Source organism: Lissotriton vulgaris, chromosome 9 (assembly GCF_964263255.1).
Source record: "Lissotriton vulgaris chromosome 9, aLisVul1.2, whole genome shotgun sequence".
Classification (NCBI taxonomy): domain Eukaryota; kingdom Metazoa; phylum Chordata; class Amphibia; order Caudata; family Salamandridae; genus Lissotriton; species Lissotriton vulgaris.
The window spans coordinates 566,526,684-566,598,772 of NC_141697.1; the positions used below are offsets into that span (position 1 = coordinate 566,526,684).

The window sequence follows — 72,089 nt, forward strand, 5'->3', positions numbered from 1 at the left end:
TGGATGAAAAAAGAAAAAAGGTATGGGGGTTTGTAAAAGGCAAGGTAGAGGGAACCAAGAGCAAGCATGTGGGAGCGGGAGAGAGGTAGAGACGAAGGGCAAGGTAGGAGAGAGGATTGAACAGATAGAGCACAAGGAACTCAGAGAGGAAGAGGTTGAATAGGGAGCAAGCAGAGGGATGATGTGAGGGTTCACTTTGTAACTTGTATGTCAGAGCTTTCAGTCCCAATTACAAAGCATCATATCTTTGAAAATCTGGTGCTTTTCTGCTGTTTCACTTAAAGCAGCGCTGCCACTTCATTTACTGCGCTGTTTTGCGTGAAATGTTCATAAGTATCCCCCTCAATGATTAAGCACGCGTCCAGGCATACATTTTGTGTGGAACCTTGTACAGCGCTCTGCTGCCTTTTGCTTAAGCGCGCGCTACTGAAATAACATACACATACAGACAGAAAATTACTGTTTGTTAAGAAAAGGCTATTTTTCAAAGAAGGAGGTAGAAATCCATCCTAGGTTCCAGCATGGAGCATTTGTCTGTCAGGTTACAGCACAGCACTAGAAGATTTGGGGATTAGTGCACACAGTATTGTTATTTTAATTATTGTACTCTTCATTCTCAATTAACTGGAAAAGATGAAAACCCAAACTTTACAGAAACAGAGGTTACAATAAAATGAAATATTTCTGTTCATGGCTATACCTTCCTACCAGTCCATCCCACATTTGGCTTCTGAGCTGCTTCTGCCTCGGCCTGGGCACTGCACAGGCTGCAGGAACGATAGCTATGCCTACAAGTGAGCGAGCCAACAAATTAACAGGGCGAGCCGGGCCAGTTGCCTGGCATGGCTTTTATAGACCCTGCACGAACTGAGCCTTGAAAATGTTTGCCATGTAAATTTTACAACAAACAATATGTAAAATAAAAAACGTGTATTTCTTTAACATGTGGAAGCTATCACATAAATACGTCGCATTATAACACAGCACTGAGAAGTAATTATTAAAAGTTATAGTTTTTAAACATGAACTTAGAACCACTCCTGCCCCGACTTTGGCGACAGTGCCATTAGTGAACTAAAAGGCAAGGCAGTTGTCATGTGAACCCCATATGTGGCTCACATTGTTATAGAAAGCAACATTATAGTGAGCAGCACTAGAATTATGTGATTGTGCAGCCATAGCGTTGTACACATAATGATGGATTTGCAGCAGTTTCCACATAATTCATAATCTGCTGCATAATCTCATGACACGTGTTGCAGCACAGTGGAAGAACCTTTGCAGAGGTTGACTGGTCACCATCTGTTGTTTTTTTAAATATTTGGGTGTTAAACTGGTACAAATGAGGGGCAACCTCTGCTCAGAGATTGCTAACAAGTGTAAAAATTGCTAAATAATCAAGTAATACCATGATAAAATGTGACACAATATACAGCATAATTTGACACATTTAGTCAGCCCTGCCTCATAATCTGGCCCTCTCTTGCTGCATAATTCTAGAAGCCCTGATTATAGTTGATTAAACCAAACACAAAAGGTTTTTGTACAGTTGGTATTCTGAACTCTCGTATTTGAAGGTGCCTTCATACCGGATGTGAAGAAATAGGCGGATTAGTAAAATAAAATATTTGCCTAAAATCACACAATTTGGTTAGGGGGGAAGCCACGATTAATAAAGCTTATGCAATTTCAGTTTGTACAAATTAGGCACTACATGGGTATCCATGTTTCTCTCCTTTTAACTTCAGATTTGAAATTTTTGTTTTTACCTCTTTGTGCAGGAAGTCATATGAAAGCTTGGCTTGTTATGGGGTTGTTATAGGCTTGAGGTTCCAAGGGGACCCAGACCAGATCCAGCCATCAGACTTGAGGCTGGATTGAGCTTTCATCGGCTCGACTAACTCTAGCCATGTCACTGACAAAGCCAGCTTTAGTGCAGGTGGTAGCCGGCGTGACACTTTTTGTTTCCTTCCCAACCTACACGGCAAACTTCTTCACAGATTGCATGTGCATTCATTTTTAGGTTTTGCCTCGCCGAAGATGCGCTCTGCGCATCTTTTCGGCGCAGGCGAAAACCTGATGAGAAGAATAGTGTGGCTTGGTTCGGCCCTCGTCCTTGATTGGCTGGCTCCGTAAACGGAGCCTTGCCATTGGACGAGGGGCCTGTCCGTCAATGCCGGACCAGACACGGGGGCGTTCCCGACATTCTTTGGCTTTTGCCGACGTCACGGGACGCCGGGAACGCCCCCGTGTCTGGTCCGGCATTGCCGGCACTACTGCGTCTCTTCTCCCCCGTTTCCCGCCCCGTGACTGGCCGGCCGGCCAATCCTAGCGCGGCCGGCCGGAAGTGCCCGCCCCCCGCAGCCCGGGGGAAGAAGGAAGACGGCAAGCAGTATGGCGGCGCCCGCGGGGCTCCCGTGGCCTGGAGGGAACCGCCGCCGTCGACGTTGCCGGTCTCCCATGCCGAAGAGGGAGACCGGAGAAGTGCCGCCGTCGCAAGGTGCAGGTGAGTCGATTTGTTTTTTTTTTTTTTCCCCTCCTCTCTTCCCCTGCCTTCCTGCCCCAACCTCTCTCCCCCTGTCTCCACTCCGCTGTGCCTCTCTCCCTATGCTGTTGTTAGAAATCCAAAAAGTGCTCAGTGGAATTCTTGAAGTAAACCTCTAGTGATTATTGTCAATTGTATTGGTCACTGCAACTGGCAGAAACCGTAAGCAAACAAGCCATGGTCCTGTACCAGTAGAAAGGTTAACTAACAAAATGGTGCAAAGTCTGCACCAAACATCGTAAGAACAGGGGTACAAGACTCTATAGGGTAAGAGAGCAGCTTTCCACTCCTTTGTTGCTTCATAAATGGGTCATTTAAAGTGAAACCCTTGTGGCCTGTTCAGGACCGGTTTGAAATGTTTATGGGAAGGGTGGTAAACTAATTAGGCATACATTTCAGCAGGTGTAGCAGAGAACACGTCCGGGCTTAGAGCAGGAATCTTTCATGAAGGCCTAGAACAGGTGCTGTGGAGTCATTTTATGGTGAACAACCAAAATGTGAATTAGTCTAATCCACTCTTTTTTTTTACCACTGCTGGCAGGAAAACGGACATTGGCTGTAACAACGTTATAAAAAAAAAACCATTTTAGTTTTCAATTTCTGCTGATTTCCCTTGTTTCTGCTCAGGAGAGTTTGTCGTCATGAGGGAGGAGAAAGCAGAACGGAGCAGGCTTGAGATCTTTGTCCTGTAATTCTATAATCCCACGGTGGCTTCCATTATCTAAAAATCCAATATCTGTTTCCGTTAGTAATAAGGGCTGTGTATATTAATACATGTTCCATAGGGATTCAAAGGGAAATGGCAGTTCTGTTCGTATCGTTCTGGGTGCACGCTAAGATTAGTTTTCGTTTGTACAGATCAGCCCTGACAAAGACTCTATATGTTGCTTTTGTTGCATTCGTTCCACAGGCCTACAGGATTGTCACTGCTGCCCTGGTGTGTGGGGTACTGGCTGCCCCTTCAATTCTTGATCCATCTGGAGTTTGGAAGGAGTTTTGTTGGTCTTTGTAAAATTGTTTCTCGGTCTTTGTAAAATAGTTTCTCTCTCTGCATCACAGAAATCTTCATGGTTTTGTTAATTTTGCTATGAACTGTATTGGGGAACCCTAATAACATGCTACGGTGAAGGTAATATTTGGAAACCTGTGTGCAAAGCTCTGCAGGTTTACACTTCTGAGAAGCTGCATTTGCCTGGGGGCCAGGAAGATCTGTGTACATTAGGTGTAGGAGAGCTACAGCTGACCGACTACTACCATTCATTCAGTACTTTCTCCAGAAACCCTAAAACACTTCGGGCATTCGAGCATCCTGTCAGCCATTCATCAGTTAATTCCCTTGCAAACTTGTACAAAATGGGGAGGCTGTGCAGAGCGACAGTGCTCTGGCTGCGGTTTGCAATAGTATTTAACTCTGAATAACTGGACTGGGGTGTCGGGCGCTGATGCTATTAATATTCTCTAAAAAGAATTCTTATAGCCCTCTGCTGAATAATTGACACGAAGAGCAGGAATGCTTGGATGTGTCCGCGAGTCTAGTCTGTTTGCATCACAAATTAGAAAACAATTATTTTACGTAATGAGAGTCCTGTTTGGAGTAGCCCCATATTAGGGTTTCGATAAAAGGTACAGGTTACCATCTGTGTATTACTTTTCTGCTTGTACTACTCCAGGTGCATACTTCCGAGAAGGTATCAAGAAGCCATGACAAATCTAAAATACAGCCCCATAACCTCCATATTACGCAGCAGGCACGTCCTCGTCATTATTTTTGACCTGAGCTGCTGGATCTAGCTTTTTTAAAGCAAGGGGCATAGATCATGTTCCATGCATCACAGGATCCCACCTTTCACCAAACTATCTGGACCTGCCATCAGCTTAGACCATTTTGACCCGGGCTATTCCTCCCCCACCTGTACCTGTCTACAGTAAGTATTGTACCAAGTAAAACTGCTTAGTGCAATCGATGAAGACCTGTAACTGCTGCCAGCAAGAATAAGGTTGTTATGCAACCCTTTTGAATCCTGAAAAGTAGTAACATTACTCTTCCTGTGTTTATAACTACTATGTTTTAACCCTCCTCTTATAAGTAGGTACCCACATGCCCAAAGTATCTCCCAGTATTCCCCAACACATGCTTAAGGGCAGTGACCCTGCCACTCTTTGTTTAGATCAGGCCTCCAAACCTCATGCACCTCACTGACTTCTTCCCCATAGATCATTCTATAAGAAGTTCCATGTTCGAGCCTGCATTTAGAAAGGGCTTCCACCATCCCCATGCAAACTCAGCTGCTGAATTTTGCAATAATTGCAGTTTGTTCATATGTTGCTGTTGGATATTCAGATGTAAACTGTTGCAGTAATCTAGTTTTCATAAGATGAGGGACATTATCACTATTCGTTGGCTTTCCTGGGGTAATAAGTGTAGTATTTTTGTTTATCATTTCAAGAGTCTGGCTGGGTCTCCAACCTTTTTAGTAGGAAAGTAGAGGAAGTGACCTTATTCACCTGACTCCTCAAAGGTTGGCCTGTTGTCAATTACTACCCCTAGGTTTTTTGCGTTCCTGGCGGGCATCAGGAGTATACCTAATTCCTCGGGCCACCACCTAGCTGACTAGAAGTTAGCATTGTTTCCAAAAAATGATCACCATGGTCTTGCTTGAGTTAAATTTTAAACAGTTTTCACTCATCCAAGTCTTTATCACCTTCATGTAATTGTGGAATTTTTCACCACTCTCTATTTTCTGATTCTGCAGCAGAGACACCACACACCGCTATGGGAGCCCAGATCTCCCCAGCACTTGGACTCACCCGTCCTTTTGGCTACATTTCGTCTAACTACTCGTTTTACCAACATCAGTCCGGCTTAAACAGTAATGTTGTTGTTGGCAGCTTTTTATTAAAGTGCGTTTTGCTTTGTGTCCTCGGCCAAGTGGTGTTCTTATCTCTGTTGGTGGCGTGGTATCTCCTGTTCACATCCTGGAGGACGTCCCAATCTGTGACAGTCTTCCTGTGGTTTGCAGTCCAGTTTTGCCCACTGTGTATTGTTGTGCATTCACCTACTACGACAGTTTACTTTGTATGTTCAGTGCTTCAATTCTTTAGCTTCTATTGCTGGGTTTAAAAAAAAAATATTTTCATATTCTCGGTTATTGTACTTGTGTTTACCGCGGATATATCAGTGTGCCTCACTTAAGTGCCATTTCTTAGCTAAACTGCTCTTTAAAATTGGAGGCTAGCGCAGCGTACGAAGGGGGTGTTGAACGGCTCCTGTCAGGATTGGGAGGTGGGGGCTGCGTCATGCGCGCGCAGTTTATTTTTCCGGGTATCTCGCGCTCTCCAGTGACGCCGAGATTGATGGATCGAATACAGACTGCGCAGAATGATAACTAATGCACACCAGAAGGGTCTGGTATCCTCTGTGGATGAGATCTAAAGCCCTGTGACTCGCATTAAATGTAGCATACTTCTGCTCTGTGTGGGGGGGGGGCTCTGTGTGGGTGTATGTGTGGAGGGCGCTGTGTGGTTGTGTGGGGGGGCGCTGTGTGTGTGTGTGGGGGGGCTCTCTGTGGGTGTTTGTGTGTGGCATTTGCGAGAGATTAAGCTATTGGCATTGTAAATGACAATGCCATTTATTTATGTTAAAAAAAACATAAATAAAAATAATGTCAAGAGCAATGCCAATAGCTCTAACTTTAACAAAGGCAAAACCATTGCATTGTAAATGCTTGTTTTTATATAGACTCATACAACAGGAGGGTAGCCGTCAACCCAGTTGAGCTCTGGGTAAATAATATGTATAACAAGCAACAATGTCTCAACAGGTATTGGGGAAGGACAATTTTTCTTACAAGAAAGCATGCACATAAAAGTTGCAAATAGAGGGAGAAAGCAGGGCGACAACAATCATTTTAGCAGTTAATTGCAATCTGTATTTTTGACAAGATGAGACAAATTGTAGAAGAACAATATTGTGGCACTTAGTTACATTAAATGTACATGTAACCCGTGACTTGTGCACAATGGTGCTCCTGATGTAAAAAGTGAACGGCGCAAGTGAGAATTTAAAAAAAATGTTATACTATATACAGCGAAAGGCGGCACAAGACAATGAAAACAGAAATGTCTATATATATAAAGAACTTTTAATGGTTCCAAAATATTGATGTAGAATGATGGGAAAATTTAGTTTTTGTTGAACCACAAAAGAAACGTTAAACGTTGCGCTGGAGTGTCAACAACTTTTCGACCTGTTTTAAGTTCTGGTCATCATCAGGACCGGGTTACTGGTTTTGTACAAGTGCTGCATAAGGTAAGAAGGAAAAAGAATCAGAGCCCAATATTCGGAAAAACTGAAGACAAGCTGGAGGGGAAATTAGATAATTACCAGTACGAGGACCCAGGACAGTGTTCCGGCTGTAATAAGGCACGAGGTACCCAAGATTTGGGTAGAAAAGGGGTCTCTGCGGGTGATAAGGGAACAGTGTGAGACAGGAGGCGTGAAAGTGTGATAGAGGCACACTATGCAGTGGTGATATGGTCATTACTTATTGGGATGCACAGGAACCATGGTGAGACAATTAAACTCACAGAGTAAAATCTTTTTTATAGAGACAGGCATGGGATAATAAAGTCATTCAATCCAGTCAATGACCATGAGTTAGGTCTGCCAAGTTGAGGCTTCGGGAATTTGATCAGCAAATACGCCACAGAAATCTGGGACACCATAACTACCTGCGCACCTGACCTAATGTTCATCACTGAAACCTGGCTCACCCCTGCATCAGCACCGGACATCCCACCACTACACCGCCAAAATACAAGATGATCCACTGCAACCGCCCCATCAAACATGGTGGAGGCATCGCGATCATCCACAAGGACTCCCTCAACTGCACTACCTCAGACGACGACACTACACCCATCATGGACCACCTCAACTTCCAGATCAAACCAGATGCCAAAACCACCATCAGAGAACCCTCGCCTACAGATCTCCTGGCCCCACCCTTGCTTCTGTAGCACCATCCCAGTCTTTATCGCCCCTGGCAATAGACTCCAACCACTAAATCTTCCTGGGAGACTTGAACTTCCACCTCGAAGACCCTCAGGACACCAACTCCATCACGCTTCTTGAAAACATGGGCATCATCTGCCTCTATTAACTTGTCATCGCCCCCACTCACATCGCAGAACACACACTGGACCCCATCTTCTGCGTCAATGGCAGAGCCAGATTAACACACACCACAGAGCTGACCTGGACTGACCACAGCATCGTCCACTTCACCATTGACTGCCTGCGAGAAACCCCAATGAAAAACCCCACCCTCGGTCTGGACCACCACCCTCAAAGAAGCAAGACCCATCCTTTCCGAGTCCCTAGAACTCAGCGTCCAAAACCTCTCCAACTGGATTGTCGCTGACACCATCGTCCCATGGAAGAACACCACCAACAGCAGACCCAACCAAGCAAACCAGCTGGTTCACCCCTGAGCTACTGACCCTCAAGCACCACTGTAAGAAGCGGGAGAGACTCTAGAGCTCCAACAAGACGCCCCCCCAACCTAGTCTCCTTCAGGTCCACACTCAACAGCTATAACACCATCTCAGAGAGACCAAGAAAGAAGCCTTCACCAAATGCATAGATGCAATCATCAACCGTACCAAGGAACTTTTCAGCATTGTCAGAGAATTCTCATGCCCATCAGCCACTAAGAACGAGATCCGTCCCTCCCTAGCCCTTTGCGACACTCTAGCAGACTATTTTCACTGCAAGATCCAGGACATCTTACAGCAACTTCGACCCCAAACCCACCATCCTGAACTACCGTTGCACCCAAACCAATGACTCCCATACCCACCGGATCTCTGACTGATAAGTAATCAGAGGCTCCCTCACAGAACTCCTGAACACATCCATCACCACAGCCACCGTCCCCAACGCCTAGAAGCATCACCCAACAGCTCATGGACTACCTCGAGGAAAACAACCTGGTCGACCCATCCCATTCAGGCTCCCAGCCCAACCACAGCACCAAGACCGCCCTGATCGCAGCAACGGATGACATTAGATGCCTACTCGGCCTAGGAGGAAGAGCTGCTCTCATCTTCCTTGACCTATCGGCAGTCTTCAACACTGTCTCCCACCACCACCTTGTGACCAGACTCAACCACGTCGGCATCCGGGGCAACACACTCAAGTGGACCACCTCCACCCTCTCTGCCAAACACAGATGATGCACCTGCCACCCAGAGGATCCACCTGCCAACCTCATCCTCCGCAACCAAGGACATCATATGCAGCGCCCTCAGGGCTCCTCCCTAAGCCTCACCCTCTTCAACACCTGCATGAAGCTACTGGCAGACATTGTCTGAACCCACTGCAAATTTCTAAAATACCATGACCGACATCACCACCTGGATGAAGACCAACCACCTGAAACTCAACTCAGACAAAATAGAGGTCATCATCTTCGGAAACAAGCCCTCCCCCTGGAACAACAGCTGGTGGCCCTCCACACTCGGCCCGGCGCCCACCTTCACCGACCACTCACACAACCTTTGAAACATCCTGAACACCCATCTGTCCATGAAGCAACAGATCAACCCGTCTCCACTGCCTGCTTCCACACTCTCAGCAAGATCTTCTGACGGATACCCGTCTCTATCAGGAAAACAGTCACCCAGGACCTCATCTCCAGCCATCTCGACTATGGCAATGCACTCAATGATGGCACCACCAAACAGCTCCTGAACTGCCTCCAAACTATCCAGAATTCAGCTGAAAGACTCCTCCTCGACCTCCCCAGAACAACACTCATAACCCCTCACCTCAGACAACTCCACTGGCACCCCGTCCAAGAAAGAGCCCTCTTCAAACTCCTCACGCATGCTTACAAAGCCCTCCACAAATCCAGACCTGTCTACATCAACTGGCTTACATTTCGCCAACTGACCGGAGAGCTCTGCTCCTCCACCCTCGCCTTGGCCCACATCCCCTGCATTTGTCGTAGCCACTGTAGAGGTCATTCCTTTTCCTACCTCGCCGCCAAGTCCTGGGACGACCTCCACCTGCGCACCTTCCCATCTCTGAAGGACTTAGGGAAGCAACTCTAGACTTGGCTTTTCGACCACCATCGCTCTCCGACCGAGGCTCGAACTACCCCATAGCACCTGGAGACCTCCAAGACCCACTTATTGATTGATTTTTAAAAAAAATATATTTTTGATTGTCATTTTTGTTTTGATATTTATCTAAAAAAAAGGAAGAAAAACTGCAGGAATCACCATTACACATCATGTAGTGACATTTTCATGGGTCGCGGACAACAACAGGTACACATTATATTCAGTTTTTCTTGTTTTATTTCTTTATCCCCTCCCCAGAGTGAAATGTTGGCATTACAAGAATATTTTCCAGTTGTTGTGTCAGTGTTTAAAACATGGCAGTTCGTGGTTCGTCTTAGTATTTCTTTAGATATAAAAATGAGAAGGAGCCGATTAGAAACTGTGTGTGAGCTCTCATTTAAGGGCTTAACTTGAATCCGTCTCACTATTTGTCTGAAGCTATTTAACCTTCGCAACTCAACATGTAACGGATTGTCCCAGTAATTGATTGATATAGGGAAGCGCTTCCGCGCCACACATAGAGGTAGTAAGCGCAACAACGTACATTTTGCAATTCAATACAAAGTATCATATTCATTGTCTCTCTGTTGTACATGCACCTATATTTTCAAAATATTTTACATCGTACATACTGGTAAATGTGTTCCGCTGTAAGCTAATGTTGTTAGGCTGTGGCTAACAGTGTTAGCAGAGATGCTTTCCGTGAAGGGCAGATGCATTCGATATAAATCTATAAATACCACTGTGAGGACGGAAAGCAGTTATGATGGCCGTGAAGTTCGCAAATAATTAAAATTCTAGTCTTTTCTTTAGCTTCATTCCACATCGCTCACGTGACATAGTTTCAGCTCTGGATGCGTCCAATAGGAAGGCGCCGGAGTTTCATATTGAAAACAATCTGTCAATTTCCCGCGCGCGATGGAGTCCCCAGAATCTCGCCGACCCCGCCGGAGTTCGGGCCTGATATTAAATGCGCCCCCTAACACTACCGAGGCGCAGGTGCTGCGCGAGGCCCTGGGGCGACTGACCAGTGTCACGCGCGCCATTACCGCCAACATACAGTGCATAAACGGCAGTCTGGAACGGTGAGAGACTAGTGCGCTTGGGGCTTAGAGGTGGGAAAGCCAGCCAATGTATATTAACAACCCTGCCGAAAGTCTGGCCTGCCTACAAGAGCAGGGCCGTCAGAATTGTCGGCACTTAATTGTGCAACTAATGTCACGTAACAATACGATTCGGCCTAATATAAAATAAAATATTTGAAAATAATTGGGTACTCCTACTCATCGCCCTTAGCTAACCAAGACATACTTTGCCATGTTCACCATATATGGTGCATACGTTGTAATTATAAATGGAGCAACAATGCAGTCTATGAAATCAAACACAATGGAGGTTTTTGTACAACTCCCATCATGAATTGGTGTATCCTTAATGTAGTGTGGTACATACATATCAATATATGGACAGTTTCAAGATGCTCCCATGTGTGATGATGGAGGTAAAGGAGACTTAATGAAATTAGGTAAATGCTTAAATTTGGTACAGCAAGGAAGCCCTGTATAGCACTCCATTATGGATGTAGGTTTGCACATCATCAAATACTCAATAAAAAAAAAATTTGAATAAGTTTGTCTGAAAATCTACCAATCGCACGATATTGTACTTTTCCCGAAAGAACCCATAGATTCCTTACACTGTTGAATATTGTGAGTCAAGTTCAAGTAACTTTATTCGATTGTAAACCTTACAATCATAAAAGCACAATTCATAGACATACAGTTAAAAACAATCCGACTATTTCATTTATAAGACAAAAATTTCCTTAGACAATAAAAAAGACAGAAGTAACAGGCAGAGTGAACATTTTTAAAAAATATAAATAGTTACAGCACAATAAAAAAGTTAAAAATACCGAACAGCAATAGCAGCATAATTATCCCTCCATACTTTTCCTGAAGGTAATTGCTAGTTTCAGAAAACTACAAACAAATAAAGTGAAATCGCATTTGAAAAGTTGAAGGTAATAAAGTGCTGGTTTTATCTGTGCAAATTTCAGTTTTTTGAGGCAAGGTTTTAGATATAGCCTCCGAGGTATTGTGTAATAAGGGCAAATAAATAAAAAGTGTGCCAGATCTTGCGGAGACTTCCCGTCGCAGCCGCAAGCTGGCAACACCTGACCTCGATGGGCACCACTTGGTACCGCCAGTAAGAGATGAAACAGATCAAAACGGAACCTTGTTAGTAGATAACGTTCATAGCCAGTCATGGGCCATGATAGATATGGTTCCATTTGTAGACAGGTTTTAAGTAGAACATGTTTCCTAACACTGTCCTTCTGCAACTCAACCTCCTCCCGGGCGGTATACCTGGTTATCATAAATGTGTTTTTCACAAAAATGACATCTGATTTAGTGATAAGGTTTGGGGTTAAAAACAAATCAGGCCGTCCTATTTCGGTAAGGCGATCATTAATATACTTCAGCCACGGGACCTTGAACCTGCCATCCCATGTTAAGGCTTCTTTTAATATATCATGGGTGAGAGGTATGTCGTTCTTAAGCCAGCAATTCAACCAACACAATACGGGATTAGCTGCTATTCTATCACTTAAGTAGGGTACACCTAGCTCCTCGTGTACTGAGAAATTTCCGGTTCCCCTTGGCAGCTTCAGTATTTTCTTCAGGAAATTATTTTCTACAACCTCCAAATCCCTCAACTTGCTGTAGCCCCAGAGCTCACTTCCATAGCAAGCGACGGCAACACTTTTTGCCTGGTATAGTTTAAGTAAAGCAGCCACCGGGCTGTTGCCAATTTTTCTCGCGAAGCCAAGTATGGCCGCATTAACACGAGTTACCTCGCCCTTCTTCTTGAGAACAGCGGGCCCTAAGATAATTGGTGATCAAGAAGGACCCCAAGGTATGAAAAGGTATTGGTGGTTGGAATTTTTTCCCCATTTATGCAAAATAGATTAGATTTTCGTGAACCTAGGCCTGTCTTCATAGCATAGGACTTAGAGTTATTAATACTTAGGCCTCGGGACTCCATAAAATCAAAGAAGGAGTTTAAAAGTGTCTGGAGGCCGATTGCTGTCCTAGAAATAAGGACAGCGTCGTCCGTGTAGAGCAGAACAGGAACGCCTTTTCGGCCTACATAGGGGTAATCGGCTCCTGTTTTTAGCAGATGCTCCTCCAACTCGTTGATATACAAGTTGAAGAGGAATGGAGCCAAGATACACCCCTGTCTATTCTGATATCCCCTGTCACTTTCAGATCTTGAGTATATCGAACATTAGCTCTTGTATCGGAGTGCAGGTCAGCCAGAAAATTAATTAGATTCTTCTCTACACCCATCTTTAGCAGGGTGTCCCATAATTTGCCTCTGTCCACGCAATCAAATGCGGACGATAAGTCCATAAAGGCCATGTGGACAGTTCCCTGCCTGGCCAGGGTATATTTACCTAAAATCAAATATAGATTCAGACACTGGGTAACTGTCGAGTGACCAGGTCTGAAGCCATATTGTATCGGGGATATAACATTATTTTCATTTGCCCATGTGGTTAACCTGTTCAAGATTATACCACCTACCACTTTGGCTACAGAATTGATTAAGGATATTGGCCTGTAGCATAACGGGCTGCTACGATTGCCCTTTTTAAACACGGGCACTATGGTCGATAACCCCCAAGACCTTGGGCACCCCGAGATTGCAGCTGCGTTTACTACAGCAGTAAGGACAGGGGCAAGAGTTTTAGTTACCGTTTTCGAAGGAGAGATGAGCTGGAGAGAGCAAAATGGGTTCTTCTGCTTTTGTAAACAAATCCTAACCTGTCGCCACTCTCCTTGGAAATGCCCAGCCGTGCTCTGTGTAGAACGAGAATTGGTACATGAGAATTTAAACGCAATGACTTTTTTCCCTAGCTATAAGCATCGGTAGTTGAGGAAAAGTGCCGACTTTGCCTCCTTTATGATGTTACGCAAAGAGTTTGCTGAGAAACAAACAAATACATTGGCGTCAGTGGCGTAGCTAGGCACTCTGGCGCCAGTGACGTTACCCTGCCTTTGCCTCCCACGAAACTAGTGACCACTGATTGGCGTGCACTTAAATGAAAGTGGTCAGATAGGTCACAAACCTAACTGGATATTGCTGATCTTTGGTGAAAAATACATAGCTGTTGCTAGATACAAAATATAATGATTAAAAAGGACGGAACCAAGAATCCACCATTTAAAAAATGTTATTGGTGGATGTCTCTTAGTTCCGCCATGCTAGCCTTCGCCAGGTCTATGGGCAGCAAATAGTCACTCTGTAATTCTAAAATGAGTTACTGGTGTCCCAAAGCCATAGGTAAGTTGGCACTGCCTGTTTGGTGCCAGGTATCCTTATTTGAGTCTTGAAACTCCAAAAGGTAGCCTGACTGAGCAGTTTAGGCTTACTGTCCGAGGTGATGAGGACTTAAAAACAGTCTTCAATGACAGAAGCGATAGGACTCAATGATTAATGTTCATCTTGACCTCTATCTTCCAAAGAGTATGTTGCCTTTGTTTGAAACCGCAAAATGTAACCATTTAAAACTGAAGATACAAATACATTGAAGCAACAATGCGCTTTGAAAGCTGCCATTCTCCAGGGCTGAAAGTTGTCTCCCTTTCTGTGACTGCATGTCAGAACTGGTGGCTAGCATTTGGGCATGATGTGTATGCAGGGTAGGAGACGGTGACTTCTTCAATTACTGCTTTTTGGGAAACTGTGGACTTGTACCTAACCATACAGCTACCAGAAGGCGGTGGCCTACACCCAACGGCGATTTTCCAAGTTTGTGGCAACACATTTGCTATACTTAATACAAACTTTCTACTGGGTGCTGATTCCTGAGTTGCTTGAACTGCTGTTGAACATAGCTTAAATTTGGAAAATACCTTAATTCGCCTAAATCCCTGGCTGCCTAAAAGTTGGAGAGTGCCCCTTGTTTCCACTGCACTGATGGCATCCAGAATACAGATAAAGAGTCAATGGAGGGTTCAGTATGAATGAATGATCGAATTTGCAGAGTGCCCGAATCGCCCCCTAAAGGGTATCTCCACGATATAGGAGCAGGGACACTGGGCCAGAAGAATCAGGAGCAGAATAGTTCGTTTTAAGAAGTTTCCTGAAAAAGGAGGTCGTCTGTGCACTTTCGATGGTGCAGAGGAAGGAGATTCCAGTATAGTGGAGCAAGGAAGAAGGCTTTACCCCCTGTACGAGACTTCCTAACACATGGGGTGACAAGAAGGGATTTCTCCCCTGAGCGTAGAGATCTGCTCAGCTGATGAGTTGTTCAGTTGGATAGCTAGGACCCTTGTCATTAAGTGCTTTGTGTACAATGCAACAGATCTTAAAATTGATTCTCTGACTTTATAGGGAGCCAGTGAAGTCGTCGCAGAAGAGGGAGAGAGGTTGTTATGGATGGTATATTGAGAACCAGTTGGGGCGCAGTATTCTGGACCACCTGAAGTTTATTTAGTAAGGATTCATTTGCGGCCGCTAATAGCGCATTGCAATAGTCTAGACGACTAATCACCAGAGCCTAGATCAGAGTTTTATGTACCGTTAAAGGGAGGAGATGGAACGCTCAATGCAAAAGACTGGGCATATGAAAACGATTACCAGTGGTAGCTTCCATCTCATCCTTTATAGTGAGAGAATGGTCCAAACAGACTCCCAAGTTGGGGACCGGGGCTGTGCCTAACTCTTGTGGCCTACATTCTGAAGACCACAATGTTTGAGCATTACCAAAAAACATAATCTCAGTCTTGTCAGCATTTAGCTAGAGAACATTTTCAGTCATCCAACCAGAAACCTCTTGCATACCTTCCGCAAAGAGGGATTGGGTAGATGCTGAGCTATTGTCAAATGATAAAAGAAGTTGGGTATCATCAGCGTATGAGAAGGGGATGAACCCAGAATCTCTAATAATCTTAGCGAGAGGAGCCACAAAGACATTGAACAGAGTATGGCTAGGACAGGAGCCCTGTGGTACACCCTTCGTAAGGTCAATAGTACGAGAGTGGAACGGACCCAAGTTAATTCTTTGTGTGCACTGATTTAAGAAACTAGAAAACCATTTTAGAGCAAGTCCACAAATCTCTATCTCCTTCAGTCTTTAAAGTAATTTATAATGGGACACCGTAGCAAATGCTGCCAACAGATCCAACAGCACCAGTAGCACAGCCTGGTTGTTGTCAAAAGTGTCTGATGTAGTCTGTCACCGCTATGAGTTGATTCAGTGGTGTGCATTGGTCTAAAACCGGACAGTGATGGATCCAGGCAACTTTGCGACTGTGTTCCATAAGCTTTACATTGATCTCATCTTCCAAAAGTTTACTCATCAGCGGGAAAAGGGAGATTGGTCGATAGACAAGTCAGATGCCGGCAGATTTGCCTTCTTACAGAACGGAAGCACCTGTGCAGCCTTCCATTCACGTGGAAGTTGGCCTTTGTTCAAAAACGACTTTATTATCACACAGATGGGCTGGGCTAGTTGTGTGGCTAGCAAAACAAAGAATTTGGCTGGCATAATGTAAGTAGGAGAACCAGGTTAGTAGCTATCTACATTCCCTCCACCACATGCACCTGGAGGGGCGGTATTAATCTCGAACAGAGCAACATTCTCCATGGGAGAAAGAGTATGTAAAGATGTAGCTTCCAATGTGTCAGTGACTCTAGGAAATTTATCATATATATTATTGATTTTTTTCTTCAAAATAGTTGGCAAGATCATCACATAATGTTTGGGAAGGAGGGGTATTGTTGGTACAGGCAGTCGGATTCGTGAAAGATTTAAGGATTTTATATAGTTCTTTGGTATAGTTACCTGACTGACTTAGTTGGAAAGCGATGTGAGCTTTCCAAGCTTTTTTTTAAAATCTTATGATAAAGTGCTAGTGCATTTTTATGTTTCCTTCTCATTTAAATTGTGTGCTTGTCGCCAAGGCTTCTCCAGTTGTTTACAATTTGCCTGTACGGTAGAGGAAATAAACTTTCTGAACATAAGGATTGGTTGGAGGTACTTGATTTTATTTGCAGAGTTTCATATAGCGCTGGCTAGACCCGGAGGTATCAGAGCACTTTACATGAGGATTAGCGATTTACAAAATTACGTCAGTTACAGGAGCATAGTATAGCACAGGTAACATGAGTTACTAGAGCATAGCTTAACATAAACACATATCCTACGGGGTATAAAAGAAAGAGGGAGAAAGTAACATGGGGTTGGAATGAAGATTGGGTCAGGAAGACCGGCAAGGGGGAAAGGAATTCAGGGGATCCTAAAAGACAAAGTGAAAGTCAAACAAACTGGCTGATTCATCGGAAGGTGGGGGAGGAAAGGAGACACGGCAGAGAGACTAAGGAAAGTCTGCCCAATGTCCGGCTGGGTAGGTGACGGCTGAGGGGATGATCCACAGCCAATCTCCTCTATAGCTACCTATGTAGCTCCACCGGGCATCAGCCATATTGCTAGGTCTCCGCGGTGTGATCCCCACTGCAGCAACACCTGTGTTCTGGACCAAGTAACAGCGAAAAAGATTCAACGACTCGTCAAAAAGAAGACCGTCCAAGACTATATAATAAACTGCGCGTGCACAATCCGGGTACACCAACAGAGTCTTGTAACACACTAGGTATGGCCGATCGGAAACACAACCACGTCTCCCCTTCTTGCTGTAGACAGGCTGCCTACGGTACTTCTAAATTGATGTACTGCAATCTGGAACCCTAGCTGAACCGAGGGAAAGCTACAAGGCCATCTCTGATTTCTCGAGAGGAACCTTAAGATGGTAGCTGACCGCAACCAACATCGGGCAGCTAGACTGTGTGTCTACCTTTTCTTTGGATCTTTCCAGACCCTCCCAGATTTGGGCTTCCCTTTTGGGACTCTGGCATCCACCTTGTGAGAAGGGATGTTGGCTGGATTCTGGGGCAACTTCAACTCAAGCAGTGGTCTCTTACAGGGGACCGAGGTAGCTTTTTGTGGCTACACCTATCTCGCCGTTCAAGCGTCCACTACCCTCGTAACTGAGCGCCCCTCCAGCTGACATGGGAGTCTCGGATACCTCAGATATCAAGCGAGGCTCCTCCGTAGGGCCACTCGCATCATTTCCGTTCCCAGTTAGTAGTGCTTCCTCCACAACAGCCGGTGTGCCCTCGCTTCAACATCGTGCAGTGCCTTTCTAGTGATGAAAGTCCTGGGTGGGGTCATGTTGTGGACATGGAGGTTCTTGAGTCATCAGACCCATTTTGGGGATTGTCCATATATTGATATGTACCACACTATAGTAAGGACACAGGACCTGAAGATTGTTGATTGAGAACTACTTTACATGGGCCTTGATGGAACTCCTCTGTACCTGCTATGGTAATACGCACTTTCTTTTACCTCTCCTGAGGATGCTCAAGTGTCTCTTAAATTTCTGAAAGATAGAGGTGGGGAGACAGTCTCTGATTCCTTAGTTGCCCTGTTCCTTACCCTGTGTTTATGTACATCAGGGTGAAACTAGTTAGAATAACCATTGGGCACATACCTGTGGCGTTTTTGCCAGTTTTTTAATTTTATATTGAACTTGCCAGTCTGAAGCTGGTCACATCCCACTAGCCTTCGTTTAGCCGAGACTTTGCTCCTAGAGCACTTTGAATTACCAAGCACTTATGTTTTGGCGAGGTTTCCATAAATAATAACTGTTATGGTAATACTTGGTGTTTTCCATGTGCACTTTATGATCTTAAATCAACCTGTGTTTCTCTTTGGTGCTGAGCATCCCTGCTTTTTTTTTTTAAATTTAGAAAAATTGATTATCCTAATATCACCTGGGGCATGATACAATCTTAAACAGTTATATAGTTTTTGCATGACAAGGCACCATAATGCAAATAATACTGGGGTCTATACACAAGGCAATGCATTGACGATGACCAGGCTTCACACTGGCTCAATCAATCTCGAGGTCTATCTTTCTAAAGGTGCTAGACCTTTATGCTTCGCGTACACTATGGTATGTCTGTACTCTGTTTTAGTTTATTAGTGGACTTGGAGGTGTAAAGGACAAGGGTGTCAGAGACAGCACTCAGGTTTTGACCTTTAATAGCTGGGAACTGGCTTAAAATCATTTACAATGTCCAGAAGACCAGGTTAACTGAGATTCCCAGCCCAAAAGTGGATGGTGATGCGGAGACTTGTGTCCATTCTTAGAGAGGGCACGGTACTGAAGTCTTATCTTGCTGTCCTCCCAAAGAAATCACACTATTGAGGTAGGATAGGGCTAATGTAAATTGCACCTGCCTACAAATTCTGTGGTGATGTGGGTCTGGGAATAGCAAGACCCTTACCCTCATGTGGCATTCTTCATCATCAGGTTTTCACTTTGTTCCCTACGCCGAATGGAATACAAAATACAGAACTTGACCAGAGTAATTTTATATGTCTGTCTCGTTCAGTGGAAGCGAGACCCGACTGACTTAATGGAGTAATAACTGAACAGTGTGTGGCCCGCACACTTTACTCAAAGAGATGGGATTCTTGCCCACTATCCTGTTCTGTTGCAGAGTCAAGAGCCAAGTACTGGCACCTGATTTGGCACAGGTTGTCTGTATTTGTTCCATCCTTTCCCTTAATCTTCCTCCCCCTCTATTCCTTCTCACCTCCATGTAACACCTGAACGGGTGATTTAGGGGAGGGAGAGGTGGGGGATCTGAAATGTGGTTGAATAGAAAAGCGACACCCCACTAAAAGTGCCTCGAGCACTATCTTAAGAAAGGCGAGAATGCACTTCGAGCAGGGACTGCCTTTTGTGGGTAGGTGGGTTTGGGGAGTGAGCAGTGTGTTTTCAATGTGTTAAGTCAGACCCTAGAGATATAACATAGGCAGTGCATGTTTAGTTGTTTTTCACTTCTTCTGATTTCCACGTCCGTTGCGATATGTGAATGGGTTCGGTAAAATCAAGGCCTGAAATCCCATTAAGAGAAATTGGTGGGTAAATGTGTTTTATGAGTAATCCAGTAATCATTCACTTCGTTTCCGGCAGTGCAATTTCGGGCATTCATCCTTCAGAGTTTGATTAAACCTCAACTCCGTTGACAAAATTTGCAACATGTTATTATTGCATTTACAGACCTCAAAGGCAGTTTGATTTGTACTGAATAAATGCACTAGGAAACGGCATTAGTTACAGCAGGAGCGGTGAAAGACCTTCTCTTACATTCCCAACCAGTCCTGAATGGATTAAAGCAGTGCAGCTTTTATTACTGACCAAACAGGCCTCGTCCCATAATCTTGCATCCCCAGCTTGACAGTACAGAAGCATTGTTTCCTTGCCAAAATCATGGATGGTTGTGCTGGACAAACCGGTTTAAGGAATTACACGCACTACTTTTTCAGCAGTGGTCTGGCTCTGCACTTTGGGTGCACGAACACACCAATCACAGAGTAGAGAAAGCCTTTCCCTCCCACCAAGTACCACCAACCTCAAAACAAATTAATGGTCAATAGCCTACTTACACTTCACCAGTTGCCATTTCGAAACTTGAGACTTCCACCTGACAACTTTGCACCTACCTCCTTAAATTAGAGTAAAAATGTATCAACCTACTTAAATGCATTTTTCCTAAATATAATACAATCAGATCATGACTGTTGTGTCTAAGCGTCTGCCAAATGTATCTTTCCTAATTAACCCATCAGCAGTTGCAAACAATGGCTTCTTTCAGATAAACACATTTCATTAGTTTGTAGGTAAAAGGTAACCATAACGAAAAACAATAATAAAGGTGTTTCACGCCCTCATTGCCCATCCCCCCCACCTCCCGTCACCCACTTCCCACCGAAGATTAACTTGCATGACTCGCCAGAGATTCCAGTGTCGAAGATGAGCCAGAATAGTCCCATCATTTACACCAAATTTGTGAAAATGTAGCAGGTCATCCCCTATCAATGTAAATAGGTTCTTCCAGTTTAGCACACCAATCCATCCCAGTATGCCATTGTTTCGGTGTTGTTGGGGATGCTTGCCTCCAGGTATGAGCAATATCTCTCCTTGCACCATAATCACTAGTCCAATCAGCGTTCGTTCCCCACAGAATTCCTCCAGTACCACCAGCAGTACCACTTTTGGTGAGAGTTGTATGGGAAGGCCCAGACTGCCTCTGGGGCAAAGCCCACACAGGAGCAGTGTGGGCAATCCGTCGGCATAGCCACGTCGTGTGAAAGAAAGTCTTCTTGGGAGTGGCATAGAGTGCAGATAATATCAGTGTGGATCTGCGCGCAGCACAGCCTCTGGTAGCGGGGGGGTCATATAGGTGTGGTCGAGATAATGTCATTTAATTAATCTGAGTCGGGAGGATATCACTAGCTCTCTGGGAGCCATACAAGCTTCACTCCACTCAACCTCATTTAATTCGCCAACCCAGTCCTCCCACTTCTGACTTAGCCGGTCCAGCGATTTTGGTTTCGTTACCCAACAGGGCACAATATTGTTGGGAGGTACCACTCTTGCTCAACATTCCTAGTAGCAATCTGGCTGCAAGAGGATTGAAGTCTGGGAGATCATACAGATCCTCTATCGATGAACTAAGTGGTAGAGAGAGAGAACTGCATCTGTAGCACAGCGAAGGAATACATATTGGACCTGTGCCAAACATTGGCCAGTGTGATGATACTGATCAGGTTCCAACGAGCAAATCCTTCTAGCTGTGATAATTGTGTTAGCCAGCGACCTCTCCACAAGAGGGTCGGCCTCGTCAAGACGCCTGTTCCAACCTGTAAAGCGAAGGGTCGATCTCCATATCAAGAACACCACTCTGGTTACCTCTGGAAGTGAAGGGGGATGCGGACAACCCTACATTTAGTCCATCACAACATTTAGACCCATTTCACTGAATTCCAACTAGTAAGCGGAGTTATTCAGCTCACGTCAACCAGTCATTTTAATCGGGAGATGGGAGGCCCAGTAATAAAGGCGGATGTCCACCGCTCTAATCACGCCTTCATAGACCAAACAGCAGCATGTATCATGGGCTATACGGGGGCCCATGACAGAGGAAAGAGCAAAGCATCAATGTCACTTCTTCGAACCATGTGTTCGGGATATAAAGTGGGAAATTTTGTAATATGTAGAGGAAGCGAGGCAAGTTCATAATTATCAGTGCTACTCTACCAAGGAGATTCAACAGGATGTCACATAACTTATTCATATTGGCCTAAGTACTGCGCAAGAGGGGTGTCAGGTTAAGGGTGCGGGTGAATTCCGGCACTGTCTCCACATGCCCTCCGAGGTACTTGAAGCTAAGCTGGATGCCCCCTTAAAAAGAGCGAGGAGCTTGAGTGCCCGAGACCGCTGGATTCGCAAGGTAAAGCAGAACGTCAGCTGCATATAGTGGGATTTTGTCTTTGAAGGTAGACGTCCAAGGCCAACCCTCGAGCTGTGCATTGACTCGGATTAACCCTCCCACAGGATCAGTGGCCAGGGTGAAAAGCAATGGGGAACGGGGACACCCCTGTTGAGTCCCCCGTTAATTTGGTTACGCTTCGGATAATGCACCCTTGACTCAGACCTGGGCCGTTGGGTGTGTGTAAAGCACCAACACCATTGCATGAAAGCAGGGTCCAAACCCATACGGTGCATCACTGCCACCAGATAATCCCAGTCGATGAGTTCAAAGCTTTTTAAAAATCTACACAAAACAGCACAAGGTCACCTGACGGTTGCTCCATGTGAGCAAAGGCACATTGCAGGTGCCGTATGCAATGCCAGGTATACTGCGATTTGGCATAAAGCCACACTGGTTGGGATGAATTAAGGAGGTAAGAACCAGGTGAAGCCTGGATCCAAGGATCATGGCATATATTTCAATATCTGTGTTAAGGAGATGGGGCAATAGGAGCCAAGTTCGAGGTAAGATAGATTGGCCTTAGGAATCAAAACTTACTGGATATAGGATGGCGCCGCGTCCCACGTGCCTTCTCTAGCTTGATGGCGTCTTCTGCGGCTCCCCATTTCATGACTGCCCCCCTCCATGCTTCTATTGGAGGACCTGTAGGTGAACACCAGTGTAATGTAATGCTTTGTTTCACTAGGAGCAACACCACGAATCTGGGTTCTATCTTTTTCTTTTTCTAGTGCTTGAATATCCCCAGGGCGCAAGCCTCCCATGTGTCGAGGCCTGTCAGGCCAGTGACTGTCTGTATCAGGGTGTGTATTTTTGACCAGTAGGTCTGCAGTGTGGGGCATGTCCAGAGCATATGCACGAATGTGGCACTGGGTAGGTGGTAGCGTGGGCATTCAAACTGTGTTGCAGGATAGAATCGCTTGAGCCACACTGGTGTAGGATACTCTCGGTGTAGTGTGTTAAATTGAATATTTTTTTAGCGCTGGTTGCGCAAAACTTTCTTATGGTGCTCTAGGGCTATGAGCCATTAATTGTCGTATTTGACAATGGAAGGGAGAAGGAAGATCACTTGATCAATGGGCACCATTTACCACTCAAGGGAGTGGAAGGTCCAGTCACAGTGTGTGCCCGTGGCAAACGTTGCAACAAGGGGGTTACTGGACTGTTCCTAAACGTGGCTGAGGGAAAGATTAGTTGGCGTGACCCAAGGTGTGAATGTGACATCCAAGGGCATCCATTTTGTTGGATGGATTGGCCTCACACACCCCGAAGGATGTCATGCTTCATTAATTGTCGTGTAATGCCCGACCAAATTCCACCTTCCATTTTGATCGGAGACTCATTAGCGGTGTGGTCATGAGGTCTATGATGGATCTATAGATCCATGTGATGAGGTGGCGACCTGTGCCCATATTTAGTATTGCTTGTAGTGGGGGGTGCGTTTTTGGTTCTCCGTCCGTCAAGTTCCATGTTTTCCTACAGTCGGAAATGAGCTGTCTGTGAAGGAGGAACTGACCAGCGGGGAGCCTGCTTCCTTCCATCAGGCTCTCAAAGGAGGTCAGCTGTCCTTCCGTGAACAGCTATTCCACCTCTGTGAGTGCGTATTCTGTCCAGTTTTGCATATCCCTGGACGTATAGTGATCGCGCCCCTTGGTGAGACCCGCCAGTGGGGAATATTGCGGCATAGCACGAGAGAGATAATGAAGTCTTAGCATGCAGGATCTAGCTACCGTCACCTGAATGGGATGGGTTGGATTCGGTTTGGTACCCGGGAGCAGGATTTGGTGTATCGCATGAATCGTCAGGTGCCCTGATTGTGTATCAGTTCCTTCCAGGTGTCGCCCGGCCATCCAGCATGATAGCCATTGCAGATGCGCTGCGAGAAAGTTGGCTTCAAAGGATCGGCGTTACGAGTAAGGAGTTTAACTCTCGGAAAAAGGCTTGTGGAGGGATCACTGGGACATTTGCGAAGTATTTGATGAGACTTTGTACCGCCACCATATTTGATAAGGCCACCATCCCTATGGGGGCTAAGGGAAATGTGTGCAAGAAGTTAATCTGGGTTTTAATGCCTCTTAGGGCTCTGTAGTGATTGCTCTCAGGGAGATCTCTTGGGCTGTGGTAGAGTCCGATTCCCAGGTATCTCGGGGCGTCACAGTTCCATACCAGCCTGGCTTCCACTGCATTTATTTCCAGCAGGGGTGCATCCATGTGAAGGGGTAGATGGTAGACTATTCTCAAATCACTCTGTCCTGCCGCCCTTCCGAAGTCCTCTAGTGTGGCCAGAGTGGAGTGAGGTCCATGGTGACATCCCTGATGTGAATTAGGAGGTCATACATGTTTAAAGATACGCTGTGGGTGTGGCCCTCTAGTGGAATGCCCCCAATGTTCGCCTCCCTCCCTGAGACTTATTGCCAGCGGCTCCATTGGGAGGACGAATAATAGGGGGATAATGGGCACCCCTGACATGTCCCGCGGGTCACCTGGAAAGTGGGTGAGAAATGCCGCCTAAACGGACCCAGATCGTGAGGTCGGTATATAGCAGTTTGATGTACGTCATGAGATGAGGGCCGATCCCCACTGGGCAAGACCGCAAACAGGTACTGCCACGCAAGAGTGTCGAAGGCCTTCTCGAGATCCAGCACTAGACATGCGGCATGCAGGAACCAGTCTGCACCCAGTCCTGGACATGGAAGAGCCTGCGGATGTTCTGGGAGGTGTTTCTCCCGGGCACAAACCCGCATTGGTCGGGATTTTCAAGGTGGGGAAGCACCCCGGTTAGTCTGTCTGCCCGGATCCTGCCTAATATTTTGCAGTCCGCTGTCAGTAGAGTAATCAGCTGGTATGATGACCTGAGTAAGGGGTCCCGGTCTGGTTAAGGGGATGTTACTAGTATGGATTCACGCATGGATTTGGGGAGTGCCCCAGTCTCTAAGCCTCCTATGTAAACTAGGTCTAACTTTGGGGCTAGTTGGGAGGAGAACGTACTGTAGTACAGGAAGCCGTCATGGCCAGGGGCTTTTGGATAGGCGAAGGATCGTGCTTTTAATTTCGGTCGATGTGCTCTGTTCATCTAAGGAGGTCCTGTTGTCGTCTGTCAACTGTGTCATGGTGATGAAGTGTAAAACTTCATGGATGTGTTCCTCCCTGTCTGGCATCAGCTCTCTATACAATTCTGTGTAGTACTCGTGGAAGGTTTGCATGATCTCCGCTTGTGTGTAGGTGACGGCGCTTCACACATTTCTGATACTGGTGATGGGTTGCGTGTCTAGGTTCTGCCTGATGAGCCAAGTTAGTAGGGTCCCGGCTAGATTCCCTTCTCTGTGAGCTCTAGCGGCATGGGCACAGAAATTGTATCTTCGCAGATCTGCGCAGACTTCTGAATATTTGGTCTTGGCCTCTGCTAATTGTGTAGGAGGAATCGCGCTTTTGTCTGCATCTTTGGACAGCTGCGCTAGACGCTGCTCAGCTGTTTGAATAATCTGTTGTAGTGTTTTACGCACTCCTGTGATTTGCCTAATGAAGGTTCCCCTCATGACTACCTTAAAGGCTTCCGATTTCAGTGTCCTGGAAGCTGTGGTGTTTGCAGTGTCAGAGAAATAGTTCTGTATGTTTTCCCTTTCTTCGTGTCTTCAAGGCAGTCCCGTGGGAGCTGTCAGGTGGGGTTTGGTAGCAGGGACGGGCGCCATCTGAGGGTTATAACATGCGCGTCGTGGTCCGAGAGCACCGTACCCAGGTATTCCAAATGTTGAATCATGGGGAGAATCGTGGGCGTACACAAGAACCGGTCCAGCCGTACCTGCTGATCGTGGGGAAAGGAGTGGAAAGAATAGAGTTTAGTTGTCGGGTGTACGTGCCGCATGTGTCTGTTAGCGACCAGTGGTTTTCGAAAGCGGGCTGTTTGAATGTGGGCGTGTGAGGTCGGGAGGGTGAGATCTGTCTAGATTGATATCCAGTGTGCAATTGTATTCCCCTCCGGAGATCCATGGTGAGGTGGTAAATTGGGCCAATCTTTTTGATAGGGTCTCCCAGAATGCTGTTTGCTCTGTATTGGGCGAATAGATACTGCCCATTAATACTGGTTGGCCGTCCAATAGACCTTCTAACCGAGCGTTTCTCCCTTCAGTGTCGTGGTGAAGAACGTGCCCCGCCATTGCTTTTGAAGTTTTTCAAGTGCCCCCACTTTGTAAGGTGTGTTTGCTGTAAGCGTATGACCTGCGCTTGTTGGCACTTGATGTATGTGTGGATAGAGTAACGCTTCTGAGCTGTGTATACCCTGTGCTTTTAGAGTGAGAAATTTAATGTGTGTGGGGGGTTCATGGGGGCTTTTGAATTGCACGATGGGGGAGGGGAGTGCTGGGTGTCCTGATTGGTGTCCCGTGGATGGGGTCAAATGCACCTGGTGTGAGGCCTGGGTGTGCCGGCAAGTGTGGTAGCCCTACATGTCGAGTGGGTGTGGGGTTGGGGTATGACAAGTGGTTTAACCATAACTATTCTGGGCTGAAGACCCAATACTTGGGACAGACAGAACATCTAAACTGGTACTAACGTGCACCCTCTAGTGTTTTGTGAGGGGTAGTGCATCTGGCTTGCGCGTGTCTCCGAGACCCCTGCTCGGAGGGGATGATGGGTCTGCGTGTGTGGTCAGTAGGGGCCTTGGATGCAAGTGGTTTTGTGGTGCAGCTGCCCATGACGCACGCTATGTCATTTGTCGGTGGGCTTGATGGTGGAGCATTACTAGTGTGGAGGATCGATGTATGTATTGTTACGAGTAGTCTCTATAGGAGTGTGTCCGCCGCTGTTTGTGGGGTGACTGCTGGCAAGGTTCCTGAGTTCCCGTTGGAGTGCCTGGATTCATTGGAGTCCTCTTCAGGCTTGAACATGTGAGGACTGTCTTCATTGTCCAAGGCCGAGAGATTCGCCCCCAGTTCCGTCGCCACCTAAATAGCCTTTCGATGTTCAGCTAGGATTTGCTCCAGATCCGGTAATTTCAGTGTCTTACTCTGCAGCTGCGTTCCTGGTTGACTTTGGGTGCTCTTCGTCCTGCACCGTGGGGGACTGGACGCATTTGGCTTGTGTGTTCGGATGTTTCTCTGGTTCAGGGTAATTTGTTGGGTCAGCTTCATCCAGTCCATAAGTTCCTGTGGGTCTGTGCAGAAGATTGTGGCTTCGTTATGAATGACTTTGAGCCGTGCCGGGAACAGTAGAGAGTATTGGACACTTGTTTCTCAGCAGTCTTTTCACTTCTCATAATGACGACCTTCTCCGTTGCACTGCCTTGCAGTAGTCCGGGTTAGAGCATGACCTGCTTGTCTTCTACTGTGATAGGGCTGTTCTGCCTGGTGGGCTGGAGTATGGCATCTCTTTCTCAAAAATGGAGGAGTATAACCAGCATGGGTTGCAGGAGTGAGCCCGGGGCCAGGCGTCTATCGGCACTCGCCGCGCTCTCTCGACCGAGAAAAAGATGGTGAGCTCCTCGCGTGGTGTGAAGGATCGGTGCCAGGTTTCTGTGTATTCAATAGGATCCTTCCCTCCTACTACTTCCGGCAAATTTAGAATGCACAGGTTGCTTCGCCTAGAGCGCCCTTCCAGTCATCTGTTTTTTCCACCAATACAGCTACTCGGGCATGCCAATCTTTCATGGAGTCCTGTGGTGCTTTGGCCTGGGGTTGCAGTGTGGCTAAGGCTTTTCTCAGTCTGCTACTTTGTCCGCAAGTCTCCGGCTGTTGTCCTGCAACAGGTTGAGATCAGTAGCTAGGGTGCCAAATCTCTCCTCCATGGTGACTTGTGAGTGCTCTATGGCCACTAAAACCTTGTCAAGCTTGTCTGACATGGCAGAGTTAGAGTCTGGCCTCTTGGGTTGGAGACTTGGATCTTGTCAGGTTGGGGGGCTGAGGTCCCCCGGTTGCTTTTGGGCGTCCCATGGCTGTGGGCTGGCCAAGCAGCCGCTGTTCCCCTCTATATCCTGCGGTCTTAGGGCGTATGCGGTGTTCTGTTGGCATTCATGCTCAGGTGAAGGTTGGTTACTGAGGCTCGTCAATCGATTCCCGGGATGGCTTGTGTCCCACAGGTAGCTTGCTCCTGCGACTATGGGTTGGGGGGGGCTCCCTTCCCCTACTCCCCTGTGGGCGCCCTGCCAGGCCATCTTCGTTTCTTTGTTAGTCTGTGTGCGATCCTTCCTCGGTTTGGTGCGGGTTTAGATTGGTCCCCTTCTGTGCCTGGGCACTCTGGCCCCACCGAGCCGCTGCTTGCACCGTGACCTATGGGCACCACACTCCGCACAGCCTCACACCATCGCCCTGGTATCGCCGACGACAACACTCCACGCCGACATAGACGCCGCTGCTTCCACCATGGTTTGAGGGCTCCGCTCGTAAGTTACACGACGCACCGCCACATCCCACAGCCTTAGCCTACCAACGCTGGTACCATCGACACTCATGTGTCAGCTGACGACATCATTTCAGCAACAATGCTGCTGCTTGCACTGTGACCTGCCAGCACCGCAGCGAGCACCGCAGCCTTGGTCTCACCAATGCCGCTGGGTGACTGTCACCAAGCCGCTGCCAGTACCGCAACCTGAGGGCACCGTACAATGCACTTTGCACTACCGCCAGCGCTTCTGACTTTAACCGCACAGAGTTCAATCTGCAATGCGTGTGACTTCAAGGGCCTGTCGACTCCTCCACAAACCTCTGGAACAAACGGCTGCCAATGCCAGCCCTTCGGAGCTCACTTCGAGGTCCCCAATGCCCTACATTTCTAAAGGTACTGTTTTGCTAGTCTTCCTGACACCGTAGCTGGCCCACGACGCCGTGGTCAGCCAGAACTGTTTGGATTTGTTGTTCACGATGCCATAGTCCTGGACGGAGCTATTGACTTCAAGGAACTGTATTTTAAGTTTTTTTTTTTTTGCTTATTGATATTTCTTAGAACTGTATGGTGGATTTTTTTCAAATTGATTTTGGTCATATTTTGCACAGATAAAATATTGGCTATTTTTCTAAAAGTGGTGTGGTGTCCTTTTGTAGTGCTTTCACTGTTACTGCTGGTTCTGTGCAAATACTTTACACACTGTCTCTGAGATGAGCCTGACTGCTTGTTGCCTAGCTACCAAGGGGGTGAGCAGGGGTTAAGGCAGAAAGACTGTTCTAGTAATTTTACATTTTACGTGGTAAATTGTCGTTTATTACCACAACATAAACTAGACATCTTCAATCTTTTAATGGAAGAGAAGCCCAGTGCGATATTTCTCACAGAGACCTGGCTTCACGATAGTGCAGGCCCTGACGTTGCCACGGCACTCCCCCCGAGCTACGCTATTGTAAGGAGGGACCGCGTTGGCCAAACAGGAGGGGGCATTGCCATTATTTACAGTAGAGACTTCGTATGCAATTTCGAACCTGCAGACATTCCTAATTGCGAAGCGGCATCTTTTAAAATTACCCTTAGCCCCAATTTCACTTTCTCTGGCTTACTCATTTATCGACCACCAGTTAATAACCCCTCATGGTCAGATAATTTGGTAAATTTTATTCTACCTCACCATTTAAATGCTCAACATTTTACAGTACTTGGGGACCTGAATCTCCATTTGGAGGATGATAACAATACGATCTGTAAAAATCTTATTGATGACTTCATGGCGTTGAATATGACCCTGCGCAATAAGGGTCCTACCCATAAAGCAGGACATTTGCTTGACCCTATCATCTCTAATATGAAAGAACTACTATGGCTGAACACTACCCCTATTTGCTGGTCAGATCATTTCCTCACACTCTTCTCTATTTCTCTTAAACCCACTAAACACCCCTCCACTACTCCCTCTGAATCTTTGAGGAGAAATTGGAAAAGCTTAAACTTAGATGATCTTAATAATGCATTGAACAAAGACCTCCCATATCTTGATGGAGACATGGAAAGTATAGCTGAGGCCACACAGACATGGCTAAATGACGCAGTAAATGCCTGTCTGCCCTTATCCCGCTGCAAAGGAAAAGTACATCGTCCCCCGGCCCCCTGGTTCACAGAGGCCCTCAAGAAAGAAAAATCTACCTATAAGAATTTGGAGAGACAGTGGCGTAAGAACTACGAAGTGCACCAAAAAGAGATCTACCGTAAGGCCAGAAACAGCTATCACTCGGCATGCATGAAAGCTAAAGCATGCTATGTTACCACTACTATAAATACAGCTGTTAACAAATCCCAGACTCTTTTTAACACAGTGAAGGAATTGGCTGGAGAAAGCTCTAGAGCGGAGGCTCCTCCTCTCAGTACTCAGCAGTGTCAGGATTTGGCGTCCTTCACTGAAAAGATCGAGAAGATCGTTTCTAATATCAATAAAAACAGCATCACCTCTCATAACCAAGAGAACACTTCTCAAATCTTTAAAGGAAACTGTCACCTCGAAGCTTGGCCCCCCATTACATCGGATAAACTGAGGAAACTTCTTAAATCTATTAAATCGGGTTCCCCCGTGATCCCATCCCCATCAGTATCATTAGCCAACTGGAGGATTCTACCCTGACGCCCATTACAGAGATACTTAATGCTTCCATGGAACAGGCTTCAGTTCCTGCTTTATGGAAACATGCCATAGTCAGCCCTCTGCTGAAAAAGCCAGCCGCCGATCCTACGATATTGGCCAATTACCGACCAATATCGTTACTCCCTGCTTTTTCCAAAATGTTGGAAAGGCATATTCATGAGACTCTTTCCACATATGTGGAAAATAATGAACTACTTCACCCGTCCCAGTCCGGATTCAGGAGTGGTTACTCCACCGAGACTGCCCTGCTTGGGATCACGGAAAAAATCAGAGAGCTCAGAGATGATGGCCAAACGGTGGCACTGGTCCTGTTGGACCTAAGTGCGGCCTTCGACACCATCTCTCACTCCAAACTGCTTGTCAGGTTGGGGGAGAGTGGTGTCGAGGGCAGGGCATTAGAATAGATCAAATCATACTTATCCCTACGCACCTTCCAGATCACCTCCTCTGAGGCCTGTTCGGATGTTTTTTATTCTCCCCACGGTGTACCACAAGGATCTAGCCTGAGTCCCCTGTTGTTTAATTTGTACCTTCGCCCACTAGCCAGCCTTGCAGAGAACTTTGGTCTTGTTTTAATGACTTATGCAGACGATTCTCAGATTCTGTTTTCACTCTCCAAATCTGACCCGTCTGATCCATCTGCACTTAAAACAGGCCTTCATGAAATATTTTGCTGGATGTCAGCCTACCAACTTAAATTAAATGGGGAGAAAACAGAGATCCTCCTCTTAGGGAACAGTAAAGATCTCTGGAGCGATTCCCACTGGCCGACCTCACTGGGCAAGCTCCCGACCCCAGCCACTCAGGTCAGAAATCTTGGGGTCATCATTGATGACAGTCTATCCATGGTGCAGCAAGCCAACAAAGTGGCTGGCATATGTTTCACTATTCTCAGATGGCTACGTAAAATTGTCTGGATGTTGCCACCTACCACCCAGAAGACCGTAGTCAATGCCTTACTGACATCTCGGCTTGACTACGGTAACATCTTGTACCTGGGTGCAAACAAAGCAGTAATAAGACGCTTACAACTGGTACAAAACGCTGCGGCCAGACTGCTTTGCAGAATCCCCAGATACGCCAGGATCACTAAACATCTCCGGGACCTGCACTGGCTCAGGGTCGAAAACCGGATTCGCTTTAAAACCCTGAGCTATCTGTTCAAAATCAAAGCTGGGACTGCTCCCAAGTATCTTCAAGATCTTGCCAAGCCTTACCTTCCCAATCGCAATCTTCGTTCAGTCACATCAGCGAACTTTGCGGTACCAAGGTACAAACGGGCTAGAATGGGCGGAAGATCCTTTTCATATCTGGGTCCAACTCTTTGGAACACACTGCCCACTCAAATACGCAAAGAAGAAAACTACAGGAGTTTCAGGAAAAGCGTAAAAACCTGGTTGTTTGACAAATAATTTGCTTTCGGATCTGTTCTCTCTCTAGTTGTGCCCTGTGTTTTTTGCTGATTCGGCGCCGGGAAACCCTTTGTGGGTAGCTGTGCGCCTTACAAATGTTATAAAATAAATAAATAAATAAAATTAAGTGTACCCCCCCTATCGTGACTAGGAAGAAGGGTCCCGACCTGGAAACGGTAACAACCTGCCAACTAGAGACCCCATTTCTAACAGTTTGAAACAATGGGACACCTTCAGTATCTCTAGGCTGCAACATTATGAATGGCACAGTGGAAGTATATTGCTGATTTACATGATGAATATGCCCTTCATCGGAGTCAGTTCTTACGATACTTACAACTTGCTCAAGCCTTATGGACTTGACAGAGCTAGGTTTTAGTCAAATGGAGGCAAAGGTTTAGGCTGATGAATTGCAAAACCACAAAATAAATATTACAGATGTATCGGTCTTTAGTGATTAACGCTCCTGATTTTTTTCCATCAACCACGTGACGAGCGGAAGTGGGGGGACGTCATGGGCATCCACTAGGGAATCCGGAATAGTGTCACTATTTAGACTTGCTCAATTAAAATAGCTTCATCGTGCCTGCTTCACACTGATAGACTGGAGGAGGGGTGTAGTGGACTTGCTGCTTTTTTTAGATGTTTTTCACAAAAATGGGCCCCTTATTCACAGGTCTGGAGCTGTGAGGTGATTGCCTGCTTTCTCAGAGGGTGTGCTTTCTTCGCAGATTAGGGTGTTGAGGTGACAGCTCCCCTGAATCCCAAAATGACTCCTCTACATATCAATGTGGGTTTGGATAGTAGTAGATGCAATAGGGCATTGGCATGGATCGGTCTCCTTGCTGCTAATAGGGACACTACCAAACTTTGGAAGGACCTGCAACCTCCTTTGTTGGAAGGTGTTTGGTGCCAGTACAGAGGTATTATCCTGGAGCTATGGGGTCCATAGCACTGGTCCTTGGGCACTGAAATATTCACACAAAACATAGGCAAGTAACTGTGTGATCCTCGGTGGTTGGGAGCGATGGGACCCGATACTTTTTAATGCAAATGTTTTTGTTTAGCCATGAACTGTTGGGAGCTCTCGTTTTATATGATGTATCTAGTAATATGAAAACGAATATGTTATTAGAAAAGGAAGTGTACCCCTGGGGTGTACCTCTATGTAAACCTTAAGTCAGTTCCCCAATAACAGTAGTCCTTCAATCACCATAGTGAACCCTTGTCCACTTGAACAAATTCCCCCGGATGCCTGACCATTCCACATTTGTTAAAGCCTTTTCAGTGCACGCGAGAGCAGTACTGCTTTTTCTTTTCCAATAAGTATCAGATGAAATACATGTATATCTCTTTGGTGGCTCCATAAAACAAACGAACCCCTCCCTACCATATACATAATGAGGGTAGATGTGTTTGTTTGCTGAGACCTTAATAGCAATATCTAAAGGGAAGGTAGAGCGATAGAGTGTGCAGTGGCAAAAGTACTTTTCTTTCTTGCTTATTGCTTTCATTGTGGCCTCTCTTGTTGTGACCAGGGCTCTCTCAACCTTTAGCATCTTGTTCTACACTTTCGACAACGTGGTGTTAAGGTGTTCTGTAGATTTTGTGAAGCCTGATCTAGAAATGTCCCGAATCCACCCTGCTCCTCGCTGCCATACTTTTCTCTTTTGCCCTTGGCATTGCTTTCATCACATTCTGGACTTCCCTGGTGATCGAATGTCTTACAACTTGCCTCTTTGTCTCAACTTAATCCCTGGAGATACAAACACCCAAAATAAACCCACACTTGGCAGCTCCAAATAAGTTCGATTTATAACGCTCTCCTTGAACACCTGGAAGTGCCCATTGAGTGTCAATTGTCTTGTTTTTTGCTCCTCCCCATTAAGAATTTCCTGCCTCTAATTAGCAGGTCCCTAGCCACCAGGGGTTCAGCACTTGCTCCCCTTTGTCTAATGTTTTTGTTTTATGAACGTAAGTCAGCATTGATTAAAAAGATATTGTTCGACTTCGAGCAATGCTGCTCAAGCTTCTCTGAGCTCCCTGCATAGTTTTGTCCTTTTCTATCAAGATTCCCTCTATTTCTTCACTCAGATTATTCACCTGTAAGACCCACTTTCTGAGTGCACCCAATGCTGTCTTCTACTCCTAATCATGCCTTCACATGTTCCACATCATAGCCTTTGGAACTTCTTCCTAGTGTTAATATATATGCTCTTCCATTCGACAGGACTTTTTTCCTGAAGAAAGGACCATGCGTATCCCGAGGTTGACTGTTAGCATCTCTACTTGAATCAATGTCCATAAGAAGTCTATCTAATCTGTAGAATGTACCTGTTGGAGCATTGAAGTCCACACAAGAGAATAGTGTAGCATTTTTTTAGTTACAAAACCAATGAATAGAAAGTAAATCCTTTGGCGAAATCCCCCTCTGCACACCTATGACGCTAGCCTTCATAAGGAAAGGCTTGTGTCTTACATAACTGTGTTCTCAAACCTTTCGTTAGATATCCCTACATTAAAACAGCCAGTCAAGCACACGGGGGCAAATCATTTTGAAATCTTGCCTCTACAGTTCTACCCCCTACTCCCTTCAGAAAGTATTTGTTTACTTCCAAGACAGGCAGTAAACCAAGGATAACTTTACCATTGTCTCTGTATTTTGTCCCTTGCAGAAAATTACTTATCTAGTTTGCCTTTGCAAGTCTTAAAATAATGATTTGTATAGTAATATATAAAACGTATCCTGGGGCCAAGTACACCTGCTGACCGTTGGAAAAAGACTGAGCAAGGCCCACGCAACTGAAGGAGAAGTGGAGAGAAATGACTTGAGATATGGAAGGTGGCACTTGGTCATTGTCTGGGCTCGAATGAGCTCCTCTTTCCATAAACCAATGTTCTGCTTGGCAAACAGGCTCAGAAACTTCGAGTGAATAAGCATCCTCTATCACATGGCATCTGCCATACATTTTCATAACTGCGATACTCTCAGGTTAAAGATCCATTAGTAAACTTACAAAAAAAATAATGTGCTCCTCAGTGATGTCCTCGTTCCAGGCTGCTTAAGGATTGTGTAATTAATATGGATGGGTGGTTCACGAGGACCAGAATAGGAAGTTTACCCCATCTTTGCTTTTGGATAGAAAGGTCCTAATTTATTGGCCCAAAAAATTTTTCATGCTCCCCCCTTGCCCCGCCCTCCCTGCTCCCACCAAATATTAATGGTAACTAGAAGATTGCTATAGATTTGCCCACATTTTTAAAGATGGGCTACAAATTTAGCTGCTGTCCGCTGCCCAACCCCTATGCCTATTCGAGGATCAGCAGGAAAAATATATGCAACTGAAATACATCCTAACTGTAATGTGTGTGCGTGGCTTTGGCATTTTCTAATCTATTGATATGTATGTACGTCTGCTGATTAGGGCACTAGATGTCTTTGTGCCCCAAAAGCGAGTAAAGTCTATTTCCTTCAACAATACCACTTGAAACAATGGTCCGTGGCATTTCACTTGAATGGGAGGGGTGTCAGAAGTGACTGTGGAGGGTGAGAGAGCTGGGACCAGGTTTGTGAAAAGTGGGGTGACTATATCTTTACTACTTTGTCATATTTGGCTTGCTCCAGTTTCCACATATGAAGGTGGACTGAGGCTGAAGTGTCCCATATATCACTAACAGAGAGATGGGATTTCCTCTAAGTGCTTTCTGCTGGATTTTTCAGGCACTGCTCCTGATCTGCTGCTGTAATATTTTGCAGGATTCTGATGGACAAGGCAGATGTCGAGGAGCTGGAAAGGATCCTGGTGAGTATCTATCTGGTTTGTAGAATAAGGCTTTCTCTTCCAATGATATGTAGACATGGTAAGGTGCGTAGAAATTGGTGCCCAATTGAAAGAATGATTGGAGTGACTGGTTAGGGCACACGTTACCATGGAAAGGCCTTGAATTCAAAAGATCCCCTTTTAGCCACGGTTTTACATAAAACATGTTGTGGTGAAGGGAGTAAGTCAAACACTAGGCACATCACTTCCTACCCAAACGAAAGATTTCTTCATTTCGGGAATATAAGAACCTTTTCAAAGGGTGAACTTATTGTTAAGTGTCTGTGGAGCATTATGATCCAGAGACTTGGATCCCCATCGTGTAATATACACAACATGTTCCAGAGGAAAAAATTACCAGGCTTTTGCCCTGACCTAACACCTTATACAGTCCCTAAAGTTTGTGGAGGGAAGTTCGACAGACATTTTATTTTTTTAGCCCCAGCTTCTATGAGCCCTAAACAGCCCGGAGAGGAAGGTCATGGCAAAAGTGGTAAGAGCACCCACACTGTACATTGCAATTTTACTTTAAAACAGCTGTTTTTTTCCACTGGTCCTGGGCCTTAGGGTTTGAGTTCTGATTGGTTGATAGGGGAGGGCTCCAATTGGCTCTAGGGTTTAGTGCTAGGGTTTTGATTGGCTAGTTTCCAATTGCCAAAGCTTACCTGATCATTAGGCCTATTTAACCTTCGGGTGCAGGGTGTCTCAGCCTGGGCGTCCAGTACAAGGGTAGTTGCCTGCTTGGACCTGTTCGTGCCTAGGGCCAGAAATGCTGCCCTTTTACCAAATTACCATCCACTACCATAACCCATTCACATCATTAAACATGCATACATATTTGCAGCAATTGCACACTACTTATTCACAACAAACACACTCAATTCAGTCTGTCAACAAACACTACAAAACACAGCCATGTACCTTTCTACAACTACTGCCACACATTGGCACCTTTACTGTCACACAAACACTACTCTGCCAAACACAGGTTATCACCAACACAACACAAGACCACATTACACATAACCTGAATCCCCTCACACACACACTCTTTACATACAAAAACGGCTCTACCCTCTACTTACTCCTAATAGACCCCATTCCAGCACCAACAACCCTTTACTCAACCCTCAGTCATTTCATCCTCCAACAACCCCCTTCTCTTTTTACAGAATAAACACAAACACTCCTTACACTCCAAACACTACCTCTTCATGCTACAAAATCAAGTACAAACACTCATAACGCCTGTTCATCTCCTCTCACGCACAAAATATTCCCCTCCAACACAAACCTCTCACCAGTACTTTAGAAACAAATCCCACACACTCACTGTATCACATACGACTATTCCACAAAAACAAACGCAACACACACTCATTTTTTCACTACATTCCATCAAAAAATACCAACTCACTCCCTTTCTTATGGCCACACAAATACAGCTCCTAAACCAACTTTGCACACAATTTTTCAAACATTTACAACCTCAATCACAAACTCCTCCAATACAAAATAGTTATCCACTCGCCTTTCATCAATTGCACAATTTCAAGCCTTAAAACATGACCCACATGCTCCACCACTCACACACACGCAAATGATGCACACACCCCTTTTCACAACCTTGCATATCCTTGTCTATTACGCAATAAGACTACACCACAAAACCAACTGCACAACCCACCATCTCACTCTCGATTACTTTCCACACCATCTGCACATACAGACCCACCAGAATGCCTTCTAAACCTGTTGGACGAGGATAAAGATATAGAGAAACACTGCTATTCCAATAAAGTTAACACCAATAGTCCACCCACTACAGGCCCAAAGGATACTACTTTGTTCTTCCAGAAAACAAGGTCACACAACTACCAAAACAGTCTCTAAACTTCCTACTAACACATGAGACCCATTTCTAAAACCAAGCACTATATCTATGACCTACTCACAGAAGCACAACCTGACTTGCTCTTCATAACTGAATCATGGTTGGGGAATGGCTCCAGTATTGCACAAAGCTGTTCCTTGGGGCAATCAAACTGTCACACACAATTGTACAGGCAAAAGAGAAGCCGGATTAGCTGTTCTATTCAAGGAAACAATAAATCTCACCAAGGCTGGGGATGTTTCCATATAAAGTTGTGAGGCCCTCATCACCATATACAAGCCTACACCAACTTTTTCCTGTAACTTCTCTTTCTTTACAGACTACCACCTAGCAATAGTTTGTTTCCTGACATATTCATAGGTGCAGTTTCAAACCTTCTGACACTACTCTACAACCTATGCATCCTTGGTGACCAAAACATATGGTTTAATAAACCTAATCTGCCCCATGACGAAAAGTATCATCACTAACCTTGGCACACTGAACCTACATCAGATCATTCCCAAACACACACACATCCTAGATGTCCTTTTTGCCAATCCAGAACTAGTAACTCGCCAAAGGATTACTCCAGTCGCGGGGTCAGACCATCATCTATTTGTTTTTCCAACACAAGACACCACAACTCTCCACACCTAAGGCCAACTTATCAGCAAACGCATATCGACCTTGGGACAAACTGAATTTTTAGGACCTGGAAACACAACTAATATCTAGCACAGATCTGGACACAATAAATTTAGTTCCAAAACTCTGAGTGGTTCCTGGAAGCTTTTGATATCCTATCTCTATTAAAAACAACAAAATATGCCAAAAGAGAACAAGCGCCTTGGATGAATGCAGAACTAAAAAAGATCAAAACTAATTGCAGACATCTGGCTCAAAGCAAACACTCAGACGAACTTCTCCTACACAAACACAACTGAACAGAAGTCTTCAAGCAAAAGAGCTAAAAAAATAAATAAAAGGCTACTATTCAAATAGAATTCAGATTGCAAAATGTGCAGATAAAGAATTTCATTAACTTCCCAACAAAATTTGTGAACCTAAATGACCAGAAGGAAACCATGATATTTCCCAAGAATTTACTGACAAACGGCAATCATTACACAACCAAATCAGACCTGTTGTATTCCTATTTAAACCAAAAGAGAACCACCAGCACTTTTCCAACAACCCCGCCAAAAGGTAGTTCAACCCAGCCTCTGCATTCCTTCAAACTAAGAGAAACTGATTTTATGGATCTTCTTAAAACAAGCTGGACAGCTGGATGCCCCTGTAGCTCTTGTTCATCTTAAGTCTTCCTGAATATCTTTTAACAACCTCTACCCCCTCCCCCCACCAATCAAAACAATCCTTCTTTGACAACAGGAGTTTTTCCTAAAGACCTATATACGCCCATTTAATAAAGAAAACACACCTGAACCCTCAAGACTCAAACACCTACAGACCTATGGCAAACAGACCTTTCACCCAGGTGTCTCAATTTATTGAAGATAACTTCAAACTTTCTGACTTCCATATAAGGTTCAATCCAAGAAGAGCCACAGAATCTGCCCTACTAAGCATTTGGAATGGTTTTAAAAGCACAGTAGACCATAATAGGGTGGCTGCACTATTTCTCTTGGACCAGTCAGCTGCCCTTGGCCCAGTTGATCATGTTACTAATTCAAAGACTTTGCGGAGGCGGCATATGGGGGACTGCTCTTGACTGGATCATATCCTACCTTCAAAACCATAAATGTCATACATACGCTCTTATCCAAACCCTATCGCATCAAACCTGGAGTCTCTCAAGGCTCTATTTATTTATTTATTTATTTTAAAAGTTTTATATAGCGCTGGCTAGACCTGGAGGTATCAGACCGCTTTACATGATAGGTCATTGTTACAGAACATTGTTACATAGTTACATCAGTTGCAGTATATGCTTAGGAGAAAAAAGTGAAGTTACCATCTCACCAATGCTTTTCAACATCTATATGAAGTCATAACCGGCAATGATCAATGAATTTCAGCTCACCTGCTATAACCACACATATGACACACAAATACTTCTTAAACTGGAAAACCCCAAAGACATTGGAAACTCAAAAATCTTCAGTTGCCTCTGAGCTGTTGATCAGTGGATGGCATGAAGCCATCTCAAATGGAATGCGTTCACAGCTGAAATCCTCACCTGCGGCGATGAAAAAATTGTGACCCACTCTCCATCTGACCTGATGATCTGGGACCACCTCCAAAAGTATCCAAGGAAGTAAGAAACCTCATAATTACTATGGAGTTTAAGGTATCCGTGAATACCCTAGTTGGTAAGTTAGTAGAATCAAGCTTCATTACTATGAAAACGCTGCTACACATCTTCCCCCATCTAGGATTTCCACACACGGTCAAGCTACTATCTTTCTTGTACTATCTAAACTTGATTACGCCAATGGCCTCTACCATGGATCACCTCTATCAACTAAGAAAAGACTACAACAAATTCAAAACTGCTGCTAGTCTACTCCTACATATAAAGCCTCAAGCCCCCATCTCCCCTGCCTTAGGGCCTTATATTGGCTACTGGTTGCCCAGAAGACCCACTTCCACGCTGCTTTTTATCACCCACAAAGCAATACATGGAACAGACCACTTTTCATCAGGAAGAAAATCCCAAAATACATACAACAAAGAAACCTCTGCTCCAGATTGGCGCCAGACTCCAATTCCCAGCACACACAACAAAAAACATGGGTGGAACTTCTTCCTCTGTTCAAGCAACCAAACTATGGAACTCGTTACCCCCAAACATTAGATCCACAGATAACCATCTTATCTTCAGAAGATAAGTTAAGAGCTGGCACTTCCCTACATGACCACCATTTTCAAAATGCAAATGCACAGCAATAGTATGCACAAGACACCAATGGCGCATATAGGTGTGTTTGTAAACATGTATGCTTTGATTATATGTATATATTCAAACGTGCATTTCTTTGTACAAATGCATGTATTACTTATGGATAAAAATATATGCATTTATATGTATGCTTAACAAATGTTATTACTTATGGATAAAATATATACATTCCTTATTTATGCTTAAAGTGTGGATATGTTATTGCATTTACGTTTTACATTCTATCCATATAGAAGTACATCACTACATCAATAATATGAGATGAGTGTATGCTTGTGGGTTTGCGAAGAATAGCACATCTGTCACAATGTGTAAATATGATGATAGCAATTGTATTTTATAAGTGCTTCACTACTGAATTATTGTGGGACAAATATACATTTGAAAAACCATAATAAATATAAAGGTTTTTTTTAAACTTAATTTTCAGCAAAAATGGAAAGCCTTTATTTGCAAATATTTATTCATGCATGTACATATGGTACTTTATCTAGGAAAATTTTATATCGCCTGATTATTTTCCGTAATGCTTATGTTAAAATCTCCTATGTATGTATACCTCTTACGTATGGTCGTGTATCTACATATTTATATATTTTCTATGCAGAGGGAAAAAAGTTCACTAATCTTCCCAAACCATTACTCAATGCCTCATCCATTTTCTCTTCCAAAATATCCCCTACCTCCACTCTTGACTTCTTCCAAACCTCTTTATCTACTATGAACTCTAAAATCTTTTCTAAACTCTTCCCTCCTCTATCCATCCTTTATCCTTTTCATCCAGATAACAGACTCGCATGTGTCTACCACTCCCAATACCAATTTATATTTCTCTCTAGTAATCCACCTTTGGGTTCCTCAGTAGCGTGTTCAACCCCTCGTCGGGGGTAGTAAGCACTATATAAATACAATTAAAGTATGTCTGATGAATACTATATCTTCCTGCAGATTCCACACCTTATAAATATCCCGAACACCACACAGGCTCTGGAAAACGTCCTCATCAATTTTTCTCTGGTGATGCCACATTCCAGTTGTGACTCTGTTCGCTCATCATGTTATCATGTTGGCTCAAATAAGGAGTCATCTGCATGCTGGTGGTAATTCCTTGCATTTTTTTCTGCACCTAACCCAGGTGTGTAGAGAGGAACTGAGCGAGTTAATTGACAGCAAATATCAGCAGTAATACCATTACTTACCTTGGAATCTATTAAGAATGGCTCTATATCGGAGTAGGGATAGCTGCTGGTGAGGAATCTTCAGGGAGGTGTGGTATCCAACAGAAATATTGTTACCGAAGGGTAACTTTTTCTTCTGTGGATACTTCTTCCACGCTCCTCTCTTTGCGAATGAGTCTAAAAGCAAGGCTCCCACCTCTATTCTCCCTGCCTAGAAAGTAGGATTGAATAGTGTAGACCAGGGATATGGCCCGGGCCGCGTGCAGTCCTCCTGACCTTTTATTTGCGGACCCTAGTGAAAAGCAGCTCTAGGCTGCTGTTCACTTGACAGAGCAGGAACATTCAGAAAACTGTGAAAAACGGGTTTCTTTTATTTGCACGCTAACTATAGTAACAAAAAAGAAGGTGTCCTGGGCAGCTTATCTTTAGGAACACCTTTAGTTTTAAAGATATCTTGCACTAAACGTGTAAAAACATGACAAACTCTCTGCAAACTTTAAAAAAAAATCTTTTTTTAACATGCATGAGCGTTGCTTTGACTTAAATTTTTAGTGCATGCCAATAGAGCGTTGGTGGCAGACAGACGTCACATGAAGGCTATTTGTTGTCCATACCATTAATCTGTTTCGAATCCCCCCCATATATCCACCTTTCATCACCCTGACCCTTGCCCTGCTGGCATCAGTGTTGTCATCTGGCATGCCACAGACAGTAGTACTTTGCGGCCCCCAGGGAAGTGTTTGAGAGTACCCAGAGCTTTAAGTGGGAAGAAAAAACTGAGGGGTCTCTCAAGGAGGTGTGGCCAATGTAATTAAGGGCGTGGCTTAAAAATATGTAAGCTAAAATTCCGTCTTTAGCATAGTGTGCCGCCTGACTTGTATTTTACTGTTTCTGTCATTGCATCCAGATATAATACAACAAGTAACATCATACCTACAACAATTGGCTTTGCCAATTGGTTGTTAGTTACATAAGATAAATTAAGCTGCAACTATGGCTTGTATATAATATTGAAAAAACTTCCACTTAAAGCCCTGGTGACACCACAACAATGTTTCTGCTCCTGAGTTTCAAAAAGCGAAGGGAAATCCAGAGAGAAAATGACTCTTTAAAGGCTTTCCCTTCCCCTACAACGCTCATCTGGCATGACGTCATGCCGTAACGTCTCCATTAGTGAGAAGAGCAGTGTGAGTACGCGCACATCGATGTGCATGCTGTAACTGCAGTCCGGTAAAAAACGAACCGCCTGTGCCAGGGCACAAAACAGAGCCCGATAGAGACCCGTTTCAGGTCCCCTTTAAAAAGACTGCCGATGCTCAGACGCGGTGAGGCCCGGCCCACTTAACCCCTCCCATGCTCATGATGAGCTCAGCTCGTCATGAGCCACAGTTGCCGTGTGCGGGAAACAACCTTTACAACGCAACTTTTACACCGCACTATCATTACAACGAAACTTTTACAACGCAACATCCATTACAACGCATGCATTTACAACGCAACCATTACAACGCACGACACTACAACGCACGACACTACAACGCACGACACTACAACGCACGACACTACAACGCACACCACTACAACGCACACCACTACAACGCACACCACTACAACGCACACCACTACAACGCACGCCACTACAACGCACGCCACTACAACGCACGCCACTACAACGCACGCCACTACAACGCACGCCACTACAACGCACGCCACTACAACGCACGCCACTACAACGCATACCATTACAACACATAGTACCCTTACACTATCCAACACTTACCCTACTGTTGCACTCCCTGGAGTTAGAATAGTAATTTTTACCCCTACACTATCCAATACTTACCTTACATGCAATGTAATGTTATGCATTGTAATTAGGGCTCCCGGTTTTCCGTTTTTACGGATTTTTACATATAAATACAGACGGAAAACAAGTTTTCCTTTATCTGTATTTATATGTAAAAAACGGGAAAATACTAGTACATTTTGTTGTGCTGCAATCTGGTGTCTCCCCCCTCCTTAGAGGGTTAAGAGGTGTCAGCCCGGGCTGAGACACCTTCCCGGGCAGACACGGAGCTGCCAGCCGCACCCGAGCACTTAACAGGTCTTTGAAAGACCATTAAACTTGTTAATGAGGCTTCACCCCTTTTAGAGCTTCCTGCCAGAGTTAGATTAGGAGCCTCTATTCACACCATTGTTGTGTGAGTTGTGGCTCTTTTGATTCATGTGCTGAAATGACGCACTGGAAAAACCATTTGTATTTATTTAATGCACACGCACTCTGTGTTGTTTAAAGAAACATTTAATTTCGCTTCATGCAGCCTGCCTGTTGGAATGCAACACACATTTTAAGATATTATGAAAGCGTTTAAAACATGGACCATGTGTTAAACGCTTTCATAATATCTTAAAATGTGTGTTGCATTCCAACAGGCAGGCTGCATGAAGCGAAATTAAATGTTTCTTTAAACAACACAGAGTGCGTGTGCATTAAATAAATACAAATGGTTTTTCCAGTGTGTCATTTAAGCACAATGCGCGCTGTCACCAACAAATTCGATGTCCTTGGCTGGTGGATTTTAAAAGTGGTGGGGCAGTACATTTTAGATACGAAATGGCAATATACACACAGAAGGCGCAGGTCTCATTCTTCAACACAAGTTCAGTGCTGATGTGTGAAGCGGTTTCAGTGCCTAATGTATTTTTTAAAAAAGGGTGCCCGGTCCAAAACTTTTGTCCAGCAGTCACAGCCGCATCTGTAGAATGTCAGGTGTGCAGAATACAAAAGCTGTGTAGTTCTGACTTAATTTCATGCCTCTTTCATACCCCACCAGACACTCTCTGCCCCTTTATTTCATTCTGGTACAAAGAGACCTGGTGGGTTACAGCCACGTCCAATTGAGCAGATACTACTACATCATCCACACAAACCATCTGCATGTTTTTTCCAAACAAAGGAAGGGCTTATGTGATTGAAGGCACTAGAAGAGATATGGTTCGGGTGTTTGTCCACCCAAAAAGTAGGATTCCTACTAGTCCATGAATTTTAGCGAACACCTCAAAGTACGGTGAGATTACAGGCCCACCTCGTAAGATTGCAGGCCCACCAGTTCACATGGCTGGAAAAGTAAAATTGCAAGTCCCAGAATCCAAACTGGTGTTGGTGAAAGTACCTGGGCTCAATGACAGTAAATATCATGACAATGGCCTCGACAGTCATGATGATGATGTCCGCTTTGCAGTTTCGATAGATTATAACTGTGTGTGCAGTCACGCCCGTTGTGCAAAGGCAAGCTGTTTACGTCTGGGCTCTTCCACTACACAGCAGCCCACCAATGAAACAAAGCAGGTTACAAAAAAACAACCATATTCCAATACTGAAAATTATTCCTCTGTCAATTATGTGTTTTCTTTCTTTAGATGAGTACAGCCCTACTGTGCTTCCGGTGGCAAAAATGCACCCCTGTTCTGTCATCACTACATTGAAAAACTACAACTACCTGTTAATTTCTGACTATGAATTAATGAGGCTGGTGCTAAATATACAACAGGTTTTTCAGCGTATAGTGTTGACCAATAACAACTGAGCGCATGTGTGCATTGTCAATTTAAATAAATGTGGAAAAATACTAGCTGTAGCGCCGTCTTTTGCTTCTGGCAAAAATAAATGTGGATAAATACAGAAAAAATGCCCGAAAAATAAATATGGATAAATACAGACGGAAATGGCAAAAAAATAAATACCATAAAACCGGGAGCCCTAATTGTAATGGTATGCGTTATAAATGTAGTATGTGTTGTAGTGGAATGTGTTGTAAAGGTAGTTTCAAAGAATTTGTTGCAATGGCATGTGTTGTAATGGTATGCGTTGTAATGGATGTTGCGGTGTAAAAATTGCGTTGTAAAGGTAGGCGTTGTAAAAGTATGCGTTGTAACATCATACATCCCTGTGTGCTCATGACAAGCTGAGCTCGTCATAACTGCTCGCACGCGGGGCTAATTCCCTTGCTGTGCGAGCGTTCCACGGAAACGGGTGTGGCCGTGACGAGCTCAGTTCGTCATGAGCACACGGCCACCGTGGCTCATAACGAGCTGAGCTCGTCACGAGCACCGGGGCGCTGTGCCCGCCCATCAGCACCGCGGGGGAATGACCCCCGCGGCCAAGGGGTTAAAGCCCTGTAGAGTACCCATGGTGTGAATTAAGCAAGAAAATCCTACAACAGAGCTATAGTGAAATATCCTCTGGTATCAGCTAGCATTATTTCTCAAAAATCTTCATAGAATATTAGGTGGCAGCCCGGCAAATATCAGCCACTGAGATGCCCCGGGTAAGTTGTTTAAAAACAGCCAAGGCCCTCGTAAAGTGCACACGAATGCCAACTGGGCGGTTGGTCTTGACCAAAGGGTAGCAGATCGTAACGCAAAGGGTAATAACACTCTTATCTAAATCGAAACCTACAAAGAGCTGATCATACAATATATGTATTTATAAACTGTATGTGGTTTTAGCCAGCACTTCTAGGGTCCAGTCAGTTCTCGCTCCTGTTCCTTAGGTGGCTTGGCCTAATAAAATGCACGCACAGCTGTTTGCAGAGAGAAGCAGCAAGTTCAGGCCAGAATGTTGTTCTGACCAAGTATATGTGTAATTCAGATGCATATTAGTAATGTTTCCACATCCCCCACGAACGAGTTGCTCTTGGCAGGTCTGAGCTAAGCAAATGACGCTCGGTGTGTGCAGCCTCCTCTTCCTCAGCTGCTTTCAAGTGACAGACGCTGCGGTCTTTTGGCTACGCATGGCATGAATCAAACAGACTTGCTGCCATCCACGGAGAGCCCTGTTGCTCTGGAAACTGGATTAGCGCCCTCGCGCTCCTTGCTGGCGCTGGAGCGTGCTGCGCAGCCTCCTTATTTTCTGCTCCCACGGTACCCCAGTGATTCTCCCGAAGCAGCAAAGCACCGAGGATAGCAAGAACCGCGCGGGTCCATCCCGCACTGCCCCGTCCAAAACTGCACGATGGTCGCGCGCGACCCCCACCACCCATAACTCCCCTAAACTAAGACCACTTTGCAAAACACATCAGTAGCGTTGTAGGTGTTTTAAGAACGTGACATAACAAAACAAAAAAATTGGTTATTTCTAACATCCCTACTTTATTCTGCGTTAGAAAAATGTCGGATATAATGCATTGAAATTTCACATATAAGGGCACTAAAAAACCTGGAAATACCACTCGTAAACAAAGTGAAAACGTGACAGGCTGTAATTGATCAACCCTGTGGGTTGAGTGCCACCAGATACTCAGTCTTAAGAGTTAGTAGACCTGCATGACAAACTGCATCTGTTCAAACAGTGACGTCATGAGAGAAGTCCACACTAAATTAAATTCCAACAGTGGAACAAACGCAGCTGGCCTTTTAAGAATCGTGCCAATAAAGGCGACCTGAATATAAAAGGCTGGTCTTCGTTTTAAAAAAAAATGTTTTTATCATTTTGCAAAACAGCGCTTGGCATCATACAGCAATGATTTACATATTTACTGTACATCATACCAGTCCTAGTGCCCCACCCTCCCTCCTAAAGAGTCAACATTTCTTTACATTTTTGATATATTAGTCCTTTTACTGCAGACTTCTGGATTTGCTCACACATATGTTATTAGAGGCAAGTTGAGAGCTGCTCAATGTCTGTGTGACAATGCGAACCCTATTAATAACAATAAGCCATCGCCATGAAGCCCCCTCCCTCTGCGTCCGGTGTGTCCAGATCCTTAATTGCACTTATCAATATCCAGACTGGTTCCTTCGTGTCTCGTTTCAGTATAATTGGGGGACCGTACCTACTGCTTCCCGTGCTTCTCGTAGTACTCCAGTCATTCACCTCAGGGCTAAACTATTAGGTCCATCCCTATTCTCTAGCCGAGCAAGGGGGTCCCTCTCGTGCCTCCCCGATAGAGCCCACCTCCGAGTCAGTGTCAGGAATCTGTAATGCTACTACTAGGGAATCCCATGCCCTCGCTGCTTCCATCGCCTTCTCTTTATTAGCACGTACTGCCTGTTGCAATCTAATTGTGCTCTCGCTCGTAGCCCACCTGAGTAACTCCTATTTCCACTTCCCTTTACTGGTTGTATGACGTTACAATGCATACTTTTACAACGCATGCCTTTACAACTCATTTTTATTACATCGCAACATCCTTTACAACGCATTCCATTACATCACATGCCACAACATCACATTTAAGAAACTACCTTTACAACTCATTCCATTACATCGCATACTACCTTTACAACTCATACCATTACAACGCATTTATAGTAAGTATTGGATAGTACAGGGGTAAAAATTACTATTCTAACTCAAGGGGGTGCAACAGTAGGGTAAGTGTTGGATAGTGTAGGGGTAAAATTTACTTTTCTAACTCCAGAGGGGTGCAACAGTAGGGTAAGTGTTGGATAGTGTAAGGGTACTATGCGTTGTAATGGTATGTGTTGTAATGGTATGCGTTGTAATGGTATGTGTTGTAATGGTATGCGTTTTAATGGTATGCGTTGTAATGGTATGCGTTGTAATGGTATGCGTTGTAATGGTATGCGTTGTAATGACATGCGTTGTAATGACATGCGTTGTAATGACATGCGTTGTTGTGTCATGCGATGTAATGGTTGCGTTGTAATGGCATGCGATGTAAGGGATTTTGCAATGTAATGACTGCGTTGTAATGGTAGTGCGATGTAAAAGTTGCGCTGTAAAGGTTGTTTTCCCCCTATACTAGGCCCTCGCCTTGATTTCCATTGCGCCGTGATTTCTCTTTTAGCTAGCAGTAGGCCCAGAAACTTACTCGTGATTTTCGTTATTGGGGTATGCAGAAACCAGTGCAATAAACAGGTGCCCATATCAGTGTCTATGTGCACTCTGTAATTACACAAAGCAGCTCTACCACCTCTTCCCAATATGTTCCTAACTGTCCACAACTCCACAACATGTTATGCAACTCTGCTCCTTCTGGTTGACCGCATGGGCACTGGGCGGTATCGGTTTGAAAATAGCGATTAATCTTGGCTGGGGTTAAATAAGCCCTATGTAATATAAAAAAGTGTATTGATTGGAATCTGGCATTCCTAGTACTCTTCCAGGCCCTCTGAATCAATTGCTCCCACGTTTTTTCTTGTATGTCCTTCCCGAGATCCACCTCCCACTTTCTTCGTAAGTCTTGCAGTGGTTGCAGGCCTTCTGCAACCAGTCGCCTATATATAAAGGTGATTGCCTTGACCGTCCTATCCGCCATCACTACATATTGGCATGCCATAGAGGTCTTTGGTTCTAAAAGCCCTTCCTTCCAATGACTCTATTGCCGAGACCAGGGCTGCATAGAACAAAAAATCCCCTCGCGGCCGAACATCTGCCTCGCAGCGTCTGGAAAGGTAGCAACACCCCGTCTTCGTACATATCACCCATCACCTGGACCCCCATCGTCTCCCATTCCGCCAGTGCCAACCAATCCCCCCCCCATTTGGAAGAACAGTACACCTGCCCAATGGAATCTCCAGGGCATATGGACGAATAATTCCGGCTCTACGCTGGTATCTGTTTCAGCCCTATCTCAACGTCCGCTCCTCAGCGGTAAGCAATCCCAGGCGCAAGCGTTGCTGTAATATTGTAAATGATTGCACATGACGCGGGAGCCACCGGCCCTCCGGTCCATCTGGGCCCGACACTCTCGAGCCACCACCTGAGTGAACCATTGTAGCTGAGCCGCCAAATAGAGTTCAAAATCTGGCACTGCCAGGCCCCCATCTGCGCTTGGCTCATCATTGTAGGCAAAGCCACTCTTCTGCCGTTTCCCCATAAAAAAAGCTAATCCTGGATCGAAGCTGCCTAAAGGTTGCCCCCGGTATCCAAATTGGCAATGTCCTGAAATAATATAGCAGGCGGGGGGAGTGCCACCATCTTCAGGAGTGCCACCCTGCCAGCTACCGATCGGGGCAGCGCACTCCAAAACGCTATGTTTCCCTGCAGCCCGCGTAAGGCCCTTCCCACATTCCCTTCCAGCTAATAAGCAGGCGCATGATTTATATTAGCCCCCAGATAGGGCAAGCAATTTGGTTCCCACCGAATTCCCGTTACTTGTGCAGGGCTCGCCGCTGACGGAAGTACTGGGAAGAGGCATGTCTTTCCCCAGTTAACCCCCAGACCCGAGATCCCTCCAAACACTCGCAGCAGGTTCGTCGCCCCCTCCAATTCTTCATCTGTATTGGCCAGGAAAATAAGGACATCATCAGCGTATAGGGATATGTGCTGTTTGTCGCCCCGCAATGCCAGTCCCTGGTAGTGCCGCCCTATTCTAGCATGCACAGCCAACGGTTCAATGGCCAGCGCAAACAACAGAGGCGACAGTGGACATCCATGTTGTGTTCCCCGACCTATGGAGCAGGTGCTGTACAGTAAAAGTCTATTTAACAATTGCCTCCCCGAGGCCAAATGCATGCATAACTCGATACAGATAGGGCCACTCCAGGCTATCAAATGCCTTTTCTATGTCCACCGATGATACCGCCGCATCAGGGGTCTTCCTGTGATCTGCATCCAATATGCGGAGAAGGCGTCTTATATTAGAGGCTGCATTCCGGGTCGGGATAAAACCTGCCTGGTCACGATGCACCAGATGTACCATATGGGGGAGGAGCTGAGTCGCCAGAATTCTGCTTAATATCTTATAATCAGACCTCTGCAGGCGATACGGCAATCTGTCTAAAGGGTCCCTTCCCGGTTTCGGAAGCGGGATAACGATAGCTTCTCTGAGGTTGAAAGCCTTCCCCCTGCTCGTGCCTCTTTATAAACCGTCAACAATCTTGGAGCTAGTATATCAATGTAACTCGAAAAAGCTCAATAGATAGGCCAGCTGTGCCCAGTGTTTTGTTACGCGCCATGTGTTTAGTGGCCCGCGTACTTCCCCCACCGTAATGCCCTGCCCTAGTAGATCCGCCTGCTCCTCCTCCAGCTGTGGCTGTTATATCAGCCAAAAATTCCTCTAGGACATCAGTGCCCCTCAACCAGCATCTATATGTCATCATAATACTCCAAAAACAAACCGTTAATCCCTTTCTAAGTGTAAGCCGGAGTACCCAACGGTGAATTCAATGCCAGGATAGGTGTCCCCCGGGGTGCCGGATTAGCTAGCCAAGCCAACAGCTTACCTGCCTTGTCTAGTTCCTTGCGCCCGTGCTAGGTACCCCCTATAATCATAACATCGTAATCTCTCTAACTGGGTCACCACCGCCTCCCTGGCACCTGACACTTCCTCCTGCGCCTCTGGGTTCTCAGGCCGCTCTCTCTCTGCTCTTCGCAAGCTGTGTTCAGCCGATTCAACCTCACGCAGCAACGTCCTCCGCACACCCGCCATTTTGGCAATGCACATTTCCCTCACCACCACCTTAAAGGCGTCCCACTCTGTTGCTACACTCGTCGCCGACCCCTCATTGTCTGCAAAATACTGCTCAATTCCCGTTTCTATGTCCTTATGGAAGACCGTGTCCTCCAGCACCTCCGGTCGTAGGTGCCACATTGGTATTACAGGTCTCTCCCGAACCCAGCTAATCGTTCGTAATAACGGATTATGATCCGATATTGTTCTTGCCAAATATTCGCTATTGAGTACCTTCGCATGCACGTCCTGTGACCACAATATGGCATCCAAGCGCACATGCAGTTCGTACAATGCTGAGGAGTAGTAGTCACGGTCCTCTAGATGTTGCATTCGGCATGTGTCTACAAGCCCCCACCTTTCCTGCCAGTCTCTTCTAGCTTTAGATATTCTGTGCACAGGTGCTTCCGGCACCGGCGGATGCGACCTATCCATAGTTGCGTCAGTTTTTGAGTTAAAATCCCCTCCCAATATCACAGGGCCAATCTGGTACAGTGCCAGTTTTCCCGACAGGTGAGTAAAGAAAGCCATCTGATCGACATTAGGGGCGTATATGCTGAACAATGTTACATCCAAGCCATTCAGTTGTCCCTCCCCCCACCACCACTAATCTCCCTTCTGGGTCAACAGATTGGCGGATCATCTGGAAGGGCACCCCTGCTCTAACCCATATTAGTGGCCCCCTAGCAAACGCAGAGTAAATTGTGCAATATACTTGCCCCCGCCATCTATGCTGCAGTACCTTACCCTCCGCACGATCAATATGGGTCTCCTGCAGAAAGGCTATGTGCACCCCCTCCTCACCAAATACGCATGTACCCTGTGGCACTTTCCCATTGTACGCATCCTCTCACATTCCACGTTAGGCATTTAAAGTCAAGCAATGTCCCCATAATCTTCTACCTCTCGGACCCTCTGTACATTTTCAATGGACACACCAGCAGCCCCTACATCCCCAAACAACACACTTAACATTCCCCAACAATCCCGCCCCACAACAGGTCCTAACAAATCAGCACCCATCCAAACTCACAACTAAGTTTTCTCCCCAATAGCTACCAGGAATCGCTAAATACAAAACAAAAGGAGGGGAGGTGTCTAAGCGCCTAGTGACTCCGATTCAGAAGTGCCCGACCATCTCGCGCCATACCCCACTCAAGCCACAGCTCCTGCTGTAGTACTCCGAGTTAAGGGAGCCCCACCCCAGTGTCCCCCCTCCCCTCCAGTTCCCCACTCACACCCCCCAAACCCATCCCTCCACCCCCCACTGTGCGTAACAGGATTGTCAGTAAGCAAAGGCACCCTCCAGTCCTTGAAAAAGTCTTATTGTACTATGCATCAGCGAACTCATTGGCAGTCCCTGGTGTGACATGAGGCATGGTGACACTCGCCGATTCCTCCGATGCCGTCCCTGCTGATCCCTTCTCTGTGTCAGTCGCCCCCTTCGATTCTGATCCCTGCTCCTGAGATATCTCCTTCACTGCTTGAAGTGCCGCCATCCTTTCTTTCTCCGTCTGAGACATCGTCTGCTTCTGAGAACCGAACCTCCTTCTACTAGAACGCTGTGGCCGGGGGAGGCACGGCGCCCCATTGGCAGTCTCCGTGCCGCAGCCAGCTTCTCCCGTCCCGACCTGTAGGATTCCAGCCAGTCCCAACGCTTCCTTAGGAGTGTTGAAGAAATAAGTTTTACCGTCCATGGCCACTCAGTCGTGCCGGGAACATCAGTGAGTATTGCAATGCTTCCGCACGGAGTGCTTTCTTGACTTCCAGGAATGAGGCCTGCTGTCGTTGCACTTCGAAGGTATAGTCAGGGAACAGCGTCACACTACTATTATTCACACTGACGGGCCCACAGAGCGTGCCCCATTCAGAAGTAGATCTCTATCTTTGTAGTGGAGCAAGCGTGCCACTACTGGCCTGGGTGGTCTCCCAGGGTTCAAAGGACGTGCCAGTACCCTATGCGCTCTCTCCCCAAGGTGAAGAAGGCGGACAAACCCTCCGGGGTAACTTCCATCCTCAACCAGGTCTCCAAATAGTCCACCATGTTGTCTCCTTCCACACCTTCCGGCAGTCCTACCACTCGTACATTATTCCTTCAATTCTGCCCTTAAGCGTGCTCCGCTCTCTTCTCCAGAGTCTGTAAGCGACGATGCACTTCTCCCATCTGTGTCTCCAGGGCCTTGTGTGCTGGTTCCAGGACTCCCAGGGTGTCCTCAGTCTGTTTCACCTGTTCCGCTAATTTTGCGTGGTCCGCCCGGAGTAGGCCCAGCCCCAACGACACCTGGGCTATGTCCTGCTGGAGGGTGTCTCTAGTGTCCGAGATGGCCTTCAGGATCACCTCCACTTGCTGTTGCATCATCCCCTAAGGCTGTGATTCCAACGCCTCCATATTCCGATTATCTGCCGCCTCCACTTCATGTTCCGGGGGCGCACCCCCCCTGCTTGCCCCTTGGTTTTCCCATTATCGTCCTTTCCAAAGGTCCAACAGTCCCCCCGGCATTCTACCAAGTCTCCTCTAGTCCTCCGCTTTCGCCGGGTACTCTGTGCGACTTTCCCTGATGTGGGACATCCCCACCTCAATTCCCAGTAGCAGTTGGTCACCACTCAGTCTGCAAGGTTCGCAGGATTATCTCCTGGCTATTCCCCGCTAGTAGCGAGTACACGAAGTGCTGCACCCCATCAGTCTTCTGAAATCCCAAGTGGCCCCTCTCCTGAATCCACCCTCTGTTAACAGAGACCTTGAGGAGTAAACGCGGCCAACCTCGCCTGATGGTTCCGGTCAAGTATCATACCAGCACACTCTATGCCATCCGAATGTACTCTGTTGTCCAGGGCCCCAATCCCCACCCCTTGGCCTCATCTTGTGGAGCCCAGCCTCCGTGTCCTCCTCCCAGTACCACTCTGGAGGGCTGTACCCTTTTGTTAACAGGAGTAAGCTGCGGTCTGCAGGCCGCCAGAAGTGGAGTCCACCAGTGCCTCTCCCATGCCGTGGGGCAGCTCAGGCATCTGATTCAGAAGGGCCCCTCACTACCCTATGGCCTCCTCATCCGACTCTCCGCTGCCACCACTCACCGCTCTAGTAGCTGTGCCATCCAGCTCCGCAAGCACCTGTTAAAATATCCTGGGGCCTTACACTTGGTCCTCTAACCACCGGCCCACTCCTGTATGGGGCGCTCCCACAGTGGCCTCCTGGTTATTGGCCTCACCTCAAGCTCAAATGGTGATTGTGCCAGGAGCTGCAAGTCCTTCATACCGCACCTTGGAGTCCCCAAGATGGCGGCCTCGCGTTCCCGTCAATCTGCTTGTTTCTCCCGCGAGTCTGTACCCTCGAGGGGAGTTCTCTGCCATAATGCGCCCAGTAGTCCTCCCCCCGCTGTGCATCGGAGCTCCGCTCCCCCTCTCCGCCGTGGCCGCCCCAATCACCTCTCGCGTCGCTGAGAGGAGGAAAGGGGGGGTCCTCCGTGTTCCACCTCGGCAGCCGCCGCTCTAGGATCAGTTCTGCGGCAAACTTCCAGGGCCGCTGCAGGATACGCTTCGCTGGAGCATCTATTCTCTGCCAGCTGATCCTCCGCTCAGCTGGCCATCGTGCTCCGCCTCCGAGCAGGGCAGTGCGGCACGGCGGCGGATATTCTTTTTAGGGGCGATATCTGCCCCCAGCCAGGAGAAATGTCAGGGTTGGGGCGGAACTCTCAGCTCACGCAACCATCCGATTTGGCTCCTAAGCCACTCCCCTAAAAGGCTGGTCTTGATGATACAAAAAGGCAGCCAGAGTAGCCACATGCCTCTTCAGAGTGGCAACTGCCAACATATTTTGAGCAAGTAGAAATGAGCATCAGTACATTACAATTCATGCTTCCGATTGGGCTAGATATGTACATAGTTATATAAAAGCAGATAAGCAGTGAGCAAAAGCAAAGACATCATATATAGCTTATTTTTCACTTGAGTAGGTTGCTGCTATTTCTCCCCCTTCCAAATTTTGACGGTTAAGTTAGAGCTTAAGATAAGCCAGATGAATCCAGAATTGCGTTTTCGATTCTTAAATAGATAATTTTACCAATCGCTATTTAAGAATCGCAAAATGCAATGTGTGTAGCATTTGCAAAAAACATTGCGAAGCCTTCATATTCCTTAATAGCGAATCGCAAATTGCGATTCACTATTAAGGAATACCTTCCCATTCATTCCTACGGGCCTAGAGGCCCATAGGAATGAATAGGATTGCAAATTGCGAATGCAATTTCAAGGGTGCCAAAAGGACACCCTGTTGCACCCCTGAAATATGCATGTGTGGACATGTGGTGCACATACATGCCCTAAGGTCATGTATGTGCACCACATGCCACTTAGAAAAGTGCATTTTTAAAGAAATTTGCAAATTACCACTAACTAGAAGTTGGTGGTAATTTACGATTCCTAAAAGCCAGGTCGCAATTTTTTCTTGCTTCCTGCACTGCATTTAAGGAATTGCAAATAGTGATTCCCTAAATGCATTCGCAAAATAGGTAATCGCAAAAATTGCAATTACCTATTTGCAAATGTCTTTTGGGATGATACATCCCAAAAGGCTTTTTCTCGTTCGCAAACGGGCTAATTCTGCGAATCAGCCCGTGTGCGAATGGGAAAAAGCTTGATACATCTGGCCCTAAAACTGTTCTCATGTTGATACATAGTTAATTCTTCCATTCTCGCCAAGCATACATTTGTTAGTTATCCTCATGCATATATCTCTTCTATCGATTTAATGTTTTTTAAATGTATTTATTTTTTCAGAATGACCGCAATTCTTGCTCCTCCCAGATTTTCTGAAATTTTGCTAGGGCCCCTTACTAGTAAAGCATAGGACTTTTCCCTTGCTTTCACCTGCTGCATCTTATGTACCCAACCCTCATAGGAAGGAGCTTCAATTGTTTTCAATTTTTGGAGAATCAAGTATTTAGCCATCAAGGATGCTATGAAAAATAACAGTTTTTGACGTACACTGAATTACATATCCCAAAAAGGGCTCCCCAAGGATCAGGTGTTACTGGACCCTGAAAGTTACGCTGATCCATTAAAACGCAGAATTTCAAAAATTATATAAAACTGGGCAGGTAAAACATACATGTAGCCAATCGCCTTTAGCTAGGCCACATCTAAAGCATAGCTCGAATGCTGATGGAAACATTTTATTTAAGCGAGATTGCATATAGTACAACATCTATTTTGAGAGAAAAGCCATTCTTTAGAAGTTGGCTTCTCAAATGGTTTTATAGGCCCACTGATTCTATTGATTCCACGAAGAAGCTTCACTCCTACATACGGTGGAAAGCTTGATCATATCTAAAGTTGCTGGTACCATTTACCAATTCCGATAGTAAGCTTAGCTGATATTGGCAGTCGGCACATCTCTTGGGCGTAGAACTTTTTGGAAAAAGTGGTAAAGTTGGAAGTATGAAAAAAACATTGTATCTGAAATGGCTGAATTGCTCAATTGAATCTGCCACTAGGGTATCACAGCACCGCCTTTCCAACCCATTTCCTATATCTTATCCACCCGCAGTCGCTGTCATCAAGGTGGGTCCCTTCTCCAACATAGTCTAAGATTAAAGTCTTACTCAAGTGCCAACTTTACCAATCCTAACCCTGTCCTGTGTGTGCCAGAACGTGCCTGTGATTCTAACAGAAATCAGATGGTATGGATATATATATCTATAAAACATAGATTGTGTTTCACACACCTCTTCTATTTTTTCAGGTGAAATTTACCAGCAAGTAACAGCTGTATCTGGACCACCTAGTGCAATGCTAGACTACTTCCTGCAACCTTCAGAGTATTGAGAAGCGCACAGAGGACTGCCAGCTGTAGCCACCATCACAGCTGAGATTTGAGAGAGGGTGGTCTTTGGGAAGAGAATGTCATACATCTTGAAACAAAGTGCTATTCTCCTTCTGTTCTCAGTGATGCTGTATGTCTCATGGGGCCAATGTGTTTTTGCTGTGGTGAACCAACCACAACGCACTTATTTGTGAAGCCTCGAGTCAAAGGTTGTGCATTACTGGGAGAGAAAGTCTTCTGGCTTCATGTCTGTAGTTGCCATTTCTTGAGGTTGCTCACTTTCTTTTTGGTGCTGGACCATGCATAAGAACATTCAGTATGAGCCACACTAAATAAAGAGACTGGAGAACATTGCTGACAACTGGGCATTGTAGACAAGTGTCCTGCTTTTACTGTTTCTACCTTAAATGCATACAAAAGCAGGAGTTGAAAAATCATAAAAATGTTACTAGACCTGCAAGTCTAGTGACATAAAAACTTTATTCGACCTAATTGCAATGCTCTTGACCCCTAAACTGGTTTCAAATGACGTGATCCTGGGCAAATATTTTATTTTATTGAGCCACTATTTTCTTAAATATCCAATATGAGAGCACCTTCAAATGTGCAAGTTCAGCATGTCTGCTGTCCAAAAAATTATTTTGTTTGATTTGAGAAACTGAACTTTTGCTCCATTTATAATACAAATCTAGCCACATATAGTATACACATTGTTGGACTAGGGTGCGAGTGTGTGTAGTGAGATTGGCATGCCCCCCCATAGGAATGCCTGGGGGATATGTGTGCCCATGGTAGTTCCTGATGTGTGGGAAGTGCAGGGGTGACTTTGGTATGTGCGAACTCGTGAGATTAAATGCTACGTGATGATGTGCGCAGATTTAATGTGTCTAGTATGGAAGTGCCACTTTTAGAAGTTGTACTGTCTGTGCAGTAAATGTGAATTGACTGTCTGGCTTGTGATTGGCTGGAGCTGGCTGGTGTGCCTTGCTCCAGGAGTCAGAATGGGTCTCCCCGGTGGTGAATGGAGAGATCTGCATGTTGATGGGAGGGAGGAGTACACCTGGGACCTGAATGGGCTGGGCCTTCCCTCCACAATGCTGGACCACCCCCTGTGGTGTGTCTGATGTCCTTAGCCGGTCTTGTGAATACAGAGGGGAGCTGAGCAAAACAAAGTGCTCCAGAACCAGTTGCATCTGGTTCGCCCCTTTCCTGCACCTTTGTAGACAAAGGATTACTGTGTATAAAAAGGGGCTGTGACCCCATTAAACATGTTCTTGTCTTGGACTGGAATCTGCCAGGGGCGTGCTGCTGCTGGGGCTCAGGGGAAGACTTGCCTCCCTGGGCCCTGCCCCTGGATGCCTGGAAGACTTCTTGGGGACCCCTCTGTCTTGCCTGAGGATGACTGGGGGACTTTTCCTTGCCCTAGAACGCTTTTGACTTTTGCCCTTAAACTCCCCATGACCTTGCTGCATCCTTTTGCGCCCTGGGAGCGCTGTGCTCATTTTCCTTGTGGCCCTGTAAGAGGGAATTTCCAGCTTAGGGATTCCCCCTGTGGCCCCTTCATGGCAGGTGCCCACCCCGCTTATTTTAATATTTGGAAGCAGGTGCCCACCCTGCTTTATGGCCATGTTTTTTTGTCTTAATTGTGCGGGTACCCACCCCGCGACTTTGCCCGCTTATTCAAGCCTTTGCGCTCGAGTGCCACCCCGCTTCGTGGCTCCCTTCCATTTGTATTGTTAACCGTGAGGGAGCCTATCCCTCTCGCAGCCGCAGCGAAGTCCTAGCCGGCCCGGGACACCCCCGTGATGTCACTGGCAGCGCTGCGCTAGGATTGGACCCAGCGCGGGGCGTTGCCTAACAACGGGAGAGCTCGCGGCCGGAGAGAAGTTTGAGTGTACCCGGGAGAGGACGGGAGGCTACCCCGCCTCCCCGCGTGTTTGCAAAGAGTCCCGGGTCCCAGGAGGGGGCCTCGGTGAAGAGCGAGGCTGCCCCGGGCAGCGAAGCACGCATGGAGAGTCCCCGAGGAGAGGTGGGGTGCCGTCGGGCTGCCCCGTGTCTCCAAGCCGCAGAGTGCCACGAGGGGGAGACTGGCTAGCGGAGTCCCCCCTGCTGAGCCCAGTGAGTGATGGCTGGGCAGGGGGGCAAGGCTGCGTTGCGCGGCTGCTCCCAAGAGAGGGGGGGTGGCGAGTTTATTTCCAGAGCCGATGTGGCTCCAACGCCCGTGGGCCTTATTGGTGCACAGCTCCCCGTGAGCTGCAACGATGGGCATGATTTGTTCAGAGTGCAGAGGGACCCCACGGCCATGCCCGCATTTCTCACCCCCTTTGCTCCCCGAGCCTAGGTGGCTCCAACGTGTGGCCACATTTATTTACCCGGGCCCAGAGGGGCCCATGAGTTATTAGGGGGCTTAATTTGTTCTAAAGAGCCTAGGCGGCTCCAACAGTTACCAACATTATTCCAGGAGCCAGAGTGCTCCCTGAGACACTTGGTTATTTGTAGAGCCTAGAGGGCTCCCACGTTTGCACATTTTTGTCCTGACGGCCACTGAGAGCCCCTGCCGCATTTTCTAACTTTCTCAACTGCCCAGCAATTAGTGGGCAGCTGCACCGTTTAGGTTTTCCTTCTTTTGTTAGGGGACATGTTGAACCCAGGAGTGAGACACACTCATTTGACCCATCTCTGCCTGCACAGCTGCGCATCACTTAGTGCCAGCTGCAACGTTTAGGCCTGCTTTTGAGACTCCCAGCTGCACAGCAAGTAGTGGGCAGCTGCCACGTTTAGGTTTGCGCCAAGTGCGCCCCTGTGACTGTCGCTGCATTGGCAGCGCGCCCTGACTCTGGACAGAGGGCATTTGAGCCCCTTAGGGATGGCCAGTTGGCCCTGGGGACTATTAGGTTTATGGGGCATAAGGCCGTAGTGTGAGTTATATAGGTGCTAGGAAATGTGATGTTTATAGTATGTATTATGCACCTTGATTTATGCTTATAGATGTGCTTTTAAAGCTGATCAGGTTTTACCTCTTGTCTGATGTTTATTCCTCTACTATGGTCTAGGTTGGATTTATTCCCTACTACAGGTTGCTATTAAGTTTCTTTCCTAATGCACTGTATGTTAAGGAGATTATAGTCCACCCTATATGTTCGCTTATGAGGTTGGCGCAGAATAGAGTTCTCGCCTTATGTGATACTGTACCTGCTATGATTTAGGCTACAGGTTGGCGCAGAGTATTGAGTTTGCCAGCGGTTACTGGTTGTGTCCTGAGATTATGATATGTTCCTATTTTTACTATTCTTGACCAAGTGCTAATTCTGACTGTGGCCCTGCCATGTGTAAATGATCCCCTGTAAATATTGCCCGTGCCAGTTGGCACAGTGTATATTGTGTGATTATCATCTAATGTGTTTTATGATAATACAAATGCTATTTTTATATATAACCTTGTGTGGCGTTCCTTTTGTGGTGTGCCTAGTATGTTACTGTGTGTGTTGCGCAAATGCTTTACACATCGCCACCGGGATAAGCCTGACTGCTTGTGCCAAGCTACCAAGGGGGTGAGCAGGGGTTATCTTTGGTGTGTAACCCCCTTTCCCTGACTAGAATGGCGGTCTCTGCCTGGCTTTGGCGCAAGCCTTAGCCAGCCAGAGATCCCCATTTCTAACACATGAACTCCGACTTGCCTCTTAGTTCATTAACAGTATTGTCAACAGGGTGGGGGATGGCATATTTCACAAATAATGTTTTAATAAATTCATAACTAAAGCATGAAGTGGTAGCACCCTGTACTTTGCAATCAGCAGATTTATCATTGAAATGGCCACAAGATTTCCCACTGACATCCAGGTATACTGATAAAAGTATACTGTGTATAAACAATGTTTGCCATTTGCACATAACAAAGTAAAGTGTTCTGATTTGTTTTGCTCCTATTTAAATGTGTTTATATCACCCATCTCAATTACAAAAAATGTGCTTGAGTAATTCCTGATACATTTTTAAATATGTGTACTATTCGTTTACAAGCTATTTAAATGTTAGAAAAAATACTGACATCTTACAGCCTTTTGTTTGATAGTGATTGTCAGACAGCTCACCTGTCAAAAAACCTCTGACTGTAGTAAAAGAAAGAAAAATAAACTACATTTACCAAGCAGCAATTAGTAAAAGACACTGAAATTTGACCTCTTCCCATGAACAGAAAGAGACAAAAACAAGATTTAAAAGAATCTTTATTGTTCATTCACTTTCTGTATAAACAGAACACCTGTTCCTTTCCAGATTATGTTCACTCGCCAGAACGGACCAGTAGGTGCTAAAAATAGCTCAACCTGATAGAATCTGACTCGCCAGTGGATAAGTAGCTTTTTTTGAACCTGCATACGAAAGAACGCTGAAAACTACTATTTTTGCTATATCCACCTATTTGGAATGAGAAGAATAAGCCTTAATGGTCCACCTGGCCTTGCAGACATTTGGCCACGATTACAGACCCATTAAACAGCTAATAGGGCTTGGATCTTTCCTTCAGGGTGTTAGTTATGATCTGTCCTGCTTTTGCTTGCCTAGTTTTTTGTTAACCCAACAGATGACCAAGTGAGTGGATAAAGAGAAATTTAGGTGTGGTGACTGTAGGCATGACTGGGAGAGAAGGAACACCCAGGCTGATGCCACAGCATTGGTGGGTGCTGTCTGCACTGCTATTGGGTTGGCTTCCGTCGGTGCTGCTGGCAGGGCTGCCTGTTGTGCACCTTGGATGAGAAACGAGTGGGAAAGAATGTTAAATCAAGCCTCTCCGGGTGCTGCCAGTATTACAGCTATTCATAGGTTTGTCATCTCTTAATGACACCAGTCCCTGATGTGCATGGAAAAGCATTTAATGCATGTACACTGATCTGCTAGTAGCTTTTAGTTATTTTTGTTTTTCTGAAAGCAATACAGGATTTGCAAACACTTTTCCAAAATATTTGAGTACTGGAGTTGGAATAGCAGATCAGCTTCTCCTAGCACAACAACAGTACTTGGTGTGTGCTAGTGGTGCACCAGCACTTAATTCAGGGAGCTGGAGGAGCGAGTACAGAAAGAGATACCATATGGTCTGTCCCTATTTTTTTGGTTCCAGTAAGATCATGGAAACAGAAGGACTTCCAGTAGAGTGATCGTTCAGCATATTGTTTAACCTTTTTATTTCTACAAACTATACTGGAAATAAAAGAACTGTTTTTACCCTCTCAGACAGCGCGCATGCGGAGTTGGACGGATAGTAGCTACAGGGGCAGTTCTAAGATTTTTTGGTCTGTGCAGAAAGTGAATGTGACAGGCCCCTCTAATTTGCTTATGGTTTGACATCACAGAACATGATATCCCAGGAAGTGCCATCATTGAACTAATAATACTTAATGTTGAAGTGAGATTCCAAGAAAAGTTATTCTGATGTTGATGTAAGTAAAACAATACAAGCATAAATATTACCCTGAATTAAATAAGTACATACATTTTAAATCTCTCTTACGTGGAAATACATATTAGTCACAGTAGATGGAAAAACGTGGCCCAGGTCTCTTCAAAACGTATATCTTTACTCCAATGGTAATATTTTTGTTCAGTTTAGTACATTACTATATATGCGCTATTTCTATAGCGCAAATCTAAGCCAAAAAGCAGTGGAGAGCTTTGCAGGGTCAAAGGTGAAGCCCGAGTTAAGGAAGGGTAGCTGGTTTGTGGACTGTTACTGCATCATGATGTAGTGCTCTTTAGAGAGGTAAGTATTTAGATATTTCCCAAACTGAAGCTGTGTTGAAGCTGTCTGGATGGCTATGGCGATATCATTCTAGAACGTCAGTCCATAGGTGGAGAATGTTGTAAATCAGTCTTTTCTGTGGGATGACCCCAGATATTTCGTCTCTTGCTGGGACCGATATTTTTGCTGGTTTTAGAACTTTATACACTTTACCCCGCTACCTAGTTGTAAACTGCCTGTACTCCCCTTTAAACATGGCTGAATTGGCATACTCCTGATTGGTAGATTTAACTGCCCTTTAAGTCCCTAGTATATTGTGCAAACTGAACCCAGCGTTTGAAAGTTAAACCCCACTAGTGGGTTGAGGCACCGATTGTGCCATCCGCTACAGAAGTAGCGCTAACATAACTTCATGCTTACCATTGTAGATTGACTGTAGCAGTGTAAAAACTGCAGTTTGACCTGTCAAAATGACCCCTTTGATAGGTGAAAACCTCACTTTTAAATATTAATAAAACCCCTCCTTGTATGTCTTGCAGTCCACATGGTATTTAAAGGTAGGACGTGTAGAAATTTCATGTTAACATATCCTTACGACTAGTGCCCAAAAGCAATTGTTCACTGACACAAGCGCTAGCTGTCCTATACAGAAGAACAGGTTACAGATTAAAATTCTAATATTGTATCTCAGGAATGAGATTAGCTAGAAAAAATTAACTATTTCTCACGGTTTTTAAAAATCCAATTCAGTGGTAAAGTCCGATCTTTAATAAATATTAGGGGAAAGTAACATTTTAGAAAGTTACATTTTCCTTGCCTGAAGTTCTTTCACGCTAAATTAGCATTTACCCTCTCTCTTCTGCTAGGCAGTAATTAGCATTTGAATAGGTGTGAAAAGCCTCACAGGAGCAAACAGACTGACCTGAATGGGCAGAGATGGCTCCTCTGAACCTTCCAAAATATTCAGGGTGGGGCCTGTTAGAATCAATCCATTTATAAAGCGTGGCTACTCACCTTTAAGGGTCTCAAAGCGTGGGGGTGAGGCTGCTGATCCATCTGGAAGCTCAGTCGAAGAGCCAGGTCTTAACAGCCTTCTTGAATTGGGTCAGAGAGGGTGATTGCCTGAGGTGGAGCGGCAAGGTGTTCCAGGTGACGGTGAGGAAGGAGAAGGATCCTCCTCCAGTTCTGGTCTTGTAGGTCTGTGTAATGGGTGCCAGGGCAGGTTTACATTTTGGCATTAGTGTCCAATCTTGTTTGACAGGTCTACTGTGTTTTTACATATAACACTGGGGGTGAACCTGAAAGGAAAGCAAACAGGATGTCAAAAAAATACTTCTGTTTCCACTGTCTAGTTGCAGAAGGACCCCCTCTGTCCCACCGTCTGTCTCTGTGATTATTGGGGTGGGTAGGGGTGGTACTGTGGCTGCTTCAAACCGGATTTTGGTTTTAAGATTTGGAAGGACACTAGTATTACCATAGTACACTCACCACAGCCCTCAGAGCTGAAGACTTTTGCCCTTTTGAAAATGCTCAAAGTGCTAAGGGTTGGTCCCAGAAAATTTTACCAGGCATAAATGTGGCATCTCCAGGTTCCAGCTTCAGAACACTCCTGTACTGGAGTAAGATCATTGGAGAACTGAACTGCTGTCTGCAACCTGAGAAGAGCCCGGAAGGGCTGGATCTACTCTCTCGTAACTAGGACAAAGAGGTGGGCACCAAGGGTCATAAGTCTGACTTCCTGTTCAAGCGGCAGAGCTTTAACAAGCTACAAGAGGCCTTTCCTTTAGCTGCCCAGCTGGCACCTGGATGAACTCTGCTGTTGGGTTCTGCATGACACATAATGAGTGTCTAAGATCCTTCCTAGAAGTCCTCTCGGGGATTTAAGTCTTTAGAATTGTACTCCTTTGGTAGACTGAGACTTAAAGAACTAAGTTTGCAGGTTAAATCTTTGACCAGGATGACTCTGTTTTGTGTTTGAGAACCCACATTATTGTGTGCAGTGTCAAATTGCACCTAGGTACCAGTCTACCGCAACCATGGACTAGGCCTGGGTAGAGTTGTGCTAAAGGAAGTTTGCGAAGTGTGAAAAAAACTCCATGGAGTTCCATGAGCCACTGAGAGGTAAGTTGCACTGGTTTTTAGCACCAGGAGTTTGTTCCATGCTGTAATATTAAAACGAACTGCACCACACGCAGCTTTAGAGGGCACTGCATCTTTCTGCAGCTTGAGTAAATGTTCTACTCGAGCGGCAGCTTCCAAAACTCAAGCGGCAGGTTTCGTAACGCGAGTGGTAGCAACCCCCTGGTTGAGAAATCTTACCTGGAGGTGGTCCACCGCTTTGTGGAGGTTTTTTGGAACTCAGCGCGGAGTGGGCAAAACTCCGCCACTGGAATTCCTGGTTGGGGGGGTTGGGGGGCGGGGGGGGGGTTCAGTGGAAGTGCAGGCAGTGGTTCATGTAGGCATGTCCTTTGTAGGAGTGGGTCAGGAGCTTGAAATGCTATCTCTTCTGGAACGGGGGCCAGTGGAGGTCTTTCAGGTGCCGGGTGATGTAGGTTCTCTTGGGCAGGATGAGGATCAGTCTGGGGGTTGCGTTCTGGATGATCTAGAGTCTTTGCATGAGTTTGATGGTGGTACCTGCATAGAGTGCATTGCTGTAGTCCAGTTGGCTGGTGATGAGGGCCTGGGTTTCCGTCTTCCTGGTACTGAGGAAGAGCCACATGAAAAATGTGCAGAGCGTGTGGAAGCAGGTTGAGTAAATGGTACTGACCTCACAAATCATGGTGAGTTCGCTGTCATGCTTGATAATGAGGTTGAGGGTGTGGTCTTTCAGCGTGAGTCCACGTTCCGCTGGCTACCAGGAGTCATTTCAGAAGGCGGTGTGTTTGCTGAAGATCAGAACTTCAATTTTGTCGGTGTTGAGCCTCAGGCAGTTGTCCTTCTTCCAGGCAGACATGTTCTTCATGCAGTCGTGGAAGTTAGTGTTCGGCGAGATGGAGTCGTCTGAAAGCGAGAGGACGAGCAGAGTGATGTTGGTTATAATCTGACGTTGTCTACGGGTGGTGACATGTAGCTGTTGAAGAGGGTTGGGCAGAGGCATGAGCCTTGTGGGGTGCCGCAAATGGTGTGCTTAGCTTGCCATGTGAAGAGAGGGAAGCGGACTCTGGGTGGGTTCCGAGCGCATTGTCTGTGATACCAATCTGGCATAGGCGGTTGATAAGTGTGTGGTGGGAGATGGTGTCGAAGGCTGTGGAGAGGTCCAGGAGGATCAGGGTGGCTGATTCTCCTCTGTCATGGAGGGTGCAGATGTCTGTTGCGGCGATCAGATCCGTCTCGTGCTGTGGCTGGCTCTGAAACCTGATTGGGAAGGGTACAGTAGGTTGTTTCTCTCTAGGTGTTCAGTGAGTTGGAGGTTGATGGAGCACTGAGATGGGATGGTAGTTCTGGAATTTGCTGGTGTCTGGCAAGGATTTCTTGAGGAGGGGTCTGACCTCTGTGTGTTTTCAGGCATTGGGGAAAAGGGGCAGTGGTTATTGAGGCTTTGAGAATGGAGGTGAGTTGGCGGCTGATCTGTCTCTTCTGAGGTAAAAAAGTTGGTGGGGGACAGGGGTTGGTGGGTGCTCCCGAGTGGATGGAGTTCATAAGAGTGGTTGTGTTCAGTGCACTGAGTTTTTCCCATGCGGCAAGCTGGTGTTCAATGGCAAGCTAAGGAGGATGGAGCGTTGGGGATTGATGTTTTTGTAGATGGTAGTTATCTTGTTGGAGAAGTGATCATTGAGGGTGTCAGAGTTCCTCTGTGGAGGGTATAGAGTTTTTGGTGGCTGATGGCAGGTGAACTTTGACGATGGTGAAGAGTTACTTGATGTGGTTACCGCTGGTCTTGGTCCATTGGGTTAGAGCTTTCTTTTTTGTGTCTATGATATGGCGGTGGTGGTTGTTGAGGCCTGTTTTGAAATTGGCTCGGTATTTGTGGATCCTGATGGTGCGACATACTTCACAACCTCCCTCTACTTTTTCATCTCATTTCACAGACAGCTAGAAAGACCTGCTACAAGAGGTATCCTTTGACGTCTTGTCTCCTGGATATATTTAAAGACTTACCATCCATAAACTAATTGGGTCCTATGTGTGACAGAAGAAGCACATTGTTGTGAAGTGTTACATGTTACTGTCGTAGGCTTAGGAAACAAAATAGCACATCTGTCTGAGGAGTATATTCAGAGGAGATGGGGGAGACCTGTGTATGAAGGAAATTATACTTCTATGTGCATTATTAAAATATATCTAATCAGAAACTGAGGAAGTTGCTGACACAATGTAAACAATCATAAACCCAAGAAAATATGTTTACAAAATCTGGCCACTCGCCACTTTAGGAACATTACTAAGCTAGAAGTACATTCTTCTTTTAATACTGGGGGATGAAAAGCAGGTTGAGGCTCTGTTTTGATTTTACAGCACAATGAACTTGTCCAGCTTTTCTGCAAATGCAAAAGGTAGCAGATCAGATGCTGATCTGTGACTGTTACGGGGTGACGTTTATAGAGGAGTGCTGTAGCTGACCAACCATTTCCAATTAGGTGCATAAATGCTGCAGCATTAAGCTTTTTAGCGTCATTATTTTATGCATTCTTGTGGGAGATGGAAATAACCACATTCTAAGACCTCAGGTGCCAGATCACTAGATTGACGGTTTTAGGATGAGCATTGTCCATTATTATGGCAGAGCAAATCTTGACATAAGGGAATTTGATGTGAGTGGATGGACCCCCCCCCCAACCCCCCCTCCCCAATGGCAATGGAGTTTGGAAGAACTGTATTTTCCTGCAACTACAGATCTCCAGCAGAGACATCCTTCATATATTCATGCATTAATTATTCCCTGTCGTAAGGCAGAGGACCGTGGTCATATAAATACACCATTACACTCAATAACAATGAACTAGCGATAGACTACTTACATTCTACCCACATATTGTTTGACCCAGTCATTAGTCAATCAGCCACAAACAACTTCAGCTCTTCCCCTGGTGGAGGCATTCAACCCCCAGATCTTCTAGCTTGTTATGTGAAATAACCATCTAATTGGAGCCTCATGAAAGGGGAGGTATGTGATTCTGTGAAAGACTATGGCACATATTCTCAAAGACTTATCGCCGAGTTATCTGCACCTTATCGCAGCGAAAGCTGTATCGCCCCATTCACAAGCTGGTTGTAACAGCCCATATCACCAGTTTACCTGCAATAGCAGCTGCAAAAAACATCGCCACAGAGGATCCCGGCAACAGATGCTAATGATATGCAGAGTAGGCTTTCCCATGTAAAAAGTCACAAAAACACTACTCTGCAACATTCACAACGACCGCCCAGATCGGCGATAAGATCCCAAAACATGCAATAAGGCGCGTTAGCAGCAGGGATTTACCACCTGCTCCTACCTGGTGTAAAGTCAGAGGACAACCTGCACCATAAAAGGGAGCCCAGCCCAGAGCCACACCAGAAGAACAACAGATGGCATGGAGCTACTGATCATGCAGCTCGGAGCCCTAAAAAAACCACAACACCCCCCCCCCCCCCTGACTACCAAAGAGGCAGCGCAGACAAAGACAGCGGACCTTCGTAAAACGCACCAGCCTCACAGACTTAACACCAGAGGATGCCATTTCCCCCTATAGGCTCAAAAGGACAACCATCCCCTGCATCATGAACATCATTGCCAACAATGTGACGGTACCAACACAGCGGACAACCAACATCCCTCTGCAGACAAAGCTGCTGGCTGTTCTGCATCTGATGGCCTCTGGTACCTTCCAACCAACAACTGCCAGAGTCATAGGAGTCTCACAGCCAGCCCTATCAAAGTTCTACACAACTAGGGGGCGCACAGCGGGATGGCTGCCTAATACAACCGCTCCGCCGGACGGACCTCATCCCAGCTTTTATTACAGCTTCAGGGACTGCAAGATGCGGTAAAAAGGTCGTAACAGCTTGTGGAATATCGTGTGAGGCCAAAGCTGTGTGAAGCAGAGGTGGCGAGGTCGATATGCCGAGAAATTGACCGTTGAGCACCTGAAAGCACTGAGGCTGGGGATCACCAAAATGGCGCCCATGTGTTATCGGGACGGCTGCGGGATCCAGGTAGGAAAGTGCAGCTGACAAAGTGGCAACGCTCATCCGCTATCGGTGTGTTACAGGCCAACAAATGATTTTGGAGAAGGTGAACTGCGGCACTGGGAGGCTGTGGGGAGACAAACTGCCCGCTGGCTAGTGAGGCGCCATAGCGGACTTAAAATGGCGGCCGCCATGATCGGTTGCGAGGCAGAGCGCGCTTAAGCAGAGAGCAGCCCCGTACTTTATAGAGACACCGCTGCAGCAGCATCTCCCATCCAGGAGCACAGAGTGGTACTTAATTCAACGGCCGATTACTAAGCTTATAAGTGGGCATTGTTTCTCGCGGAGGCGATACTGCAAAAACACATGGCCAGCAGCATCAGCGCACATGAGTGGGGGAGACTGAGAGGTGGCGCAAATGATAAATTGCATTTCTGACAGAAACCCTATAGCACTTCTAACACTCATGAACCATAGGCAGAATTGCGCACAACTACAGTAAAGTACGCAGATGGCTGCAGGATCGCAATAACAGTGCATATGGTAGCGAGGGCATCGGCCACCACAAAATCTGCCTACATAAACAGCGAATGGCAAATGCGGATAACGGCTGGAAATGGGAAGTGCTTGGTTCCAGACACTAATCCGTAACGCAGCTAGTGATTGTGATACAGAGGAGGCGCACTCCTATGCACATGGCGTTGCGCTAACCACAGCGACTACTACCCTGATCGACAGTAACTAAATGACAGGCTGATACGCACTCTCCTCCTAAAGAACGTTAAAACTGTGCGCATATGCTGTAGACACAACACAAATCAATCAACCTGTATTGTAGCCGGGGTACAACTGAAGCTAATAAAAGTGCCGACCTGAATCACACTACAAGAGAATACTCCTGAACGATGGGGAAGCCAGATAAACAACAGCCAAAATTAACAATCGAAGCGCGCAGACTGAATCGCAGTAATAAAGCACACTCTGATACTGAGACAGAGGGTGAAACGGAATCGACCAGCACCATGAAAACCATTCTGAAAGCGATACAGACCAATCTGCAAGATATAAATGGTAAACTGGATCATATCACGTGCAGGGTGGACAATATGGCGGCCAAATTAGACAAACAGGAAGAACGCCTCGATGCTGCTGAAACCCGCGTATCGGCGGTGGAGGATGAGGCACACACCTCTACTGACAAATTTGCAGGAATGGAAAAAGTGCTGGAGGTGATCAAAGCTAGGGCGGAAGATTTGGAGGCCAGATCACGCCGCAACAATGTGCGCATAGCGGGTGTGCCAGAAACAACTAACACAGGACGGATGGAGACCTATGTGGAGGAACTGTGCAAAGCAACATTCGGTGACGAACACCTATCGCCGATCTTCATAGTCGAGTGAGCGCATAGATCGCTGGCTCCAAGATCTCCACCAGGAGCAACTCCTAGGCCAATAGTGGCTCGTATACTAAATTACAGCGACCAGGACAGTATACTAAGAATAGCACGGGAGAAAAAACAAATCACATACCAGGTAAATAAACTGGAGTTCTACCAGGCCGTGCAACAGGCAAGAAAAGAGTACACCACTGTCAAGGCGAAATTGAGAAATATGCAGAAAGAATACGCCATGTTCTATCTGACGCGCCTGAAGATAACATGGGAGGGTAAATCCACCATCTGTTCCACACCCAAGGCTGCTCATGATTTCCTTAAAAAGATTGGCAGTAAACACAAAGAACAGAAACGCGCTGCACAACAAGACTCAGACTGATCGGCTGCGTAACATGGAAGATGACGAATATGCTGTGGAAAGCGCAGTATACGAATTACATGAACTGCACAATATGGATGCCACGAGCTGTATAGGTGGTAAGCGTGATATAATAAGGTGACACGTGATATTGTACTTCAGGACCTTACGAACGTTGTTGTCAACTCACAATGCAATACCAGGAACAGTATTGAGTGTATAGCATAGATTGGGGAACAATTATGTAGGTCTGGTGGGACGGAGGACGATACCCCCAGGTAAAATGACAGTCCTGCATGTTTTACTCATATAATCTTGTACTGCACAGTGCGAGTTAGGACTGAGGATATAAAATATATGATTAGAGGTAATGCTTCCCTGACTCCCTAGAACTAAAGATTATATGTCACGGCTATATGTTACAAGAAGCAATGTCCTTACATTGAAAGTAGGTAGATCTGTAACGGATAAACGAAACATTGGGTGCAATATTGATACGAATAATGTGAAAATGTGGCCTTAATCAAGAGTTATGTTTAGAAAGTTACATATTGCGGGTACAATTATGGTCTGTCCACATCCATTAATTTGGATGGAATAATGGGCCCTCAGTTGACCTCCGTATGGGTATACCCTGAAATGTTTTTAAGTTCAAAGACTGTTCTAACTGGGGTATGGCTTTGGCAAAATTGGGTTGCTGAAGTGGGTGGGGCGTTTCGAAGTTGGGGATTAGTTCAGTTCACAGGACCTAACCACTTGAGATGCATTGCTGACGCCCAGTGGCATTGTAGTAACACACATGGGTCTTCAATCAATCAATCACGGAATTTGTAAAGCGCGTTACTAACCCGTAGGGTCTCAAGGTGCTGGGGGGGGTGGGGGTTGGGGTCCGCTACTGCTTGAAGAGCCAGGTCTTGAGCTGTTTCCTGAAGGAGAGATGGTTCCGGGTCAGTCGTAGGTGGGTGGCAAGGGAGTTCCATGTCTTGGCCGCCAGGTAGGAGAAGTAATCTTGCGGATGTGTGGGACGGCGGCGAGGCTGGCGGAGCGGAGTGGAGCTGGCGGGTGGGCGGGGCGTGTAGAATGTGAGGCGGTTGTTGAGGTATGTGGGTCCCATGTTGTGGAGAGCCTTGTGTGCGTGGGTGAGGAGTTTGAACGTGATCCTCTTGCTGATGGGGAGCCAGTGCAGGTCTCTCAGCTGGGGGGAGATGTAGCTGAAGCGGGGGTGTCCAGGGTAAGTCGTGCTGAGGCGTTCTGTATGCGCTGTAGTTTTTTCTGTAGTTTGGCAGTGGTGCCAGCGTAGAGGGTGTTTCCGTAGTCCAGTCGGCTGGTGACCAGGGCCTTGGTGACCGTCTTCCTGGTGTCGGTGGGGATCCAACGGAAGATCTTGCGGAGCATGCGCAGGGTG

At 46.0% G+C, this 72,089-nt stretch overlaps 1 long non-coding RNA gene across 1 annotated transcript; it reads left to right on the plus strand.

Moving 5' to 3' along the window:
• Positions 1–10,568: 10,568 nt before the first annotated feature.
• On the plus strand, positions 10,569–60,527 carry LOC147691816 (uncharacterized). The gene is made up of 3 exons (XR_015299964.1): positions 10,569–10,758; positions 35,814–35,859; positions 57,011–60,527. It is a non-coding gene; the product is annotated as an uncharacterized LOC147691816 (long non-coding RNA).
• The last annotated feature ends 11,562 nt before the right edge of the window (positions 60,528–72,089 follow it).